At 34.8% G+C, this 51,208-nt stretch overlaps 1 protein-coding gene across 1 annotated transcript; it reads left to right on the forward strand.

The window, feature by feature from the left end:
• The first annotated feature begins 3,458 nt into the window (after positions 1 to 3,458).
• Positions 3,459 to 41,579, forward strand: LOC142344144 (uncharacterized). The gene is made up of 6 exons (XM_075395670.1): positions 3,459 to 3,666; positions 9,682 to 9,846; positions 17,045 to 17,294; positions 27,178 to 27,433; positions 40,802 to 41,030; positions 41,297 to 41,579. Exons 1-6 carry the CDS (start codon positions 3,593 to 3,595, stop codon positions 41,490 to 41,492), a joined length of 1,170 nt encoding a protein of 389 aa, XP_075251785.1. The 5' UTR covers positions 3,459 to 3,592; the 3' UTR covers positions 41,493 to 41,579.
• Positions 41,580 to 51,208: the final 9,629 nt, after the last annotated feature.

The raw sequence follows: 51,208 nt of genomic DNA on the forward strand, positions 1-51,208 counted from the left end.
TCTGGAGGTTCGGTCAGCCACGGAAACACTACGCATAGCATGTGACCGGTGGCAGGAGTTACGTCAGAAATTAGTCACTATCTCTGCTAAAATTCGTAAACATTAACAGTCGAAAAATATCAGCCTCGTTTGAACAACACAGGATGGCGCTTAAAGAGGGCCAGGACAATCAAACCAAGTGATTTTGATCCCTGTGAAAGGTTCTACAGTTGAATTATTGTCTCTGGAGACGACTAAACAAAGGTGCTTCTAATTGACAAATTTGTCTGAAAAGTAAAAAGAATGGTTTAGTGATTAACTTTCACTATAACGCAAAGTCATTAAAGCATTGCAACGGTGAATTGCTCACGAGCCTCAAAGACGGGTAAGGACACATCTGGAGAATAATATGCGGCGCCCAAAAAACAGCCATAAAATTACTACTGCACAATTAATTGCTTTCGTAACAAAACTCATTTTTGTTAAAAAAACTTCTGGCGACCAACCGTTTATAGTTTTTTTGTCCGGAATTTTTTTTATAGACCATAATTTTTGTGGCTCCCAGTTGAGACCGCATGTTATACCCAAAAAGAAGTTTGCCAGTGGTAAAAGTTAAAATTACAAAGGTAAAAAGATAAGAAAAAATTTTGCGTGGATAAACTGGGTCCCGGGTCGAGGAAAAATCGGCGAAATATGTAATATAAGCGGTGAAAAGTTTTTTTTTCAACACAAATTTCGTACATAATTTTGCGGTGAAATGCAGTGATATTATATAAATTCACAGCTATAGTGAGCCGTGAGCTTACAAAAAGTCACTACTTTTCTCCCCTTACACGGTTTCTAACCTCTCACCTCATGCATATCATCCAATTCTTCTTCCACTGAGCCACCTCTCACTAACTCCGAGTATTTTTGTTTTGAACATAAATCAAGATGACTCTACTTTCTGTAAAACATACGCGGTGAATTTTTGCAAGATTTTCGAACTTTAGCGGTGAAATTAAATGTTTTAGCGTTGATTTGTGGTGATTTTTTTAAATTCACGGCATATTCGAGTGGTGAAATTACAGAAATTCTCTGCTTAGAAAAAATTGTGTTAAAAATATGCATGATTAAGAGGTAATTTAAGGGGGGGTTAAACCTAACGATTCTTCCCTTACTCCACAAAAGTTTCACCGCATTAACTGCTGATCTCACACAATTTTAACGCTTTTTTCTAAGCGGTGTTTTTATATAATTTATACATCAATAAGTTGAGCGGTGAATTTTTGTATTTTCATCGCATTCACCGCTTATCTCGCATAATTTTGGACACAATTTTCATGGCGGTGAATTTATGTAAATTAATCGGTTATTTCAGGGGTGAAATTTTGTTATTTCACCGCTATTAGGCAATAATTTTTTTTCACCGCTTTCACCGGCTGATTTATGTAATTTCACTTCATTCACCGTTTATCTTACAAAAATTTCCGCATTCACCGCTTATGTTAAACAATTTTGCGTTGAATGTCTGTGACCACCTCGACCACCTCGAATGTCTGCACCTCGACCCGGGCTGAGCATGGTGCTTTCATAAGCGGCAGTTTTATGGGATGGCAGAAATCGTGTCTGAGAAATTGTAAATTGGGTTTGAAAGTTGGAAACTTATCTTCGTTTTCATTTCAGTACTACAATTTTCTTTCCAAAATCAAACTTGCAACCCGTGAAGATGAGGAATTTATGGCTGACAAACGGGAAATATTCCGTCGGAACACTTTTACACGACGGGCGTGTCAGAGTGATACAGACTTCCATCCTGTACCTGGGACAAATGTGGCACGTGATGTTATAAATCCGCCGGCGTTTCGGCTTGATTGCCAGGAAATGTTTCTTTCCTCATTCCCTGTGCATGGAAAAAAACTGCAATAGCTGATATGAAGAAACAGATATGCTTGTTTTTGCAATAATGTTTTACTCTATAGCCTAATATGTGGTGTACTCTAGGGGTACCCTATATAATTTATAATCCTTGTATAAATGGGTTACAAAAATGTCGTTTTTTGCAAAATTTTTTGAAACAAAAATATAACTGGGGAAATTATAGGAAATTTTCCAAATTGCGACAGTCAAGGATATTGGCTCTTTAATATTACCCAAATTTCTAGGAAGGGGGGATGAGATGTTGACCGAAAATACACAGTCGAGCAGCACCAGGTATAGGTTTGTTTTGTTAAAGATGGTAGTTTACATTTGTTTGATTTTTTGCAGATAATTGTCTAAATATGAGATGAGATTGGCATAACCGTTACAATTGATCAATTCCACTCCAGGCTAAATTTTCAGACCAAAGTTGATATGCTTAGAATGTGAGGAAATTAATAGGGGCGCGGTGCACCGGCGTTCTAAATTTCACTTTGTGGACACGTGAAAAACTTGACTGTAAGAAAGTAAATATTTACTACATTCATTTTAGTTTTTCACGTGTCCACAAAGCAAAATTTAGAACGCCGGTTCCCCGCGCCCCTGTTAACTTCTTTACAGTCTAAGCATATCAACTTTGGACTGAGAACTTAGCCTAGTTTGGTATGGATCAACTGTAACGCTTATGCCAACTCAGATTTAGACAATCATATGCAAAAAAAAAACAAACAAAACGTAAAATACCATCTTTAACAAAACAAACCTATACTTTGTGCTGCTCGGTATTATAACCATCTATAATCTGTAATTTCGATTTTTGCGCACATATGACCATGCGCAAAATATGTGCGCAAAAATAGAATTTATAGATTATAGATGGTTATATTCTATCCCCGGGTTGAGATGTCAGCACCGTTTCATCGCATCTTTTTGTAAGAAATGCGCTGTATGCACTGAAATTATGTAAGACATGCGCTGAATGCGCTGAAAATAAAATTTCAGTGCACCTTCATTTCAGCGCATTTGTTACATAATTTCAGTGCTTTTTCATCTCATTTTTTACATAACTTTCAGCACCTTTTCAGCGCATGTCTTGCAAAGTTTCAGTGCATCTTCAGCGCATTTCTTACATGATTTCAGCGTATTTTCAGCACATTTCTTTCATAATTTTCCGCACATGTTTCAGCGCATTTCTTGCATAATTACAGCGCTTTTCATATCAAACTTTTTTTTATTATAAATTCAAATTAAATAGAAAGCATTTCAATTCTCAATAGCGCAGTGGATAAATTGATAGATGAGACACAATGGTCGGGGTTTGAGCCTCCAAGCGAAAGAAAAGAGCTGAGCTTTTCGAACTTTTAGCGGATTTCAGCGCATTTCTTACAAAGTTTCAGCTCTTTTCAGCGCATATCAGCGCATTATTATGTAAAGTTTTTGCGCTGAATTTTTTGAAAATATTGCGCATTGCAGCGCATTTCTTACATAATTTTCGGAAATTTTCTCGACCCGGGTCTCGAGGAGGAACAGGAGGGTGTGGGGGGGGGGGTGGGAAAATGAAACATTGTATATAAAGACGAGGCCAATTCATTCCTTACGACCTAACAGAGAGTTCCACCCAACATCAGATCCTAGTGGATTGGAGAAACAGCTGTGGCCAAAACCAATTTCTGATGAATTTCTGCCATTCCCCACTTTTGAGGCAGATGGTTCTATGCCAGGATACAACTTCAATTCAAAGAAAAATAACTACTCGGCAGTACTCGGACCCTATCAGACCATTACGCGGTTGTGTTCTCCCCTTTCCTACTTGTGATACTAAAATTTTTGGAAAAATAAAAAAAGCTAATGGAGTATTTGAGATCTGTAGTTGACAATTATATAAAATGATGATCAAAGCGTAAAAGCTTAGCAAAGAAGGATTAAATGCTATCTTTATTAGCTTTAACTAACTGTGATGCGCTCTCAAATTGCGATGAGCTTCTTTTTTGGGAAAAATTGGAGGAAAAATCTATTCGGTGGTATTCACTACGGTAAATTTTGTCCGCTCCTTTTATTACGTGACTTCAGCAAAACGTTTCCTGCATACAACCAAAACACGATCTATGTATTGGTGTTACTCCCTTTTACTGATAAAACCTAGAGCAATTCTCTGAATTACCAGAACTTAAAAGTTTTAGTCTTCCTTGTCGTAGAGCTTTTAAGCACCGCATCAAAAAAATTAGCGGGTAATTTCATTTTTCTTGCACAACGTGTCAGTCATGAATCGTATAAAAATAATTTTATCATGAGTTTATGCCTTATCTCAATTCTTCGTAAATAAATGATGCTATCTACAATTGCAGTTTCAAAATTCTCCGAAACACTTACAATTTTAGTCAAGATTTGTGCAAAAAATTTAAAACTAGATGATTTATTGAATTTTAGTACCAGAGTTGGATAGGTTTTAACATGAACTCTGAGATTTTTTCAATCTAATTTTTTTAGTTTGAATAAATTGCTGTTTTGTCAAGCTTTGGCCCTTCAATGAAAGATCGGTTTTGGCACTATTTTTCAATTCCAAAATATTTAAAACAACAAAATATTAGAAATCGAGCCCAAACATTGATTTTAATTGATCTATTTTTCTTAACTAATTCTTATCATAATTTATAACGATTAATCATTCAAGTCGCAGCCACATCCCTTAATTGTATACTTTCAGTACAATCACACGTTTGTGTTGTCAAACGTATGGTGTACGACGTAATTATTCGTAAGAAATAGTAGGTTTAAAGTATGGAATCTATGCTGCTCTTAGGATTCATTTTTGGCACAAAGTTAGTGCTAGGCTGTGTATTCTTATACAAATCTATTTGATTATATTGATCGTGATATACTCCTTGAATCTCTATGGAAATTGCTTTTGGGCGTGTATTATAATACATCGTTAGCTAATAACAATCATTTTTCATTATTGTAAATAAATTTTAATAGTGATTTGCGCAAATGATGGAGGTTGATGTCTTTTTTCACCCCATTAATTTTTCTCCCAATCATTTAATCCCAATTATTTCACCCCCTATCTTTAGACCCCTCTATCGTTTCACCCCAATTTATTTTCTCATTTAGTTGGTGCAAATATGGGATGAAAGGCAAATACAGCTGCATGGATGGCAGAACTAAGTGATAGCTAATGTGGGTGTGGCTAAAAGCCATCTGCGGTTAAAAAAAATGGTTTTCACTTCAAATTCTTTTGCAATTTTACAGATGAACTTTGTAAGTAAATCATTTTACAGCGGTGCGCTGTCTTTTTTCCAACAGCAAACCGTACAGAATACTGCTAAATACCCAGCCTCGAATTTTTTTTGTCAAACAGTTTCTTCTTCTTCCACTAAAATTTCTGTTATCTTCAATCCTTGGCATTCATTTCTAGTTGAGACTAGAGTTTTATCATGCAAGATTTTGCAAGACGATTTTGCAATTTCTTGCATTTGAATAAATGCGGCAAATGCAGTGAAATTGATATTTCAGCGGTTTCATCGCTTGAACACTATTCACGGTAATTCTTAGAAAGTTGCATTAGTTCAACTTTTCTGATAAAACTATTTAAGATTTCGGGCGGATACGGTGAATTCTGGTGAATTATTTCTCCCACCATTTTATCGGTAACAAAAACAAACAAAAAAATAATGATATTCGTTTTGCAAAAAATGACCAAGATAACCATCGTCTAGCAAACATGCGAATAACTAGAACATATACATACAGGAACAGTATTAGAGGAGCACGTCGATTTTTTTTCATTGTAGAAATATGCAAAACAAATTTTGAATTTGTTCAGCAAAAAAATTAGATTGAAAAAACTAGCATGTTTTTATATGAACAGTGGATTGAGAAAACCCGTCATGAAACGATGTTAGAAATTGATGATAATAAATAAGAAAATCTTTGAAAGAAACCTACGAGTAATTTTGAAAATTTCTGTTGAATAAGTGTAATCCTGGAGATACAACAAGTTTTAAGGAAGAAATCAAATTAGTTGAAAAGCTCTTTTTGAGTGTCTACAGTACTCAACGGATCAGTAACCGTTTCCTTTGCTGTCTAAACATAAGTTGTTTAAAAAATACGTTTGGATAGTACGAATTGATTCCAAATGATCTCCTAAAACACGTGCAAACACATACGAGAAAAATTCTGCCCGAAGTGAAATATAAGGATCCTTTAACAACCAACCACAACATTGCGCGAACAAAATTGTTTTGCAAGAATCTTGCAAAACAGTTTTGTTCGCGCAATGCTGTGGTTGGTTGTTAAAGCTTATTTCATTTCTCGTATGTGTTTGTGTGTGATTTAAAAGATCATTTTTTTGGGAAAAATTGGAGGAAAAATCTATTCGGTGGTATTCACTACGGTAAATTTTGTCCGCTCCTTTTATTACGTGACTTCAGCAGAACGTTTCCTGCATGCAACCAAAATACGATTTATGTATTGGTGTTACTCCCTTTTACTGATAAAACCTGGAGCAATTCTCTGAATTACCATAACTTAAAAGTTTTAGTCTTCCATGTCGTAGAGCTTTTAAGCACCGAATCAAAAAAATTAGCGGGTAATTTCATTTTTCTTGCACAACGTGTCAGTCATGAATCGTTTAAAAATAATTTTATCATGAGTTTATGCCTTATCTCAATTCTTCGTAAATAAATGATGCTATCTACAATTGCAGTTTCAAAATTCTCCGAAACACTTACAATTTTAGTCAAGATTTGTGCAAAAAATTTAAAACTAGATGATTTATTGAATTTTAGTACCAGAGTTGGATAGGTTTTAACATGAACTCTGAGATTTTTTTAATCTAATTTTTTTAGTTTGAATAAATTGCTGTTTTGTCAAGCTTTGGCCCTTCAATGAAAGATCGGTTTTGGCACTATTTTTCAATTCCAAAATATTTAAAACAACAAAATATTAGAAATCGAGCCCAAACATTGATTTTAATTGATCTATTTTTCTTAACTAATTCTTATCATAATTTATAACGATTAATCATTCAAGTCGCAGCCACATCCCTTAATTGTAGACTTTCAGTACAATCACACGTTTGTGTTGTCAAACGTATGGTGTACGACGTAATTATTCGTAAGAAATAGTAGGTTTAAAGTATGGAATCTATGCTGCTCTTAGGATTCATTTTTGGCACAAAGTTAGTGCTAGGCTGTGTATTCTTTTACAAATCTATTTGATTATTTTGATCCTGATATACTCCTTGAATCTCTATGGAAATTGCTTTTGGGCGTGTATTATAATACATCGTTAGCTAATAACAATCATTTTTCATTATTGTAAATAAATTTTAATAGTGATTTGCGCAAATGATGGAGGTTGATGTCTTTTTTCACCCCATAAATTTTTCTCCCAATCATTTAATCCCAATTATTTCACCCCCTATCTTTAGAACCCTCTATCGTTTCACCCCAATTTATTTTCTCATTTAGTTGGTGCAAATATGGGATGAAAGGCAAATACAGCTGCATGGATGGCAGAACTAAGTGATAGCTAATGTGGGTGTGGCTAAAAGCCATCTGGGGTTAAAAAAAATGGTTTTCACTTCAAATTCTTTTGCAATTTTAGAGATGAACTTTGTAAGTAAATCATTTTACAGCGGTGCGCTGTCTTTTTTCCAACAGCAAACCGTACAGAATACTGCTAAATACCCAGCCTCGAATTTTTTTTGTCAAACAGTTTCTTCTTCTTCCACTAAAATTTCTGTTATCTTCAATCCTTGGCATTCATTTCTAGTTGAGACTAGAGTTTTATCATGCAAGATTTTGCAAGACGATTTTGCAATTTCTTGCATTTGAATAAATGCGGCAAATGCAGTGAAATTGATATTTCAGCGGTTTCATCGCTTGAACACTATTCACGGTAATTCTTAGAAAGTTGCATTAGTTCAACTTTTCTGATAAAACTATTTAAGATTTCGGGCGGATACGGTGAATTCTGGTGAATTATTTCTCCCACCATTTTATCGGTAACTAAAACAAACAAAAAAATAATGATATTCGTTTTGCAAAAAATGACCAAGATAACCATCGTCTAGCAAACATGCGAATAACTAGAACATATACATACAGGAACAGTATTAGAGGAGCACGTCGATTTTTTTTCATTGTAGAAATATGCAAAACAAATTTTGAATTTGTTCAGCAAAAAAATTAGATTGAAAAAACTAGCATGTTTTTATATGAACAGTGGATTGAGAAAACCCGTCATGAAACGATGTTAGAAATTGATGATAATAAATAAGAAAATCTTTGAAAGAAATCTACGAGTAATTTTGAAAATTTCTGTTGAATAAGTGTAATCCTGGAGATACAACAAGTTTTAAGGAAGAAATCAAATTAGTTGAAAAGTTCTTTTTGAGTGTCTACAGTACTCAACGGATCAGTAACAGTTTCCTTTGCTGTCTAAACATAAGTTGTTTAAAAAATACGTTTGGATAGTACGAATTGATTCCAAATGATCTCCTAACACACGTGCAAACACATACGAGAAAAATTCTGCCCGAAGTGAAATATAAGGATCCTTTAACAACCAACCACAACATTGCGCGAACAAAATTGTTTTGCAAGAATCTTGCAAAACAGTTTTGTTCGCGCAATGCTGTGGTTGGTTGTTAAAGCTTATTTCATTTCTCGTATGTGTTTGTGTGTGATTTAAAAGATCATTTGACATACGTTCGTATTATCCAAACGTTATTAGTGAAAAACTTATGTTCAAACAGCTAAGCAAACTGTTACTGATCCGTTGAGTAATAAAGACACTCAAAGAGATCTTTTCCACTAATTAGAACTGTTCCTTTTAACTTGTCGTATCTCTAAGATCACACTTATTCAAAAGAAATTTTCAAAATTACTCAATGGTTTCTTTCAAGGATTTTCTTATTTAAAATCATCAATTTCTAACATCACTTCATGACGGGTTTTTCTCAATCCACTTTTTATATAAATACATTTTAGTTTTTTCAATCTAAGTTTTTTGCTGAACAAATTCAAAATTTATTTTGCATATTTCTTCAATGATAAAAAAATCGAAGTGCTCCTCTCATACTGTTCCTGTTTGTGTATGTTCCAGTTATTTGCATGTTTGCTAGACGATGGTTGTCTTGGTCAATTTTTGCAAGACGAATGTTTATCTTGGAAAACCGGACTGGCGATATTTTCACAAAGATCTTGCAAGAAGATCTATCGTCTTGCAAGATTGTGACAGACGCTTACAAGAATAACTTGCGATATAATCATTCGAAGTCGAATGGGGTAAAAAGTCTCATTGAATATCGTATATTGATACATCGTATATTGTAACTGCATATTATTGTTTTTTTGTTTGGTTTTTTAATCGAAAAAATGATGGGAAGAAATAAATCACCAGAATTCACCTCATTCACCACAAATCTTAAATAGTTTTATCAGAAAAGTTGAATTAATGAAACTTTCTAAGAATTACCGTGAATAGTCTTGAAGCGGTGAAACCGATGAAATATCAAATTTACCGCATTTGCCTCATTTCCTTAACCCGTGGCAATATTTCTTACACTTTTAATAGTTTTTAGCACTGTCAACTTGACCCCAAGATGGTTGTTGAAATTGATTTGAAACTCTAAAACTCTTCTAAAATTTTGTTAAATTGATACTTATGTTACATTTAATAATTTTTTGTTTTTTGTTTTAGATGTTTACTTATGTGGTCGGTCATTTATTTTACTGTAGCAAAAATGAATTTGATAAATTAACATAGAAACTGATGGAAAGGGGAAATTTTTCCCAGACCGCCTCCCTTTCGTAACCCAACGCCAAACGAGGCGTCTCGACATCTGTCAGGACATTTGCTACCCACTTTCATGTTTCCAGAGGGTTCGGCTATTTTGCTCAAACCAGTACCAGGCACCAGGGGAGTGAACAAGGTGTATTATCTACCACCAGTACACTACAAGAACGAATCTTTCTGATTTTACCAACAAGGCTAATTTTGGATTTTTTTATGACCACTTAGAAAGTTCCTCTCAATACTTTTGCATACTTTTTGGGAGTGACGGGCGAAAATGTTTAAACAAATTTGTCAAGCTCGCAACATTCTCGGTATGCACGTTATAAAAGTAGAAATTGTCGTCTCAGTTGAGTTTTCAGAGCTCGGACATCGTCAACTTTTTTTGTTTCAAAACAGTAAAATCATACGAAAATCGTACTTTTATGTTTTGTTCTTATAATTATCTTATGTTCTAATGAGAAACGAAATTTCAACACTACCCTATAAAAGCTAACAAAAATTAAAATCTAGTCACTAGACTTGTCATAAAGCTAAGCAAGAAATGTCAACAAAATTGCACAATATTGTTCGAATTTCTCGGGGAATTAAGTTTGATTAGTTTTTTGTTCTACACAGTTTCTTACACATCATACCAAACGTATACGTATCTTTACTGACAATTAACTACATTCCCAGATCACGGCGGTTATCAAATAGGAAGTTTCTTACAAAATTGGTTGACATTTAAGAACTTAAAATTTGGTGTTTAAAGTTGTAAGCACTTGCATGTTGATTGCTTAAAGTGTAAGAAAGATTTGGTTAGATGGTTGACTTGTAAAATTCTCGAGAGACAGGTCCAATTGTGATTTGCTTCCGATTGGTTCTTTTTGGATCACGTTCTTCGCCGAATTCCAATGACAGAAAAGAAAAAGTTGTTTCGTGCCCCTGGAGCAATCATTTTTTGAACCAAAACATTTAAAGTGAAAATCGAAGCACCGAATTAAATTTTTCTTCTTCAGCCAAATTAATTTTGTTCACCACTTTATATCTGCATAAGATTAACTGCGTAAGTGAAATTTAAACAAAAATACATTTCAATTTTTCGCTTAAATCAGTTGTTACTCACTTTCCAGCTGCCCGATTATAGATAAAAATGTTGACTTTTTAAAGTTCATGATAAGATTTAATGGTCAACTTTGTTGATATGCCTGGTGGATTCATAGTTACAAAGCAAATATGCAAAGTTTCTTTTCAGTTTTGAGAAAAGATTACCTGTAAAACTTGCAATCTGCAATTGTTTTTTCATTTGCTGCTTAGAGGAATTGAAAAAAAACGTACATTTTTTCAATTTGAAAATATTAAATTTTTACAAAAAAAGTATGGTATGCGCATGTGAATTGTCTAGGGAAAACAATTGGAGCCCAAAAATTCAGATGCATACCATCAAAATGTTACCATTTACTTGATGTTCTTCCATTGTTTCTAGCTGTTCCATCCCAAGATCAAAAAACGAAGCACTAACAACAAAAATTGTATCCTTGAGTGATTTGTAGAAAAAAGAACAGAAAAAAGATATGAACACTGAGAAAATTGTTATGATAAAACTATTATTTACAGTTTTTCTGTTATCTAACTCGAATTTTCATTCATTTTTTATTTATTATCTGCTTGCAATGTTTTGCATGAGCAAAAACTGTTACAGGAATGAAGAGGAGTCTAAATCCAATTAATTACATAAATTCAGATTTTTTTTCCTGTAAAAGCTCCAATCACCTTCAATTTAGACACGAATCAAACGGTACTAGATATTGCTTCGATTTATATTTTTTCACACATTGATTTGTATGAAAACTACAAGAAAAAGCTAAAATAAATAAAAAGCAGTCCGATCAACATGATTAAGGTAGTGGGCATCAATTAAGTACATTTTGATACAAATTGATATCCAGTTAGTTAGGAATATATCTGATTGAAATTAGTTATGTATTTGAAACCGCGTTGAACGTTCTTAATAATCTTAACAAAAATTTCTAAGGTTTCATATATAATATACAAACTTTCTTATTATAATCTTTCAATGTTTTGCAATAACACATAGCTGGGGTTTTCATCTCTAGTAAGAACCAAATGATCTTTTTATTATTAGTACGAGCCACATATGATCTTTTTTGACTGCTAAGTTTCATAAAAACCTTTTTCTTTGCAGTTCAACGTATAGTTTAGTTATTGTTGGTGACACAACCGATTCAACAAGGTACGCTAAGTAGCTCTCTAAAGCAATTTGCCTCGAGGATAAAAGTAAACAAAATTTTGTGAAATTGGGTGAGAAAATTTGTCTTTAAAATTAGTGTTTGGCTTCTGGGTGACGCTGGTACCAAATTACGTCTCACATAAAGTCCAAAAGCGGAATAGTGCAGAAGCACTGGCGGGTTTTGTTTTGATCTAATTTAGAACAATGAAAATCTTTTTTTTCGTATTTTCGGAACTAATAATTCGGAACAACTTTAACGCTCTCTGAACTAATACTGACGACATTATACAGAATAGAACAAAAACTTTTCCCATATGTTTTCCATATAAAACTAACATAGAAGCAAAAGTCTTTTCTTTGTTATTTGAGCCCACTAATGTGCTCCTGACAAACAACCTTTATGGTTCTTTTCGTTATTAACCGAAAACCCTTTATGATACTAATTTAATTGCTATGAATCCATGCAACTATATATGACTTAGCCTGACTTGAGAAACTTATACAACTTAGTGTGACTCTTAAGATTCTTCTATGGTGTTTGACCCGGGCGGGGTAAAGTCGTTGAAAATATGATACCGATAAAACGAATATCCGTAAGACCATTTTTCGATTTGATTGTGCTTTTTTAGTGACACTCCAAAAAAATTTAGTTCCTACGAACTGATTAACTCCGCATAAAAAAATAAAAAGAGTCTCTGAAGACGTTTAACTCAAGGCTCCAGGCTCAGTTAACTTTTAATAACCATGATGTGGCATATCAAGTTGACGAAATTTTTACTGTCGAAAGTGGACTAGAGTCCTCAAAAATCTAATCCTTAAGAAATAAGAATTAAAATCACAAACAAGTTATAAATTACAAATTCTTTCTGACTAGCTAGCAAACTAGCGTAATTCAGCGTACTTTTGTTAAAGTCGAAAGTTGCTCAGAACTGTTTTGGAGCAAAGGAGTCCCTTTTATAGGTGATGGCAAGTTACTTTTAGCTGCGATTTTTTTATTATATTAAAAAATGAGCCATTGTTGTACTGGAAATAAATAGTTTTTCTTTTTCGTATAGTTATTGAAAGATTCTCACGGAGAATTTTTTTTCAATCATAATGTAAGATAAGTTGGTGGCCTTGAAAATAATTCTGACCATCAATTTATGCCAAAAAGTTTATGTCAACTATTTTTTTTTGCTTAAAGTTGATTGCTTAATGTGTAAGAAAAATCTGGTCAGATGGTTAACTTGTAAAATTCTCGAGACTGTTCCAATTGTGCTTGCTTCCGATTGGTCGCTTTTGGATCACGTTCTTCGCCGAATTCTAATGACAGAAGAGAATCATTTGTTTCGTGCCTGGAGCAATCATTTTTTTGAACCAAAGCATTTAAAGTGAAAATCGAAACACCGAATTAAATTTTTCTTCTTCAGCCAGATTAATTTTGTTCACCATTTTTTTTCTTTCTGCATAAGATTAACTAAGTGAAATTTACCAATTAAATATACACTTCAATCTATCGATTAAATCAGTTTTTACTCACTTCCCAGGTGCCCGATTATAGATACATTTGTTGACTTTTTAAAGTTCATGATAAGATTTAATGGTCAACTTTTCTGATATGCATGATGGATTCATAGTTACAAAGCAAATATGCAAAGTTTCCTTTCAGTTTTGAGAAAAGATTACCTGTGAAACTCGCAATATGCAACTTTTTTTCATTTGCTGCTTAGAGGAATTGAAAAAAACGTACATTTTTTCAATTTGAAAATATCAAATTTTTACAGAAAAAGTATGGTATGCGCATGTGAATTGTCTACGGAAAACAGTTGGAGCCCAAAAGTTTAGATGCATACCATCAAAAAATTACCATTTATTTGATTTTCTTCCATTGTTTCCGGGTGTTCCATCCTAAGAACAAAAAAAACGAAGAGTTAATAGCAAAAATTGTATCCTTGAGTGATTTGTAGAAGAAAGAACAGAAAAAAGGTATGAACTCTGAGAAAAATGTTACGATAGAACTATTATTTACAGTTTTTCTGTTCTCTAACTCGAATTTTTATTCATTTTTTAGTTATTATCTGCTTGCAATGTTTTGCATGAGCAAAAACTGTTGCAGGAATGAAGAGGACTCTAAATCCAATTGTTTACCTAATTTTATAGTTTTTTCCAGTAAAAGTTCCAATCACCTTCAATTTAGACACGAATCAAACGGTACTAGATATTGCTTCGATTTATATTTTTTCACACATTGATTTGTAAGAAAACTACAAGAAAAAGCTAAAATAAATAAAAAGCAGTCCGATCAACATGATTAAGGTAGTGGGCATCAATTAAGTACATTTTAATACAAATTGATATCCAGTTAGTTAGGAATATATCTGATTGAAATTAGTTATGTATTTGAAACCGCGTTGAACGTTCTTAATAATCTTAACAAAAATTTCTAAGGTTTCATATATAATATACAAACTTTCTTATTATAATCTTTCAATGTTTTGCAATAACACATAGCTGGGGTTTTCATCTCTAGTAAGAACCAAATGATCTTTTTATTATTAGTACGAGCCACATATGATCTTTTTTGACTGCTAAGTTTCATAAAAACCTTTTTCTTTGCAGTTCAAAGTATAGTTTAGTTATTGTTGGTGACACAACCGATTCAACAAGGTACGCTAAGTAGCTCTCTAAAGCAATTTGCCTCGAGGATAAAAGTAAACAAAAATTGGTATGTTGTGATATTAGGTGAGAAAATTTGTCTTTAAAATTAGTGTTTGGCTTCTGGGTGATGCTGGTACCAAATTACGTCTCACATAAAGTCCAAAAGCGGAATAGTGCAGAAGCACTGACGGGCTTTGTTTTGATCTAATTCAGAACAATGAAAATCTGTTTTTTTTCGTAATTTCGGAACTACTACTTCGGAACTACTTTAACGCTCTCTGAACTACTACTGACGACATTATACAGAATAGAACAAAAATTTTTCCAATATGTTTTCCATATACAACTAACATAGAAGCAAAAGTCTTATCTTTGTTATTTAAGCCCATTAATGTGCTCCTGACAAGCAACTTTTTATGGTTCTTTTCGTTATTTACCAAAAACCCTTTATGATACTAATTTAATTGCTAAGACTCCATGCAACTATATATGACTTAGCATGACTTGAGAATCATATATAACTTAGTGTGACTATTAAGATTCTTTTAATGGTGTTTGACCCGGGGGAACGTTGAAAATATGATACCGATAAAACGAATATCCGTAAGACCATTTTTCGGTTTGATTGTGCTTTTTTAGTGACACACCGAAAAACTTTTGTTCCTACGAAATGATTAACTCCACATAAAAAATTAATAGAGTCTCTGAAGACGCTTAACTCAAGGCTCCCGGCTCAGTTAACTTTTAATAACCATGATGTGGCTTATCAAGCTGACGAAATTCATACCGTCGAAAGTGGACTAGTGTCCTCAAATATCTAATCCTTCAGAAATATAAATTAAAATCACTATCAGGTTATTATAAATTACAAATCCTTTCTGACTAGCTAGCAAACTAACGTAATTCCGTGTAACTTTGTTAAAGTCGAATATTGTTCAGAATTGTTTTGGAGCAAAGGAGTCCCGTTTTAAATGATGGCAAGTTGCTTTTAGCAGCGATTTTTTTATTTTTTAAAAATTTTGAGCCATGGTTGTATTAGCTTTCTGGAAATAAATAGTTTTTCTGTTTCGTATAGTTATTGAAGGATTCTGACTGAGAGTTCTTTATTTTCAATTATAATGTAAGACAAGTTGGTTGCCGAGAAAATACATATAACAATAAATTTTTTTGCCAAAGAGTTTGTCAACTATTTAAAGTTGAAGCATAAAAGAAATTTACAACGATGTAAAAAGTTAGTTCAATTGTGTGAAAACAATTGTAACCTAGTTTTTTTTTAGAACTCATGCTGCACTTGTTTTTTCCAACCTCGTCAGCGCTGTCAAGGCTTTAAAGAATATTTGGGTGTTTCCCACCATGATTCTGTAGACATAATTTATATAATATTAGCCCCCGTAGCCCATTATTTAATTTTCCTTAATTTCATACAGCGTGATGGATGATTACCAGTAATCATGGAAGGAGACATATGAATAAAATTATTTCATGTCAGTGAAACACGAATCATAATATTGTTTGACATAATTAATTTGTTTTTTTTGGAATTCTTATGATATTTGGCTTGTGAATTAAAGACCGTTCTTACAAGGATCATAAAAGTTTTGCTGGGTCTCGTTCAAGAATCATAATCGTTGTTTTAGTTTTCATTAACGGACCTAGGAAATACTTTATGACTTGTATGATATATTATATAATCCTTGTATGAAACCAGGAAGCGGCGATCGAGAGGTACATGTGCGGTCAAGGGGGGCAAGGTTTAACACTGTTGAGATCTAAGCCGGGGATATAAGCCTTTGGGAAAGACTTAAGATTTTTAAGCAATTGAAACATAGGCGAGATCATCACAAACAATTGCTCTGTGCATACTGGCTCCTTTAGGGATACCAAAGGCTTTCAATTGCCTCAAACCCACTATCGCCCGCATTGCCTTTTTATATAACGTTCGCGAAATTTTCTGGTTTCTCTTTTATGCTAATAAAGGCTCAAAGGCGGCGAAGCTAAAAGCGTAAGAAGATTCCGATCGTTTTACCGTAGACGAACTCTTTTGCAAGATTCTTGTAATCGACGCTTTTATCGAATTTTCAAGACTTCAACGCTTATCTAGCAATAACCTTGCAACACACTATTTTCTTGCAAGAATATTACAAGATAGACGCTTATCTGTCACAACCGACGGCTATCTTGAGATAACTCGCAAGAATCTTGCACAACCTGGCAGGATGATGAGTAATCGTACAAGGCTATTGAATGTTTCTTGGAAGATCTTGCAGGAAATATATCGATAATAGACTAGGGTCCAGTATTACTCGCCCCTAATTGTGCCAAAAACTACAAAGAAAGGCACCGTAAATTATGCAATTATTTTCATTATAAATTTAAGAGCATTTTTTTCTCGTTTTGTTGCAAGCTTTTCACAGAACTTAAGAGATAACAAATTCCGTTCATTCATTTTATTTTTTCAAAATTTGAGCTAAAAAGTCAGAAGGATTTCTGTTAAAGACCAAGAAAGTTTGCCGACTTCATAAATATGCACTGCACACATAGGGGTAATTTGGAAGTCGTTCCTGGTGAAGCGTGGGGCATGTACAAACTGGAACAGGGTTATCTATGGTACAGGCAAGATATATTACTCCTGGAGCAACCGGCTATTTTAATATCAAAAGTGCCACCTTATTACATGAGGATGTTGAACTATTTCTACGCACTGTTTCAACGCAATCCAGACCTGAGCACCCAACTACAAGCTAACGTTAGTTGCACGATAATTCGCCGGACTTGACCCCAGAATAGCGACAGCATGCGTTCTGAAATTTTCTCGTAATTTCTCCTTATTGTTTACGAATAGTAGAATATTTTCGCACAACTTTTTAACCTTCAATTTTTCAACTACAAGGCAAATTAGATCAACAATGTTTGAACAATACGCCAGTTCTAATCAGCGAAAGGTTCTCCTGTTACGTTTTTCCTGTTACATAGGAAAAAGGAATGAGATGAGAAACGCGAAAATTTGAGAGATTCAATCAAAGAAACTGTTCCTGTGATATTTTCGCCTTGTAAATAATACATCAAAGGCCGCGAGAAAATTTGGTAGAATTTATATAATTAAGTAGTCATTTTTTTGAACTTGGGAAAGTAATCAACATTTTTAAGCAGTCTTTTCCTACGAGCACGGAATTGAGGATGACCTCTAACCAGATTTTCCAGACGAAAGACAATATTCGGATAAAATTATTGTGATGCACTGTGCGTAGCCATATTGTGCTGCACTGATTCGAAAATTTTTGTCGCGTTCCATCTCATAGTTTTTGAATAGTGGGCTAAAATAGCTGTTAAGGATCGCATTCTCTTATCACATGTGACAAAATAGGACAATACACTATAAAAGTTTGTCAAATTAAATCTTAAAAGATAAAGCGACAATTTATCAGATACTACACGATAAAAATCATGTCTTATCACATCTTGCATGAGACGAGATTCTGTATCAACAGATCTTACCAGACAGAAATTCTTTTAAACAAATTTTATACCCGGAATTGAGTCTCAGAGCATTTCAGAGCTGAACCTGTGCATCTCAAGAGTAAAATCTTAATTCAGTTCTGAAACATTGTTTCTCCAGAATAATTTTAGTTTCTTTATGTGCGGTTTTTTTTCGTCATAAATGTATTAAGGTCATAGTATTCACCCAGGCCAAATCTATCCTGTAAAGTGAAAATTACTCATACCCCAAAATAAAGTCTGAGCGGAAGAATGTCATAATTTTGTAGCTTATAACTTGTAATCACTATAGTAGTATACACAATTTTTTTCACTTAAGCTAGCTTGTAGGCAATTGCCACAACCCCATATTGCTTAGGGGGATACGATTCACGACGCAAATTAAATTGTACAAGTACTCATGCGGAAGTTTGATTTGCATGTAAAGCATAACTTGTTGGCGGGATTCAAGCTGACCATACTTTTTTCATACAGCAAATCTTACTCAATAAAGAAGATTGGCCTGTAAAGTGGGACATGAACGGAGTGCTGGCTGTCCAAAAAAAAAACAGATTGCTTTTAGACTGATTCAGCGCTGATTTACTCTGCCTCTAACCTCCGGGTACTTAATAAATAATCAGACACTTATGTCCAAGAAGGGCTAACATTTCTGCCGGATTATCATTTGTTGCAGTTCAATAGCAAAAAATGCAAAATGAAAAGGAATTGATTTCAATCGCAAATCCTTACATGATAATATTGTTTATTTATACTGTTCAATTTCCAATTCGGTTAACATTGAATAGGAATCAACTTTTTCTGCAAACATCTTGCAAATAGTTTCTTGCTTGAAGACGCTGCCCCTAAAAGTTAATTGATACTTAAGCAAAACGAATACTAGAAAATGATAAGAGAAACACGATTTTCTGATTGTTTGTTTCTTTCTGCTTTATACTTCTCTAAGTTGATTTTTTTCAAGTGCATTGCTAAAGTATGCGATCGAATTTACATAAATTCTCTACAATGATTTTATTTGCATTGATGATTTTCCAGGTTCTACAAGGTCATTTTTTGTTTTAATACAATCTTTCACAATAAAATTTCTAAAAGATCGTTTATTTGTTCAGCCGTTTTATCAGAATAGACAAATTAAAAAACGAGTTTTAGTCACAAAAGTTTTCAACATGTAAGATATTTTAATTGAAGGTTTTTTCTCAAAATGTTTCTCAATCTAACACAAAAAATATGCACTGCTAATGTCATAGGTCTCTCTGAGTGTGAAAAAGGTGAAATACTATTGTCTTCCATGCCATGCTTGCTATTGGATTTTTCTTGTCTGTTAATATATATACGACGAGAAATTAATTTATAGAAGTTATTTCTGAACTACTCCAAGTGATATATATATATATATATATATATATATATATATATATATATGTATGTATATATATATATATATATATATATATATATATATATATATATACATATATATACATATATATATGTATATATATATATATATATATATATATATATATATATATATATATAAATATATACATATATATACGATGAGAAGTTGGTTTATAGAAATAGAAGTTATTTCTGAACTATACTCCAAGTGATTAGTGGTGCCGGTCACAAAGAACTGTTTGTGATACACAGTTCTGTGGTCAATTTTTTTGCTTTTTTAAAATGGCATTCGAAACAATTCTTTGATTGGAGTCAATGTATTCTTCAAGAGGGCCCAATTTTCGAATATGGAACATAAATCAAAGAGCAGAAAAAAAGATCAAAAATTGCCTCAGTTATAGAAGATAATCAAGGCAAGTCCTTTTCCTAGAAACGTAGGGAAGCACAAAAAGTCATCTGCAAAAAGCAAAAGCAAAGAAAACAATGACTCCTTTTAACACCAACGCGTTATAAAATCAGCTTTTTTGTGCCGAAAATTCGATTTTGAAATTTGTCCAATTTACAGTTAGAAGGAAAGTGAACTAATGATACCAGACATTCTCTGCAACGATTTTCGTTAACTAATCAACAACGAGGAGAAATATGTGCCGTCAAATAATTATTTATGACAAAGCTGGATATCAAAAACTTTTTTTTGCTTCCTTTTTTGATTTTGAAATTTACACTAATAGTCGATTAATCGGAAAACATGCAAGAATTTTAAAAGGCCATCTTGCAAATGAATACCTACCGTTACCAAGACTCATGCAAGATTTTTGCAAGTTTTTTATTCACTTGCAAGATTCCTGCAAGATTTTCTATTCACTTGCAAGAGGTTTTGCAAGTTTTTCAATTCCACATTTTTTTTATTCGGTTGTGCGCTAGCATTTACAAGGGCTTCTTAGTCTACTTTTTAGGAGGATTGTGAAGTGTCAAATAGAAAAAAGGGGACTTCTTACCTAGTCTCATTAATTACATTGGTGTTGAGGATAGTCACAATAAAAATATCTCGGGTTTTGCTTTTTGCCTTATATCGTACCTCGACCAAAGGGTCTTTTGTCAACTACTTTAGCAATTTCAGTAGGAAATTCATTCTTTTTTAATCTGAGGCAATATATTGTTTTTGGAGATAATTTTCAGTTTGAAATTAATTTTCTTCTCAGGAAGAGAAAAAAATTTTAAACATATTTGAGATGAGAACGCAGATTGGAAGACAATTGTAAATTTGTTTAAACTGAGTTTTGTTTTTTTTTTGGGAAAGATTCTATTTTTTTTCAGGTAGAGTATTCACTGTTGTGCTAAACTTCAATATACCACCAGTCTAAAGAGACATATCTTTATATTTATTTTCCTTCTAACATTTCCTTCTTCAAGTTCTTTCTCTGGACTTTTGTTTTCTAAGTTTTTCTGTTTGAAATGGTCCTGCTTTTGTTCCGACCCACTTTAGTGGGGGAGGAACAATATACTAAAAACTAAAATGGGGTTTTTTCGTTCAGTCAATTTTGGCCTGATCGATGCATTCATCTTAGAGAGTTGTGAGTGGTATCGTTAGAAGGCCCGTCTGCCGTAGATCATATACCTAATAAGAAGTTTCTGACTTTTGTTTTTCTACGGAATTAGAGAGGTTTACAGTTTTGTGAAAAATTGATCGAATTTCGTTGTTTTTGTTCTCATTTTCCTTATTTTATGCATTTTTGACCAATTATGCTTAAAGTTATGTAAAAAGATAATGTTGCTGCTTTTTCCGGCAAAAACAATACAATGTAGTTAAACTGTTTGATCCCATTTTTGGCTAATGTTTTGCCAGCTTTTTTTATATTTTAGGCTCTATTATTCAAAAATGGAACAATTTAGTATCCTTTGTTCACTTTGTTCTTTTTAGTCGGATTAAAAAAATTGCAAACATAACTTTTCTCCATTGAAAAAAGGATAGCTTTATTTGTGGATCCTTTGAGAGTTTTCTTGAATTGAAATTTTTAAAGTTTTTTGCTAATTGATTTATAAATTATGCAAAATGTTCAATCTATTTTCCATAAATTGATTTATATTGTCAAACAAGGAGGTTCGTTGATGTGCAGTTGCTCATGTTGTTCCAACCCGAGCTATTCTACATTCTTTACTTAATTGTCAACCAAATGAAGAGATAATCAAAATCATAAGTTTGTTTAAAAAAATCTTTACACTCTCAAATTAATAATTGATTTAAATAATGCCATGCTTCATTAATTAGTGCGCTCACGAGTTTTGCCATTAAAAAGACTACAAGAAAAAAAAACAAACAACAAAATCAGCAAAAACAAAATTTTCACGGCAAAAACCCAATATTTAATATTAAAAACACCTTGTAACATCGTCAAAATGCAATCAGCTAAAACCATATTTCCAAAATTTTATTTTTTCAAACTACACAGGATATGGGATTTTTCCTTAATGGGGAGAGGCAACAAGTCGACAAAAAAAATAATGAGGCAAAATTCAAAAATCATTCAGAATCTTTCAAAAACATTTCCTAACTTCATACGTCTCAAAAAACCTTAGCCCTCAAAGAAAGAATTTCAAAAAAGTCATTACAAAACCAATAAGACCTGTTTTTGTTTAGACTAAGCAGGAGAAACGAACTAACGTTGTAGAAAAACTAAAAAAAAACAAACGAATTTCGAAAACAAAAATTATTGACGACGTTAGAATCATTAGCTTTATCTGAATATTGTTTCTCTTTTTGTAATAATTATTTATACTTATTCAGCTAACATTTTACTGAACGATTAAAAACGTTCAACCGGTCTTTATTTGAAAAAGATTGGGATCTGTTACGCGAATAAAAAAAAAGATAAAGAAACACTATTATTGATTACCCTCAAAATTTTTATGAAAACGCATATCGTCCACCAAGCGAAACATCAGTTACGAAACAATACCAAAAGACACGTTAATTTTTGAACTACATGGAATTGTTGAATGAGACCTCTCAGTGATGAGAATAAGTTACACGTTAATGAAAAGAACAAAACCTGAAAAGTTTAAAAAATTTTTGCAGACTAATAGTATCATAAACTATAACGCTATCCGCGATAAACTGACTGTATTGAAAAACATCAAATAATAGATCCTCAAAGAGAAGTTTATGAGTTCTCTCAGCGTTTTACGATTTTAGAAAGAATAAAAAACATCCAAAAACTGCAAAGTAAAAAACGAGAGAGAAAAGTGTCAAAGTGATAAAAAAAGAACTTTTCTGTAAAAACTCTCTATCTTCAATTGTGTTTCAACAGCAATGGATTGATCCTTCGTTTTGAAAAATGGCTTCAAAAATCATCAATTCTGAACAATTATATCAAAAAACACCAATTTTTTACGAAAAACACAACAATTCAACACAATTGAATTCAACAGCTCTCAAAAGAAATCATTTAATACGCAAAGTTATGCATCGATGGGAAAACTATGCATCGATGGGTTTCGACATCACAATAAGTCTTATGGTTATGAAAAGAAAATCAAAGGCAAAAAACAAAAATTCAAAGGAAAAGTGCAAGAAAAATTTTCAAAACCTTTCAAACCATAAGCTTTGCTCTGACAATTTTCTTCATGATCCATTGAACGTTTTTTTGAACAAATGAGAATTATTAGTTTGATAATAATTTTATAAAATTTCACAAGGAACCGAAAAATGAGAAAAAATATCCAAAAAAATGAAAAAAATTAAAAAAAAAACTCTTGGCATTGAAGACAAAAAAACCAATAGTTAGTAGTCAAAATCGCCATCCAGATTAATATTAGAAATATTGGAAATCCTGTCATTACTGGAAGTGACATACAGTTCAAAAAATTGGTTTAAGCTTGGTTAATGTTAAAAAAAATCGAATTTTTTTTAATGTCTTAACAATCATTAGCCCCCCACTCAAAACACTAGATAGGTTCACCTAATGTTCTTTAGGGAACCTATTTCACTTTTAGTCAACGAGTCTTTGCTTTGGGATTTCAAAAAATTAGTAAAATCTCAAAAAGAAGATCAAAATTTCAAAAAATCATAATGTAAGCCAAAAGATAAAAGCGATCCTTCGAAAACAAATTTTTGTCCAATGGGCTTCATTTGACTGTAAGTGAGATTCGTCATTAACGAAAATCTTCATATGGAAAGTGACTAGAATATAAAAGACTTTGAAAACTAAAAAAAGCGAAATGTTTTCTAAAAAAAACAGCTCTCAAAGAGAATTCGATTTTTTTTTATAGTAGACTTACCCATGAGACCACAGCAGGATTTATTGTCGCCTTTCGTCTTTAAGGAATGAAAGAATATTTCATTTAGTAGCGTTAAATTTTTTCTGGAATGGATTTTTTATATATAAATAGTCTTAATTTGAACGAAAATCAAGCCAAAAGTGAAAAAAATCAAGCCGTATGTCCTGTGTTCACACAAAAATTTAAACCTCGATAACTCCTCGGAAAAAACGAAAATCAAAAAATCCGGGGGGGGGGGGGAATCAAAAAATCCCAAAAAATTTTCAAAACCTAACTCTACGCTGGATGTGCTTTTTAACGATACCACTCACATTTCTCTACGATGAAAATATCGATCGGCCAAAATTGTCTGACCAAAAAAACCCATTTGAGTATAGAGTTCCTCCCCCCACAAGTGGGGTCGGAAAAATTATCCCTATTCATAATATTGGCAACAATTAAGCGTTCCTAGTAAAAAAACGGCATTAAGAGGTTCGTTTTAGCTTAATCTTTGCCTCCTGAAGGCCTAAAACAATTCGGATTGTATCCAGACAAATTTTTGTACACACTCGCATGTTTTTTTTGCTTTTCTTACGTTAATTACAGAAAAGAATAAATCTTATCAATGTCTACCAATGACCGATCCATTTGACTTCCTTTGAAATTTTGAGGAAGCTTGTCTAATTCCTGGATGATTTCTGGTCTTCGTAGCTCACTAGTAATATAGAAAGAAATCGATTTATTGATTTCCGTTTTTGGCCAATTTTTTCATGACTTTGAGATCAAGTGTTATAAAAAATATACAGACATTTTGTTGAGTTTTACGCTTCGCTGTTCTTTTTGCTCTAATTGCTACATAGTCTCATTAATTGCATTGCTTTTTTTATTCTAATTGGCTTCATTATTATGTAATCTTTCCAAAAAATAGACATTGAATTTTGCTTGTTAGAGTTTGTTGTTGTTAGTTGATTTTTGTTGTTGTCTTGTCTCGGAGTCTTAATAATCGCGAGTCTCATTAGTCCACTAAGTTTTTCAGTTATTCTTTTCTAAATATGATTTGAGTTGGGAGGATTTTTTTAAAATTATACACCATTTATTAATGATCAGATTGTGAGATTTTTTGAAAGTTTTCCTCATTTTTCCTCATTCAGTAGACAATTAAACCAAACTGGTGAATAAAAGGAAATTTATGCGCAAACGCACTTTACCGAGACACTCTTGTTGTTCTGTCGAGTCATTTGACTCATCGCTAAATATCTTGAAATTGTCATTTTCAACTTATATTAGTTCAAATTATAAACTTGACCTCGTTTGACTAATCCACTGCAGGCTTTTAATTGTTGACAGGATTAAAATCCATATTCTTCATTTCGTTTTTCAAATGTTCACATGTATATATTCAAATTACATGAGATTTGTGCTGATTGCGTTGAAAGTTGAATACGCTGGAATAAAAATTTTCAGCACATTTCAACGCATTTTACGTAATTTCAACAATTCTCTAGCAAAACTTCAGCAGCTTCGGCAGCACCTTTCTTACATATTTCCAGCACTTTTGAAAATTTCAATTTCAGCAGATTTATCGCCTCTCTCAATTTCAATACTTCCCTTGCAATGCAGGACTTCTGCAGTTTCTCAGTGCCGCCCAGGATGAAGTCCGCGACCCAAGACAGCTATTGGCTAGACTGACCGTACCCAAGACAGGCATTGGCCAGACTGACCACACCCAAAGATAAGTATTGACCAGAGCGAACAGACATTGGCCACCATTGGCCAGACTGAACAGACTTTTGCGACCATTGGCCATAGACTGACCATGTTCAGACCAATGGCCAGACCGAACAGACCCTAGACCAGACCATTCTCCAGACCGCAGGCCAGACCATCCGCCAGAACGTTGTCCAGACTAATGGCCAGACCGAACAGACCTTAGGCCAGACCGTTTTCCAGACCGTTGGCCAGACTGAACAGACAGGACAGACCGTCCCTAAGTCGAGGTGTGCGTTAATGATCAGACCCATCCAGACTAAAATCGGTCATGATCAGACCCATCGAGACGATAATCTGCCATGAATTGGGTATTGGCCAGACCGAACAGTCCAAAATTTGGGTATTGGCCAGACCGAACAGACCAAAATTGTGCTATTGGCCAGACCAAACAAACCGAAATATGGGTATTCGCCAGACCGAACAGACCAAAATTGCCATTGGCCAGACGGAAGGCGCGACCCAAATTTTTTCCAGACCATTGTGGATGGTCGCACCGGACCCCCCTGTCCGCGACCCAAATAGGTCTGGCCAATACCTGTCTTGGGTTGCGCACTTCATACTGGGCGTTCTTGTATATTTTCAGCTCTTGTGAGAAATTCAATTTCAGCAGGTTCAGCGCCTCTCTCAAACAATTTTGCCGGCACTTTATTACTCATTATTGCTTATAACGTAGTCAACATGAAAGGTCCTTCATCTTTTGCATTTCTGTAGAGCTGCACTCCAAAAACAGTTCAGGTAGATTTGTCTCATCTGAACCATACCTGAACACACCTGAAAAATACTTGAAATGTACCTGAAAAATTCAGGTATCACTGCCTGAACTTTTACCTGAACTAACCTAAAAATTACCAGAAAAAAAACAACTGAACTGTTCGACGACACTGCCCAATAAATGTTTGTACTAATACGTGGTTTTTGTGCTGTTTTAATCAATATTTATCTGAGGAATTTTTTGCCGTTTCACTGCTGAATGCAATCAAAAACTATTTTCAGGTAAACACACCTGAACTCGTTCAGGAGAAAAATTACCCGAACTACAATTCAGGTGTGGTTCAGGTGCTCTTACACCTGAATTTCACCCGATTTTCGAATTCCTGAACCCAGTTCAGTTAAATTTACCTGAACTTATTTTAGTGTGTATTCACCAATAAAGAAAACTGCGTTGATTTTTTAAATGATAATTCAAGTTTTTGAAAAACAGAACAACTGAAAACCGTCACACCCTAATATTATTTAACGGCTGCTTTATCTTAGCATTTGGCAAAATTATTAAGTCTGTTGGCAGATTACCAACTGTTTTTAAGTGGAACTGCTCTAGTGCAATATTTTTTAGTCTTGATTTGGAGCTGCAAATTGTATCAGGAAAGCAAATTGTATCAGGAAATTTTTGCAAATTGTATCAGGAAAGCATTGAAAATGCGTAAGATGAATGCTGAAATTGTGTAGGATAAGCGCTGAAATTACTGAAAATTGTGTAAGAAATTCGAGGACAGCCGCTCGAACAAAAGTATGCAGCGGATACATATTACATAATTATCCGCTTGAAGTGCTGAAATTATTTTAAGAAAGATGCTGAAAATTCAGCATATTAGGTCAATTATGATGAAAGGTTTATCTGCTGAAAAATATTTTGCAGCGGTTGTCAGAGCATTGGTTACATGATTTTTGACGAAATACTCGACATGGGATAGTTATACAGTTATTTTTAGATGTACAGTGAACAATTGTCGATCCCTTTGACAAACGAACTAGACACAAAGATTCAGAAGATTTTGAACACACCAGAGATTGTGGCTTGTCTCAGATTCCACTTCGATGATCCTTACTACGGGGCCAGACTTCTGTCAGTCTTCATACTTCCAATTCTGGCCAATCACATGTCTCCTGCACAAATGAACTCAATCCGCTCACAGGATGGAGTGGAAATGGTGGAAATGTTTTTCTGTATCGTTTGTTGCAGTGAAGGTGAGCAAAAAACGTGAACAAGATAATCACATTTTTTTTAACGGGGAGGGAAATCTCTTGTTTTGAACAACGTGAATCATTGGTAAATAAACAACGCTTGTCAACATATTTCTTACAAAATTTCAGCACGTTCTTCATCACATCTCTTACAATATTTTAGCACTTTTTCGAGATTCCCGCATTCACCACTTTCAACACATTCATTACATAAAGGCAGCGCTTTTTTACAAAACCTCAGCACATCTTTCAACACATTCCTTTCATAAATTGAACACGTCGAAATTTCAGCACAATTCTACTACCCAGGTTGAGGTGCCAGACCGAAAGTCGATATGTCCAGACCGGAAAGTGCCTATGTTCAGACCGTCCCAGGCGTAAAGTGCCTATGTCCAGACTTTCGTGCGTTCACCAGACTTTCGTGCGTTCATGTCCAGACTTTCGTGCGTTCACCAGACTTTCGTGTGTTCATGTCCAGACTTTCGTGCGTTCATATTCAGACTTTCGTGCGTTCACCAAACTTTCGTGCGTTCACCAGAATTTCGTGCGTTCTGCAGACTTTCGTGCGTTCATGTCCAGACTTTCGTGCGTTCACCAGACTTTCGTGCCTTCACCAGACTTTCGTGCGTTCACCAGACTTTCGTGCGTTCATGTCCAGACTTTCGTGCGTTCATATCCAGACTTTCGTGCGTTCACCAGTCTTTCGTGCGTTCATCAGACTTTCGTGTGTTAACCAGACTTTCGTGCGTTCATGTCCAGACTTTCGTGCGTTTTTCCTTGTTTCCAGACCATGAAAATTTGAACGCACGACACCCCCGTCGTGCGTTCATCTGGGTCTGGACATATCGACTTTCCGTCTGGGACCTCAACCTGGGTACATTTTCAGCACATCAGAAAGAGGGAGGATTTCAAAGCTTTCAGCACATTCCAATTTAAAATGAGCATATTTTTTAATCAAAATTCATCTCATCTTTCAACACAGTCCTTACATAAATTCAGCACGCTGGTTTTTTAGCACAATTCTTACATCATTTCAACACTGCAGAACACGAGACAAGTTCAAAGATTTCGGCAAATTGCGTGCGACAAAAGTACCTGCAAATTTTTGATCACAAGTATTTATACGCTACTTCAAGTTTTGCAATTCTGAAGCACCACTAGTCATTCAAAAACTGCCTTCCTCCATTGCTGCTTCTATATTTACAGAAACAGAAAACAGTTTCAGCAAAAATTTTCAAATTGTTTTAATCAATATAATTACGCTTTGAAAATGCGGTATCCAAGTGCTGAAATTGTGAAAGATTACTGCTGACAGTGCTCAGATGGTGTAAAGAACACCTGTAAGATGTGCCGAAAGAAGTAAAAATTTTATAAGAAATGAGCTGACAATTACCCTCTTAATGTGTTGACAGGTGCTGAGATTATTAAAAAGGTTAACCGGATAATTATGTGAGATTTTTCCGCTAGAATTTAATCCATTTCAGAGCTATTCAGTGCACTTATTACATAAATTTAAACAAAATTTTCTACTCGGGTTGGTCCGATTTTGCGTTTAACTTTCGTTTGCATTGTCTTGAAACCACTTAAAACTAATATTCCAAATAGAACCCGGGTCAAGGTGTCACCGCTAAAAATCGCTAAAAGATGTAAGATTTAAGGTGAATTTGAGTAAAAGTGTAAGATTTGCGTTCAATGCGATGAATACGCTGAAAAAAAAACTTTTAAGCGGTAAAAATTTTTTTCAGCGCTTAAGCGGTGAAAGAAAATTTTTCATCGCTACAAACAGAATGCGGTGAAAAAAAAAATTCACCGTTACCAGCAGATTGTGGTGAAAAAAAATTTCACCACTATTAGCAGAATGCGGCGAAAAAAAATTTTTCACCGCTAAAATTGCAAATCTTACAAAAATTCACCGCGCTAATTTCAACGCTTATCTTATATTCACAGGAAATATCAGTGAAGTAAGTGACAGATTGCGCAGTGGATTACTAAGTTGATGACACACATGAGGTAGAGGTTCGAACCCTTGTACGGCAGTTTCTTTTTTGTAAGAATTCCGCTGAATGCGGTGAAAAAAATTTTTCACCGCAAAATTCAACGCAATTCTTACAAAAATTCACCGCTTTCAGCGCATTCAACGCTAAAAGATGCGGGCGCTTTCGGGTGAAAAAAGTTTTTTTCACCGCTATTCACCGCTAAACTTACATTACTTTTGTCAAAACCTCGATCCGGGAAGATATCTAGGCTATTATCACGAGGATTCCATTGAAACACAAAACAATGATTTTTGTTTGATATCAAATAAAACAATGGTTTCTACATTTGTTTCTCATTTTTGTTCAGTGGCCTCAGGAGGACTAAAAAACATTATCAAAATAGTCAATGAAGTTAATGAAAAAGCTCTAACTAAATTACTTTGATTCTATCCCGCTGAAATTGCTTAAAACGAAATTTGGTGTTTATAAAATATTTCTGAAATTCCTTTTAAATCTAAAGAGCAAATCTTTGGGAAACATGTATTCGATAAATCTGTAAGCGATTTTCTATTAAAACTTTTAGCAATTTTATAGTTAGTAACTTGTTAGACGATCACTTAAATGCTCTTTAAGTGTTCAGCTAAGAATTGGTTTTGTCTAATAAGAACCAACAGGATATTTGCCAATGCTACAAATTTTCGAAAACGAACAAAACGGTTGATTTCAACTGATGTAAAAAAATTTGAAATTAAAATGTTTTTAATGGCATTTTGCAAAATGTACATATTTGAACAGAAACAAAATGCCAAAACGAATTTTTATCTGGTTGCTCAAGAAAAACAAAGAACTTTTTTGTTTTCAAATCTTTGTGTGATCAGTGCATGAATATTAATAAGCAGTAACAATAAGTTTTTGTTCCAAAATCAGGAATTTGGTCAGTCACGTGTATCTTGGTTTGATAATTAAAAAGGATCACGTAATTGATTTTAAATTATCAAAAATCATTAATTCGGATGTTTTTTCACGAGATCAAATCGAAACATATGTTTTGAGATGAGTGACAACAAAAATTTTAGATTGTTTTGTCACAGATGCTGGAAATTGTATTAGAAAAAAAAATTCATCTCACTAATCATGATCAATCATCTGTAATCAATCAATAAAAATTGCTTAGGTTCATAAAATTCATTCAAACAAACTACACATAGTCATAAAGGGCGCAATGCGTGTTTAACTTCATTGCTGCTGCAACAATTGTATAATTTTCTTATGTGCCCTTTCTGTACTTTGTGGTTCTCATCTAATTATCTCAACACAGTTAAGTTTAAAACGACTGTTTGGCATTCATATCCAAATTTTGTTTATTTTTTTCTGCTCTAGTCTAGACCTGGAACAATTAAAAGGCATTCCTCGACCAAAACAAGGCATGAAAAGACTGTTCTGGTCAAAATTTTGGCGAGAAAAGAAATTGTCTGAACTTCAGCTGAGCTCTTATTTATTAAGTCTTATTTATTAAGCGCTAATTCCGAGAAAAAACAGTGCGTTATTTCAAGAAATTAAGTTCTAATTAAAATAGTTCTAAGGGCAAAAAAAGCAAAACTAATCTCAGTAAGCTTAATCATTAAACCTAATAGTTTAAAAAAGCTGATCAATCGTTGTAGTTGATCAAAAGCTTTACATGCAATGACATATAAATGAAACCTCTGGGAGACTGTTTTACTAAACCGCTTCATTTTGAATGAAGTCTGTTGTTGGAAATAACCAGACTGTCACAAAAACTCCAAAGACACCAAAAATCCCAGCGATCTACAACCCTTACATACAATTGTAGTTTTTTCTACAGAACAACCCCGATCGCCAATCAGTTGGAAAAAAATCATGCGTTGTTACCAAAATTTCACCAGCACATCCCAGAGCAGTACTAAACCCAACATCAGCCAAGCCGTTTGGCAATCGACTGCAGTGGGAAACTAAAAAAGTAACAATCTATAATTTCAGGGTTTTTGAACTTGACACTTTTTTATATTATTTCTGTCAACATTCAGCTTAATCTCAGTAAATATAAGTCAAACTCTCTTTCTTGGTACCACAAGTTTTCATATAAAATTTTGTGGATTTTGTGATTAAATGCCCATTTTGCTGTTGTTTTTGCTCTTTTTGTAAGTTTTAACATAACTGAGCAATCTTACCGAAAAAAGTATTAAATAATTTGTAAATGAACTTATTTGTTGTTTTCATAACATCTGGTTCTAAGGGCGTTGGCACAGTTCTCTTGCAGAATTCGGTAGTTTTTAATTATTCCATGTGTTTGTTGTTAATTTTTGTTGTCGTGTCCCCATAAAGGTCTTAGTAGCCAACTATAGATACATAAATAGATTTACTAACTGATTTCGGTATATAGCTAATAGTATTAAAGACATTCAAGTAAATTTTTTTTATGTAAGAGTATTCTTCGAAATATCACTTTTTGTTCTAGTTTGCTTTTTTTCGTATTTCACAATGATGGATCATTTTCATAACTTATCCTCATTATTAATAGGTTTTTTAAATGATTTGTTGAAGCCAAAAATGATTTTTCTGTTGATTACACGTTTTGACAGAACTCTTCAGGGCTTGGACAATCTGTTTCAGAAGAATTTTGTGAATTTCAGATGATTTTCAATTTTTTTAGTTCTTTTTATAATTAATTCTGAAAAATTTGTTTTACAAAAAGACTATGATTTTCAAAAGAGACGCCATTGCAGATTGATTTCTCAATAGTCTCTAAATATTTTCTAAACTTAATGTCTTCAACACTGTGGTCTCGTAAAATTATTTGTGAAGTTTTTAAGATCAGCTTGTGTTTAATGTTATCTTATGATTGTGAACTTATGATTAGTCCCACTAAAAACAAGCGCAATTAGTTTTCGGAGAGGTTGCAACTTTTTTAAACTGTCTACTCTTTTAGTCGAAGGCTTATGTTGGCTATAAATTTTGAGAAAATTCTTTTATTAAGGAAAGACATTGGATTTCTGAGATTTGTCAATAATATTTCTGTTTACTTGTAGCTTAGCATCTCTTTAGACAAGTCACATACCTTATCTATTGAACTATAATTTGCTTTTTATAACTGTTGTATTTTCTTAAAATGGTCTTTGTTCTTGATACAATCAGTTTTCAAAAAACCGTTGTGATGTTTGCGTATTCGCCGATTTTTGTAGAGTTTTGTTTTCTTTTTACAGTACCGCAATAATAGATGTTCCTCTGGTCATTAAAAAAACAAATTTTTTTAAATGTTTTCAGTGAACAGTTTAATGTTTATTTGGCTGCAACATTGTTTTCGAGCATATTTTTTCGTGCATTTTTTTTTCATTTTTGCCTGGGTTTGTCCTTCATTTAGTAGTCGAATGACATATCTTGGATAATGAAAGGTCTCAATCACTCCCTATGGACGTATAAAATTGTCTCGAAATGATTTCATTTATTGCATGATGTTTCTAATCAATTTGAAATTATTTCTTTCCAAAAAAGCAACCTTTTGTTAAACTTTGCCATTTTGCTCATTTCTTGTTTCCAAGTCGCATTGAGGAAAAGTCCTATTTTTTTTTCTAATGAGGTAAAAGTTAATCTTGTTTTAGTATATGTTTTGTCTGTTGCCATTTTGATCATTTTGATTTGGTTGATAATGGTTTTTAAAAAATTGACAACGAGTTTTTGTCGTAATTAATATGTGTATTTAATTGATTTTCATATGTGATTTTGTTTTTTTTTTCTTGTAGTCATTTTATGGTAGTCAGAGGTCTCATCAGCCCTCTAAGGTAGAATGTTTTATTAATATAGTAGTTTGTTAAACGATATGTTGATATATTAATTCTTTTTTATCTCTTCCTCATTTGGTAGAGATTTAAGTGAAAAGTATAGATGAGCGGGGTCGGAACTGTATGTTCAAACGCAAATTATCGAGCCTCCTTGTCTAACTCTGTTATCTATTTATAATTTAGTTAAATTTAATAAATCAACTTTGGTGTATATATTCCATAGTTTAATATATCTATTTCCTAAGATAGTTGATACGGCAACTCTTATTCCTTTTTCAATCATAATTAGGATATCAATTGTGTCCTTGATATAGAATTTATTTTGTGCCAATAACCTTATTACACCTGACAGTGCTACACCTGCAGTTGAGTATCGGTAACTTTAAAAAAATCTCGAATCTATTCGAATACTTCACCCAGTAGGTCTGTCTCTAAATCTAGATATTTAACTGTAAAATTACCAAAGCTGAACCTCGTTTTTAATTCCGATTTTTTTTGTTTTATCATAATATCCTTTTAGTCATCCTTCTTGTTATATAATTGAATGGAATGACTCTAATGGTAGCATTTTTTTTGTTTCATCTATATTTCCCAGTTTTTAATCACCTAAACAAATGTGTAAAAAACTTTAGGCCACTGTTTCCAGCTGAGCTACGACGTATAAACTAATGGATTGAATCTAAGTGATGTAAAATATAAACGCATCTTTTATTTTAATACAAACTACGATAAATGAGAATATTTTTTCCGTTATAGCTGAAGCTTTCATTTTGATTGTAGCTTATCAAATTCGTTTTGATCAATGATATTTGACGCTAAGATCTATTGTGGAATTATGATGGCCCGAAATTCGATTTGTTTGCATTTAAATTTAATATATCATGTGCTTAACCTCCAAATATATCATTAAGGTGTCCTGGTCTCTTTAATAATTGTCTTCAAGCAGTTTCGCAAATTAGTAGCATTGACTTCGGACTCTCCTATTGGTGGATCCTTCATGAAAATGTGTTAGAATTCTACTTAATATTCTCTAATGGTTTTTCTTTTCGATACAAATAGAACTAGGATTTTGCTACTTGTTTATTGTACTTAGATTTTATAAGGTTTTATGATACTTAGATTTTTTTCTTAAATTATAACAGAATGGTTCCTCTGTGATTTTGTTGACCTTATGATACTCAAAAGGAGAGTACATTGTTAATGGTACATTGTTTTTAAAAGGCCAACTACAAACTCTATGTTTTACTTATGTCGACATATTATTGTTCCGACCCCTCTTGAGGGGGCAGGAACTATATACTCAAATGGGTTTTTTTGTTCAGATAACTTTTGGCCCATCGAAATATTCATCGTACAGAGTTGTGAGTGGTATCATTAAGAAGCCCGTCCAGCGTAGAATATGGGATTAAAAAGATTTTTTTTGAACTTCGTCTTTTACAGGGAGGTATCGAGTTTTGAAGTTTTGTGAATAATAGACGGATTTCCGTTTTTTTTATTCACTTTTTCCGGAATTTCGCCTAAACTTTCGTCTATTTTGCTAACAATTCTAAAAATTGTTTACAATAGTAATGTTGATATTATTTTAAAAGACAAAAAAATTGTTGAATTTTTTGATTTATTTTTTTGGCTGCAGTTTTTGCTAAATATTTCAAAATTAAGCCTTTTTCATCAAAAATTGCCCAATATAAACTTCTTTAGTCCATATTGATTAACTTTGCCAAAAGTAGATCTAAAGCATTTGAAACAATTGAGTGTTCTCAACGGGTAAACGGTAATAGCGAGGCTTATATTGTTCTTGTATTGGATTCTTATAATCGAAAAAATAATTCGGATTTTAATCAGTCGGTCTTTTTTTTAAAAAAAATAGAGCTTTTTATGTTAGTTATAGAACAGAACAGTTCACATCAAATCTCACTGTTGATAGGTCTAAATGGCTTTCTAAGCAGTTTCAAATTAATGTATTCTTTTATTTACTCGACAAAAAGGGGCCGTTTTGACTTTTACAAATGTTTGCATTTTAAAAAAACAATGGCTTATTGAACTTTGCCACTACATTTCTTGTAACTTGGACAACTTAAAGCTTAGTGTCAAAAAAGAAAACTTCTTCTTCCTCTTCTTTCCATTGAAATAAATTGAAAATTTTTTTGCAGTTTTGCGCTTTAAGTTATGGTTTTCTGATACGACTAGATTTCACAATTATTTTTGATTTTCAGGTATTGGCCCCTTTTTAACGTTTTATTTCTCGTTTTGTCAATTCATCACTTTTTTGATAGTTCAAATATTACAATTTTTTGTTCACAATAAGGCACAGTAGATATAATGAAAATCTTAAATGGTATAGATTATGGTTTTAACGGCTTCTATACCCCTTTCTCGGAGAATAAAATTGAATTTTTTACAATTGTCTTTGACTCTCGTTTTTACTTTATCCTTTTAGTCGTATGAAATTACCTCGATAACAACAAACCTCATTAGCATTTCATGGAGGAATGAAAAAGCTTTTATTCTAATTCGAATAGATAGCTGATGGCTTTAATGGCTTTGAAAACAACTGTTTTAAAAAACAAAAAAATCTCTTTTTTAACATTTTTAAATTCGCCATTTGTTCCTTTTCGTCTATTTGTTACCTATAAGCGTTAATTATGGGTTAAATAAGACATTTTTGTTGTCTGCGAAGGTGCAAAAGAACAAACTCTACTGGTTTCTTTTTAAGAATTCTTTCTGAATTTACGGGTTTTTTGCGCAAAAAATTTTTTTTGATTTTTGTATATATTTAACGTTCTTTTTGTAGACATCAGACATATTCTGAATAAAGACAGGTCTCAAGCGCTTCCTTTGGACGAATAGACGAACCTATTCATTTGTGTCATTGTGTAGCTAATAGCTTTCATGAAAGTAATTGTATTCGAAACAAAAAAACAAAAAAAATAATGAATTTTGATCTTTTTCACTTTGGTCCTTTTGCTACCTATTCTCAATAGAGATAAGGCCTATAACATGTTTTTTTTGCGTTTGAGGAAGGCCCAAATGAACTTTTTTGATGGGCCAAATATGGCTTTGGGGCTTCGACAGCGTTTTCTCGCAAGTTTTAAAATAATTTTTTTGTTTTATCTATTTGTTGTTCTTTTTGTAGCCGCATAGAAAAATTGACTAATGACAGGTCTTAGTGCCCTCCTATAGAGGCGTATCTGGTTTTAAACATATTGGATGTTTTCATTTGCCATCTTTTGGTTTTCCTTAATTTAAAACAAATCGTTTTTAAAAATTTAAGCCAATTTTTTTGAACTTTGCTCTTTTTTTGTTCCCGATCCCTATTATAGAATGGTCCCATATTTTTTCTATTGCAGTACAGGTTAAATTGTTTAGTTTCAAATTGATCAGACGCTATTCTGAGCTTGTTAGTAAGCTTTTTTTAAAAATGGACAAAGTTTTCGATGTAATTAATGTTTGTTGTTATTGTTGTCTGATTTTGTTGTTCGTCCTGACTTGCTTTCCTAATAATGACCGATCTTGTGAATTTAGTGCGGCAATTTTTAGACCACTGGGTTGTTTGCGTTGGAAGCGATATTTGTTCGTTCATTATTTTTTGTTGAAAAAAAACATGATTTTTCGGGGTGTTCTATCTGTTCCTCGATTGCTAGACATTCATGCCAAAAATGTGGATTGGCGGGGTCGGAACTTTATGTGCGAACGCACATTGCCGAGCCTCTTTGTATTTGTGCTCTAATTTCCTTACATAACTTTTGGTTTGTTTTTAACAAACAAGGTCTACTAGATACCCATATTCGTCGTATAGCCAAATAATGCAATTAAATGGATTTTTGTGGAGAAAAAATTAGGAAGTTAATCTGTTTAAGGCAGTCGATTTGGTCCATTTTACTTAATAAAAGTTAAATCACTTATATAGGATGCAAAAAAATGATTTAAATCGATTGAAACTAATTGAAATCCTTTAAATAGATCAACTTCGGACAGGCTCTTACATGAAAAATCTGTAATCCATGTTCTCTCCCTGTTCAATGCATGTTCTCTTTCGACATATTTAGTTAATCAGCATAAGTTAATTAATAAGTTTTTATCAGCAAATGAAAGACAAATTATGTATATTTCAGTTCTCCGAAAGTTTCAGATTACATCCCACCTTCGGCACATCGCTTAACAGCAGGTCAAATGTCAACTGTAGAAATCCTGAATCAAAATAACCTATCTAATTGCAAGAAAACCTGAAAAACCGTATTGGTTTCAAAGCTAATGAATGTTTAAAAATCTGAAGCTATTATTAAAGAAAATGAAGATAAATGTACTTGTTTTTGATGAGATAACTGTGACTACAAATCTGACGTAAGATAAAATAATATCTATACACACACACACACATATATATATATATATATATATATATATATATATATATACAAATATATATATGTGTATATATATATATATATATATATATATATAATATGTACTCTATATATATATATATATATATATATATTTATATATATTTATACATATACTTATATATATATATATATATATATATACATATATGTATAAAAATATATATACACATATATTTATATGAAGATATATGAAACCGAGTGTTTGTGTCTGTGTCTGCGTGTGTGTGTAAGACTCTGTGTGTAGTAGTGGTAAAAGTAGTACAGACTCAGAATTCTGAAATCTTTTACTCGGAACTCAATTCTTTTAAATCTCGAATTACTGCTTTTTGTTGTTCGGAAGATAGGTCTTCAACTGAATTCTCGGCTGATTGAAACAATAATGAGTGTTAAACTATGATTTATTATTGTAAATTAATTTTTGAATTTATAATAATTGATATTCTTATTAATACATTAATATAAATAACTGATCCAACTCACCTCGGAGGTAGCAATGAAAAGTTGTAGTTAGCCACCCGCTGGAAGCCTAAACAATGGAGTCCGAGAAAAAAAACAATAATATTTCCTAGAAAAGAATCCTAGAAAAGAAGAATTGTGAATACTATGAATTCTAGGAATCCTAGAAGAGAATAATTGCTAATAAAGTACATGTAAGCGAATAAAGTAGACGCATTTTTCCTCTTGTAAGCACAAGTAAAGTTTGTTACTGGAGCAATCTGTTTGCTTTTAGCGAGAAACAGGCAGCATAAGAGCAATTTGCCTGCTCCCCTCAAACAAATGTCGTGCAATTGCTGAATTGTGTATGCTTGAATTTGTCTTTTGCAAGCAGTAAGATATAAAACCGTTTAAAATATATTATATCTATTTAAACGGATTTCCTTTGATTTTATAAAATTGAGCCCGAAGAAAAGTAAAGTTTTTATTAACCAAATCTAACAATGAAACTATGCCATGTCCTTTAAATCGATTATTTTGTAGATGCAATCTGTGCGGGTATGTATTTAAGCAACATAAATATGGACATCATTTAATATTTGAGGACTTTAGTATGATTAATTTGTTTCTGAATAGTACATTTTTTATAGTAAAACGTTACAACTTTCAAAAATTGTTTGTGGTCTAAATACTGCCTTTTTTCATTCTTTTTTATCTACCTCAATATTATGAAATAATTATCATTTAGCAAACGCAACCTTTCTTTTTGGTACCAAAGGAAAGGTTGCTCTTTTACACTTTTTTTGGAGACAAGTTGTAATCATTTATAGATTTTTCCTTGTTTTTTTCTAAAATAATGAGCATTTTTGAGCTACTAAGCACGATAATGTTCTCTTCTTTTTAACTTTAAAGATATCTGTGGACTTAAATAATAAATCTAATTATGAGCCCTAATCAGAAAAACGATCATGCTTTAAATGCTATACAAAATATAAATTTACTTCGATTAGAACATATTATTTCTATTTCTCTTACTTGTATCAGAGAAGAAGAAGAATAAGAACAAGATTATACAGAGTCATAGACCTTCACCAATCAAGGTTTTCAAGCCTCAGAGTCAGTTTTGAGCGTATGCCCATCCCAGAGCGTCTCACATATAGTCGCTTAGTAGTGATTATCATTTTTTTAAAAAAATGCGAGTTTGGTTTTTGAATCACTCCGATTACTATTCTTTTCACCAAATCGGGGAGCTGTTATAGAAAAACCCCAAACTTCGCACTGCTAGAAAGCAGCTTAATTGATTTAGTAGCTTACCTTTGCACCAAGTGAGTCATAAAGATTGAGATTGAGTTTAATCAATCTCTAATATATATTAGTAGTTTGAATGTCTGCTCTTGTTTGACTTTGAGAATGAGTTTGATAGGAAAGCAAAAAAACTATACTTAAAATTAGAACATCCATCAAAACAAAACCAAGACTTTGAACTCAAAATGCGTTCATGTGTTTAGTTAAAATAGAGATTGAGATGTGTGACTATCTCAAATAAACATCTGCAGTTGGTTAATTTGTGTTGTGGAAAAACCATATTAACAATTTTTGGCTATTTTTTTGTCCTTATCACAATTGCGTTTTCAAAAGTGTGATTTCATTTGATGATTGTCCTATTTTTTTTTAAAATTTATTTGTGCACTTTGTGTTCGTAAATAAGCTTTTTATTGCGCGCGTTCAATGTTTACATTTACGCTTACTCCGCGCTACGTAAATGACGACTGCAACCCTAGAATTTGGGGACTCCTTGTTGACAGCTGATTAACTTTCCTGCTACATATGGTGATCGTGTTGTTTGTATCTGGCAGACTTTATGTGATCCAAAATTGAACTAGTTGGGTCATATTAAGAGAAACCTGTTCTATTTCGTTCAGATAATGGTACTTATTCGTATAGAGCTATGAGAAACAAACCGCGAGAACGCAAGTTGAGCATTACAACCATTCCAACAGGTTACCCTCTGGGATTAAAAAAAAGGAAAATCAACCCATGCATAGAATTGTAACCCATGCAACCAACATTGTATCCGAGAGCTGGTGCTGTGCAGTTTTGAGCCCTTTGTGTACAGGGGCTTGGGAGGCCAGGGTCAAGGAAATCTAGGGCTTACTATGGAACGCCGCACTCTTCGGACACTTTTACAACGTGTCATTTTTTATCTCTCTCCTTGACGAAGGATGTATGCTCCAGTTAAAATTGTTGAATAAAATAGTTTATGATATTGCGCAATCTGTAATAAATGGCCCAAACCATGCACCCAAACCTGTTCTATTTGTCGTACGATGTGAGAAAACCTTTCATTAAACTAACTTCATGTAAAGCTTACATATTTGGTCAATTTGGTTGGTCCTCGGGTTCACATTTTCAGGCTTCACAAACAGATATATTAACATTTACACAGTGACCTGCGCGCATACTGTAGATTATATTCAAAAACCATGTCATCTAATTCTCAGTGTTTTCTCACACGATCCTATTTTCTGATGCTAATTCCTTGCAAATCCAAATACTTGTTCTCGCATTTCTACTACAAGCTTTCTGAAAGAGTTATCGGTCTGGATTTCTATTTGAGACATTGTGTAATGATACACAACTCAAATATTCAGAGAGAAACAAATGTTTTCCGTATTTCTTGCAACTTCATGGATCTAATTGCATTTTATCTGTTTGCTAGGTTTGATGTACATTATGTAATTGACATATAAATTCCAGGTGTGTACAGGGGTCCCGCCCCACCAACTAAAGACCTGTACAAATTGCTCAAAGAGTCTGGAATATCGAAGCTGTTGAAGGCGGAGCCAATTAAAAGGGATTGTATTTACAAATGGGAAAGAAACGAGAAACATGAACAAGATATGCAAAATACGACTCCCATACCTTACACTAGACCGCAAAGAAGTAAACTTGCAGCAGAGACGCCAATTGCAGCACCTCCGAGGAACTGTTTTTTTTTTAACAAACCCGAAACCCCCACGGCAAAAATAATTGCAGGGGACAACCCATTGCAGATTTTGTATAAACTATAACCTATATAAAATGTAATGAATTGATAGTCCCACCTCTTGAAAGGCTGCACGAACAGTTGACGGTCCAAAAAACTAATATTTTGTTTGCCAGTGAAAACTCCAGCAATGAAAACAAAATTATCCTCATTCAAGTGGGGGGGGGGGGGGGGCAGAAGGAAACAGGTCCGCCTTCGATCAGTACGCAGTCTGGAGTTCAACAATCAATGGATGATGCAGGTTCTAACGCAAGCAGTGCTACGATTTCTAACCCCATTAACCAGGTTGCTAATGACGGCGGTTTCGAAAGACAAACCGGCTCATGGGCTGCAACCCCGAGTGTACCTCTAAACATAGTTAACCAGTCAAGTTCCGGTGGCTCTCAGGGTTCGCTGATCTGAGGGATTTCATTTCAAAAGAATTCGGTCAAATTTATCGGACAGAGAAACCAAGAAAAAACAAGTAAACAACGTGCTCAATTGCAGGTTTGTCAAATTAAATGTATCTCCAAAAGGTGGCGAGTTGGTGCAGAAAAAATCATTTTTCGCAAATTTGTTCCAGCGTTGGGTTAATTGGTTAGTTACCACTTCAATAATTTCAAGACGTTTTTTTTCAAATTGGGAACCCACAGACGGCTTTCTGGCTGAGGTTAGTGGAATCGGATATTTGATGTCATGTATTGAAAAATGGTGTGATCAGAAGGAATGTAAGTCGCTCAAATCACATTTGGGTCAGCAAGCGATTGAGGATGCAACCTGGCGCAAACTATAGAAGCAAACAACCTCATCTTGAGAAAATATTAGTGTGTTGGAGAAGATGGCACTTGATAGTTTTCAACGGCTAAATTTTTTTGTTGGAGAGACTATTAATTCATCAAATACAACTCTAGTTCGATTGTGAATTAAACAATACATAGCGTCGTATTAAGCCACGTGTTATTCAGAAAGCAACGTAAAAGGGCACAACGTACAAGCATTATCAAGTTCAAAGCAAACTATAAGTATTAACGATCATTGCAACTAGTGAAACATAGACGGCAAGATCTTTCGATGCTCATTTAACAGGTTTTTTCGTCTGATGTCATTGACGTCAAAATCAGTTCAAATTCAGTCAACATTTGTCTAGAAAACCTGAAAACATTAAGCCGAAAACCAGCTTAATCGATACATATCGCTGTTATATTTACCTTAAATTAGGTTAATTGAACCTTGTGAAAACTTTTTATGTATATTAGAACGTGCTTAAATCTAATTTTAAAGATTAGAATTACTCGATTCTGATTGGCTAAAGTTTGTTCATTTATTTATTTCGTAACATCCTCCGGCCCGGAAAAAGATTTTGGGAAAGCGGGTACAAGTTTTACAAGCGGGCGTAAGGGTGATCCAGTCGTCGTACGCAAAACCGCGGAGCGCGCGACGCTATCGGAGCCGTAACGGAGTTCCACAATCCGAGCGTTAGAGTAGTAACCCCTAGGGTTGGTTTCCTCAACTATCCAAAACAAGTCAGCCGTCTTAAGGTGTTGCTCGGCAGGAATCTGCCACTGAGAGCGTCGGTTCAGCGTCGGCACGTACTCTCTGATACAACGGGACCAGATGGCATTAGCGTATGACTGCGCACAGGCGTAACGTTTACGATGATCATATTCATTATTGCCGACAAATGACGAAATACCGGTAGAGTTTTCTCCTAAAAGAAAGTGGTTAGGCGTTATAGCGTTATAGCGCACGGATCAGCGCTTACGGGTGTTAAGGGACGCGAACTGAGAGCATGCTCCGCGAGACAAAAGTTAGTATGCAGCACCTCATCCGTGAGAGGACGCGTGCCGAGAATAGTATACAACACGCGCTTGAAGCTGCGTACCAACCTCTCCCAGATACCACACTGATGTGCTGCGCTGGATGGATTGCACCTCCACTTCATGCCTTTGTGAGCGAGCTCAGCTGTAATGTTGACAACGTTCCTTTTTGGATACTTTCTCAGAGTTTTTTAGTGTCATTTTCCGACCAAATCATGGCAGGTGTACGCCTACGTAACACAAACCACTCAACTCCCACAACACAAGAACTGGTGTCTATAGATGCAACTATCTCGATACGGACAGCGCGAGTAGTGAGACAGGTGAAGAGGAAGCCCCACCTTTTCTCAGTAGTACGGCGGACAGTAACATAGAACGGCGCAAAGTAGTCAACCCTGGTCTTCGTGAAGGGAGGAGACTGGTAAACAACTCACTCCTTGGGTAAGTCAGACATTATTGGTTGTATAGTTAGAGATTGGAATTCTCGGCATCTCATGCTGTGTGTATTGATGAAACGCAAAGATGATCTTAGTTTCAGTACTGTATAGTGTTCCTGCACAATTTATCTTAGGTATTCAACGCCTTCATGATAATGCTTCGCGTGGGTGTGTTCAAGGAACATTTTTAATAACGAATGACGTGCATCTAAGTTGATTGGGTACTTTTCGTCAAACCCAACTTCCCTTAACCACTTGATGCGGCCCGAAGAACCGATTAGCCCATTTGGACTAAGGAATGGTGAATGTGGAGCTATTGCGCTGCTCCGTTTAACAGAATTACTATCAAGATGATCTTTCGTTTCGGTTTCAAAAGACCCTCCTCGCATCAAGTACTGGAGATGACGCTCGGCTTCGTCAAGCTCAGTAGGGTCGGTAATGCTACCATCGAGCTTACGGTAGCCGGCGTGTTTCGGCAAAAACCGCAGAACGTATGCGACAATGCGCAAGTACTTTTGATAAGATCTGAACTTATCAAACAGAAACATTGAAGGAACGGGAGATATCTGTTTTCGACAGATGTGGTCAGAGACACAATGCTTTCTATAATGACTGCTTGGTTGACGCCGAGCTTGATATTATTAATGACGTCTTTGTTTGGTACGAAAAAGAAACTTGAATTATAAGAAATGGGGACATTTGACCCAGCTGCTTAGCTGCAAAATCTCAGCGGACATTCCACGCGTGCCAGCGTCAGCTGGATTACGCTTAGTTGCGACGAGGTTCCATTGGTCAACGCTAGTAAACTCCAAAATTTCGCAAACACGGTTTGCAACAAAGATGAGTTGCTTTCCATTAGAGTTAATCCATTCGAGAAGGGTCGTGCTGTCTGTCCATATGAATACTTGTTTAACAGTCACAGTAAGTGCCCTAACAATTTCGTTCTTCAGTCGAGCGAGAAGTAGTGCTGCTTGTAATTACAGTTTTGGGAAGTCATAACTGTCATTGGCGCCACGCGCGCTTTCTCCAATACAAATGCAAGCTCTGTTTTTACCTCACCCCTAGGAGTTGTTACTCGGGACTAAAAATATCCTGGAAATTCTCAACGAACATATGCAATTCTACATTATCAAAGGGTCCAGTAAAATAACTGCGAGGATATTTGATGTTTTCAAGCTTTAGTAAGTCCCCACTCCGAACCAAAAATTGTTGAACCCTGTCTTGCGGGAGCTCATCTTCCCAATGTTGTCCTGTGACACGCCAGATGTCTTTTAAGAGCAGTCGAGCACCAGCAGTAAACGGTGTGACAAGACCAATAGGGTCAAAGACTTTCGAGACCAGACTTAGAACCAAAAGCAGCCTGAGTCACTTTGTGATAGCGCAACTTGTACCCCTACTCACAACTAAAGTGTTATTAGTGTGGTTCCATTTTAGCCCAAGCACGTGCGATGAGTCTTCCTGGTATGAAGCAGTAACCTTGTACTCAGTAGATTGACGAGATCCATCAATTCGATCAGCCAGATTTGGCACATTGATTACAACTTTGTACGCTTGAACCAACCGAGATGGAGAAGATGTACCAATTTCTTCGATCTATTGATGTCTTTCTCAGGAGACTCCACTGAGTCAAGGTAATGGTCCATGTAAAAGTTTTCAAGGACGGCTTTTGCAGCTTCGGTGTAAAACTTAGCGTTGTCTATCGCAGTTCGTTGTGATGCATAGTTGGCGCATGTGGGCGAGTCTTTAGCTCCAAATAAATGGCGCGTCTTTTAATTCACTATAACGTTAGTTGTGGGGTCTTCCCGCCGCAGAAAGCGAAGTGATTGTTGATCTGATGGTAATGCCCCAACTTGAAGAAACATTCCCTCGATGTCTGCAGACACAGAATATGGCTGCTGTCGGAAGCGGTGAAGTACATAAATAAGATTTTGGAGCAGCTCAGAGCCAGTGAGCAAGGATTTTTTTAGCGAGGCACCATGAAGTTGTGCTGCTCCATTGAGCAACCTACGCGCCTTACCCGGCTTATTCGGGTTTAAAACCGGATGGTGGGGTAGATACCACTCTTTATCGGACCGGTTCTCTACCTTGTGAGCGTCCAGAACCTCATTTACATACCCCTTACTTAGATCTTCCTTAATGGTACTAGTATACTTCTCTAAGGTCTTCATCATTGGCCAATCATTTTTTGAGAGAATCTAGTTGCACAAGCGATGAGAAGTAATTATTCGGGAGCTTGGTGTTGTCTGCTGCCCACAGCATTCCAACATCGTATCTCAGGCCATTGTGCACGGTGGTGCTCCCAAGGATTTCGTGAGCCTTTGCGTCTGCAGCAGATCGTGAGTGCACCTGCTTGTTTGCCCCGAATGCTTCAATGTCATACCATGATTTTACTTGACATGCTGACTCATTGTAATGTTCGATATTCACTCTAAAGCACGTTGAGGTTAGACACGAATGGTAACGGATCGCTTAAGACCCGACCTATGGATAAGCGTACGGCAACGGGTGAACGCTTCTCATCGGCAGAGAAGTATTCTAACGGGCGGATGGCATGATAGACTTCTTGTCCGAGTATCATCTCAATGTCTTTATAGGAATAGGTCTCGGGATCAAGGACTGCTAAGTGTGGGTAAGTCTCTTGCAGGGCCTGTACATTAATTTTATCTGAGTCGACGTTCAGACTCTCTTTAACGAAAGAGATGATGGTAAATGGTTCAAAATTCTGGTGTTCTCCTGGTTTCACAGTAACTTCAACGACCCTAGTGTCAAGTACTTCTTCGGTATTAATACCCCTGACAGTTAGTTTTAGTGCTTTACCGTGCAAACCGAGTCCAGCTGTGAGACTACCGGCCACCCATGAGTTACTGCAGGCGGTATCACACAAAACTAAAGCCTTGGAATCTAAACCGGACAAAATGATCAACTGCAATTCTGTCCCCTGAAAGAGCCACTTAACGTCAGTAACTCATGACATCGTTGTGGTCTTATTAGAGGGCTGTTGTTTTGACTAGTAGCTGCTTTACTTTGACCTGTGTTTCCAGAAGACTGCATAGTATTGGGATTTGTTGACTGTTTTAGTCGAAAAACACTATCTGCTCCATGCAATATTGTGTTATGCGAACTATGGCACCCTTCTGTCCTGCATTTTCTTGGTTGAGGGAACTGCCGGAATGTGTTCTTGTTGCGTAAAAGCAGATTTTTTTTATCCGCCACCAACTTAGCTCTCTGGGTTGAAGACTTTTCCTTGAAAACTCGACTTTCCCATAACCGGTGGTTAATTTTGCACACAATGCAGCGAGAGTAAGTGTTAGTGGAAGAAGCTGTCTTTTGCTTCCTTGATTACATTTGTCGTGAATTTGTTGCAACCACTTTTGAGGCTGTTTTGGTCTTGGTTACTGAAGTGCTGTTATCTTCATATCTTGCCTTGGTTGCGCTTTGTTTCATAAGATCGTGGGCCTCAGCCTTTTCATTAAGCCAATCGTTAAAGTCAAGGAGGGTATGTTTAACCCAGTGCTTCTTAACCGTAAAGGGTGACCACGACTCTTTCATGTTTGGTGGTAATTTCTGCACCGCTTGGTTAAGTAGGGAAGCGCTCTTCAGATCAGCATCATATGATAGTGACTTGAAAACTCCAACGAGGCTGGATATGGCTGCAGAATAGTTAATGAGGTTATCACTGTTGTGCATTTTAAGAGGCGGAAAATTGCTTAGTTTATCCAAGTGTGCACCTACGACTGCCTGCGACTGGCCAAGTTTACGTTCTGAAGTCTATAGTGCATCCTTGTACATTAAACCACAGTAAGCAAACTCGGCGATTGCAAACTTTGCTTTACCTGTGACGAGTGTTTTAAGGTACGTCAATTTAACGTCATCAGTGAGCGGCTGCGAGTCAATCGCGCTTTTGAATTGGCCATACCACTCATCCCAATGTAATGGATTGCCATTAATCTGTGCAAGTTTCCACCCGGGCAAGGAGTCGTTTTTATAGCTTGTTATCGCATCAGCCAATTCGCTAACCAATGACGTATTGTCTGATATTGCAGGGGTGGTCGCAGACACCTGCGGACCACTCTAACTCAACTGTGTGGTCCCAACGTAAGGATATGTTGGCTGAAAAAGCGGAGTGGCTACACCAGGTACAACATTACTGGTAGTTGCGATCGGGTTTTCTTGTTGTGTGCCTGTTGGTGATCGCAAATCAATCAAAAGGTGCGAATTTCGAAACATTCGTCGCGGAACATTCGTAATTGAGGGTGGGATATAAAACTGTACATTTGGAGCCACATTATTAACGGTAGTAATGTCTTGGTTGACTAATGACGGTCTATGCTGTAGAAAACGCCAATGACTCACATTTGGCGCAAAGTTTTGGCCAAAAGCGTTATTGGTTATATTTGGGACAGGAGGAGCAATGCAACGTACAACCTTGTGTACTTGGTTAAAAACTTAAAGCAAGTGAGGTCTTAATCCAGTACTGAACCACCTTTTCACTTCTCATTGAGCTCCTAACAGCTGCAGTTGTTTCAGAGTGGCTACCTTTTGAAACGGCGTACAGCAATTCAATTTCTTGCCGAGTTGCCTCTGCCAACCATTTCCTGTTGTTTTCCTCCAGTTATCTAATTCCATTTGCTTTTTCTACTCAGCGAGGCGGATGGCTGCCTCATTTTGTTTTCCAAATTCTTCGCGCTTCATTTTGGCAATTACGTAATCATGTTTACGCTGACTAGATGCTTTTGACGTCAAAATCAGTTCCTATTCAGTCAACATTTGTCCCGAAAAACCTAAAAAATATTCAGATGAAAACCAGCTTAATAGATACATATCGCGGTTATATTTACTTAAAATTAGGTTAATTGAACATTTTCGGAACTTCCTATGTGTATTAGAACGTTTTTAAATCTTATTTTAAAGATTAGAAATACTCGATTCTGATTGGCTAAAATTCGTTCATTTATTTACTTCGTAACAGAGACATCAGAATAAGGACACACAAAAATTGGGGCTTGACCGCAGCTTCAGGTATCTGAATATTTGGAAAACGTCTTCATCACAGGTCAACAAAGGCTCGTAAGGCTATAAAAAGCAGTGACAATCAGAGAAAACTTTTTCCTTGCCTTGAAACTCCATGTTCTGCCAACGAGCAATGAAAACTTCGTTTTACATGAGAATTTAAACCCGACAATGAACTTGACAGAGTTAAGAAAATCCACGAGAACTCAATTGCTAAAAGACACTTGGGACAGAATTCAGACTAGAAGTGTAGCTTGGCTTCACGAAATGGAAAAGATTTGAGTGCGATCGGCAAAAAACAGCAGGAAATGAGCGCAATTCAGCAAATGTGAAAAGCGACACTAATAAATGCTGCAGGAGACAGCAGGAATGGAAGAACTATCATCAATCAGTGGCAATGGGTGGCAATTTATTGAATCAGACAAAAAATGAGCTGTTCTAGCTTAGTGGAAGACAAAACGCATGCTATGCTAGAGGACAGTTTTTGCACAGATCACATAGTGAGGAAAATTAATCCTTTCTTGTACTTCGGACCATTCAATCAGTGGCAAGAAAACTGAAACAGTGGGGACTTCCACTGAAGGCGTGAAGGCCTGCAAAATTTTTGTGTCTGCCTGGCTATGATGCATTTCTTCACAAAATCTCACTATGAGATGAACAGTGACATTGATCATCTTTTGAGAATGGGAACAACTGCATGAAACTCTACTGGAAAATCCTGGTGTAAAAAATTTTCCCTGTAGCGTTTCGGACAGCTAGCCGCATTTCAGACAATTTCTAACAGCGTGACAGATGGGAAGCTCGAGAGAATATTTTCATTTACGATAAGATTTTTCAGAAAAAAAACTTGCTTGGTGTACAGATAGCCCTTGCTCTCTGGACAATACATGAATATCAAAAGGAGTGACAAAAAAGAAACCAAGCAAACTTGATGCAGTAATAGCAGACTGATATGATACAGCCAATGAAAAACATAGCAGGACAAGTCCTGACGTACAATTCAAAGAATTTACATTAACTAAACAGAAAAATAGACTTAGAATGGACTATGAGCAAATTGAGAAAACCATTTTAATGAAAATCAGAACAAAAAAGTAAGAAAAAAACCGAAAATCGATGTCAAAATGCCGGATGTGAACAAAAAAACCACTAGCAAGAAATGAAAATTTAATTAAAACAAAAAATTAGGCCTAGAATGAGCTGTAAATAGATTGGGAAAACCATTTAGAAAAAACGTGATCAAAGAAATCGAAAAAAAAACCAGTGAAAATAAGAGTGAAATTGCCGCATATGAACAAAAAACCACTACCGAGTAACTGAATTTTTGTTCAAACACCGTTTTCTCACTCTACTTTAAAGTTTGAGCGAAAACAATCCACGCCGCAAAATCACTCGCTTTTTCGCTCCACTTCCTGTTTCGGCGTGACCAAAATCACTACTCCAATTCGACTTCAAAAATCATGAAAATGTGTGAACAGGTCTTAAAAAAAACAAAACCGGAATAATTCCGGAAAAGACTCGAAGGAGAAAATTGACCATACTTATGACTGAACAACTAGAACAACAATAGTAAACCCTAAACATCTACAAATGCCAAAAAAGAGCAATGAAAGGCTCGCAAAAAATGGGCAAGTCATAATAGGCTAAAAAACTTGTCAAGATTAAAAAAAAAGTAAATTGAAAAAAAAATAAGAAAAAATTGTTTAAAATTTCTCAATTTTTCTGTCATTTTTCCTACGAAAGAGAAATTTTATACCTACAAAACTTTAATCAATTGGTATCTGTAAATTCCTTTGGTAACAATTTTCTATTCAAATCCCACTTAAAGCAGTAAAACAATAAAAAAACAGGCAAAATCATTAAATTTCGACTGAAAATCAGCAAAATTGATCAAAAACATCTGAATTAGCGTTAATCTCAAATTATCTACTTTAAAACTTCAGTTCCTATCAAAACAAGTCTAAAATTAATACAATATCACAATCAAACCTCATAACCATCAAAAGTTGCAAAAATACTGCTTTAAAAGCCTCACGTGAACAAAAAATTTCGCTCGCTTAGAGAAAATTTGTTCGCACATAAATTTCTCGCTCTCTCAAAAACAGCGGTATGAACAAAAACCACTCTCTTTTCGCTCCGCTCTTCCCTTTTTGTTCAGCACAATCACGATCTCCAAATTTTTTCAATCGTTTCATTTCCCGCTTCAAATATCACTCCTATAAAATTGATTAAAAAAGGGACTTCTCCAATACTCCCATTACAGTGCAGAGGTATACCCAAATTGTCACGAGCAGATATGCCCGATGTGTGCATCTGGTGTTCGTTTTTACTATAATAATACATTGAAAGTGGTACAATATGGCGGAAAATAGCTACTTTAGCAGAAACCGGCAAAATGGAAGGGACTATTGTCTCCCGTGTTCGCAATTGTGTCCTAATTTTAGCCGCCGAATACAAGTACAAACTTAATAACCTATTTTTCGCGCGAGTTGTATCACGCATCCGCTCAATATACGTATCAACTTTTCGCACCAAATGTAGCCCGATTTCGCATATAATCCGCAATTAAGCCTTATGTAATGCGCCTTGAGCATTAAAGCTTTATTACTACTTTTGTTAAAAGGAACCATTAATTGAGCTGGCGTGTTAAACGAACGATAGTCCCATCAATTTCGTGAGTTCATTTCCAGACTATTGGGCTTTCAAAACAGCTTGTGCCGTGCGTTTCGTGTCGTGCGTGTGTTCGTGTCTGCAGCCAATGTCTTGTTCCAGATTGAAGCAAGAGTCTCCTCCTGAAAATAGAAAAGATAATGAAAATGAAAAGAACAAAACTATACTCAACGAGGGATTTTTTCAGTAAAAAATGCGGATTGTT

Source organism: Convolutriloba macropyga, chromosome 8 (genome assembly GCF_964194025.1).
Source record: "Convolutriloba macropyga chromosome 8, txConMacr16.3, whole genome shotgun sequence".
In the NCBI taxonomy this organism is placed as follows: domain Eukaryota; kingdom Metazoa; phylum Xenacoelomorpha; order Acoela; family Convolutidae; genus Convolutriloba; species Convolutriloba macropyga.

What these genes read in the sequence shown, in the direction of transcription:
- LOC142344144 (XM_075395670.1), top strand. Translation starts at nt 3,593, where the DNA reads ATGCCAGGATACAACTTCAATTCAAAGAAAAATAACTACTCGGCAGTA. An exon ending in CTACCACCAGTACACTACAA is followed by an intron (nt 9,847 to 17,044) that starts GAACGAATCTTT and finishes TTTCTGTTAAAG; the next exon opens with ACCAAGAAAGTTTGCCGACT. An exon ending in TATCGTTTGTTGCAGTGAAG is followed by an intron (nt 27,434 to 40,801) that starts GTGAGCAAAAAA and finishes TATAAATTCCAG; the next exon opens with GTGTGTACAGGGGTCCCGCC.